Source organism: Onychostruthus taczanowskii, unplaced genomic scaffold (assembly GCF_017590055.1).
Source record: "Onychostruthus taczanowskii isolate IOZ18803 unplaced genomic scaffold, ASM1759005v1 scaffold158, whole genome shotgun sequence".
In the NCBI taxonomy this organism is placed as follows: domain Eukaryota; kingdom Metazoa; phylum Chordata; class Aves; order Passeriformes; family Passeridae; genus Onychostruthus; species Onychostruthus taczanowskii.
In genome coordinates this window covers 135,277-207,365 of record NW_024498773.1, presented here as the reverse complement: position 1 = coordinate 207,365, position 72,089 = coordinate 135,277, and the positions used below count along the sequence as shown (strand labels likewise).

The following is a 72,089-nucleotide window of genomic DNA, read 5'->3' as shown; positions in this document are numbered from 1 at the left end:
ATTTTTGCTCTATGTATTTATTTTTATGTATTTTACTCCTGTGTTTATTACAATTTAAAAGTAGTTACTGTAATAAAAGGATGTACACAGGGATATTTTACACTAAGCTGCTGCTGAAATGCAAGGTCCTACCAATTATTCAGCAACTCAGTATCATTAAACCCACTGTTAGAAGTGCAGGCATATGTACAAAGAGCATAGAAAAATTCTGCATTTTTCATAAAAAACTTGAAAACATTAGAAATACCTAATAAATTCACTCATGACTCAAGATCATATGAGATTATACTTTCATACAAGATATGATACATCTTGTAAAACAGGAAAATCTGAATCCCTCCAAGGCAAAACAGAAGTCAGTATTTCCAAGTCATAGCATTGCAATTTCTTCTCTGCATGATACATACATATATATATATATATATATATTGAAACATTTTACACCAATAAAATTGTGCATTTCCAAGCACAAGATATGAGGGGTTTTTGCACTTTAAGAAAATCAGCTGCACTTCACTTTGTTTAAATTCTTGCTTGGCTAAATTTTTAAAATCTTGTACCACTCATTAATTACCATGGTGGGAATTAACAATGATGATCACATTTGCAGACTGAACAAATGTATCATTTTATTACTATACTCATCACTTCAACTACTGCATTCCAACTAAAATTGAGCAAGATTAAATGTAGAATATAAGGCATCCAGGTAGAATTCCTAGTAAAGTGAGCTGGTTACCATGCATAGAGATGGTATTTGAGAGTCTCCACCTGTGTGTTCCATTATGACCTTAGCCATAGTGGTGAGTTGGCCCTGGCTGGTGCCTGCCCAAGCTGCTCTATTGCCACCTTCCTCACTGGGGCGGGGGAAAGAAAGTACAAGCAAAAGCTCTTGAGGAGAGATAAGGGCAGGGAGAGGTCACTCAGCAGCTGCCATGACAGGTAAAATAGATTCAATTTAAAACATTTTCCCTCCACCTTCTCCCTTCTTAATTTTAGCCTATTTTTCTCTATCTCCTCCCCAGCAGTGCTGCAGGAGGATGAGAAGTGGGGGCTATGGTCAGTTAATGATATGCCTCTGCCACTCCTCTGTCCTCAGGGACAGGACTCCACACACTCTTTCCCTGCTCCAGCATGGGGTCCCTTTCCATGTGAGAGAGTCCTTCATTAATTTCTCCAGCGTGAGTCCTTTCCATGGACTGCATTTCTTCAGAAACTGCTCCAGTCTGAGTCCCTTCCTTGGGGTGCACCGCTTGAGAAACTCACTGCCCCAGTGTAGGGCTCCCCAGGCAGTCATGAAATTCAGTCAGGAGCTTGCTCCAGCACTGACTTGCCATGGAGTCACTGCCTCATTTGGGCACTTCCAATTGCTCCAGTGTGAGGTCTCCATGGGCTGCAGGTGGGTCTCTGATCTACCACGGATCTCCACAGGCTGCAGGGGCGCAGCTGCCTCACCAGGGGCTGCAGGGGAATCTGCTTCTGCCTGGAGGAGCTCCTGCCCTCCTGCTCCACTGACCTTGGTGCCTGTAGGGCTGATTATCTCACATATCCTCCTTCTTCTCCTTGGACTCCTGTCTCTGTTGTGCAGGGCTTTTTCCCTGTTCCTACCAATGCTACCCCAGAGGTGTTACTTCTCACTCAGCCAGCAGCAAGTCTGCCTTTGAACGGGTTGGAAATGTTTCCATCACCTTCCTCTCCAGCAAAACCCCAGCTTGAGAACTCCAATTCAGTAAATCTGAAGCAAAGCGAAATGTAGAACAGTTTGATTACTTATGTAAACAATTCCTCCTGTTTATTTTTTCGCACGGTAGTTTGGTACTGTAAATACTCTTACTATTGTTTAGACCACTGATTTATGAAGTGTACTTAAAAGCCTTGGCAACATCTGACTCATATAAATCACTTTGCAAAGACTCATAAATTCCTCTTGTTGCCAGTAAAATTTTACACCTGTTTAAGGACATCCCAATTTCCTTAAGTAGTACTACATATCTATTTTTTTAAAAAATGTGAACTGAAATGCAATCAGTGTAATATTGAACATTGATTTCAGTGAAAAATTCTTCACTAAATCAAATGCTATGATCATCAATCAAAATAGTGTTCAAATGGATCTGTCCATTTTTTGTTTATATTCAAAATACATTAAAACAAATCCTGCCCTGCGTGGACCAGTCTTCACAGTAAAGCTAAGTTGACTAAGAGGATATAAATAATCCTTAAGCCTTCAGAAGAGTACATGACAAAGTAGGTGTAGGTAATAAAAATGTATAATTTGAATGCTGATCTGCATGTGATTATTGTAAATGTACAGAAAGGTTTTTGCACTTGAAGACAACACCTCCTGCTTCCATAGAACTCTTGTGTAGGAAGGCAATACTAAAATCACTAATCAGTGTACAGAAACAAACAAACTAAAGCATTAAGCATTCCCCCAGCTATTCTTGTTGTATATTTCTCACGCCTTCTGGCTCTTAGATAGAGGCTTTTGACACCTTCTTTTTTTTTTTTTTTTTTTTTTTTGTCCAGTTAAAGGCTTAACAATTATATGCAATTATATGTATGATTTTAATAATAAACCAGAAATAAACATTGGTTTATACTTATGCAATGCCTATGATCTCTAAGCCTATTAGCAAGTGAAAGTGAAAGAAATATCTAGTCAGACACCTTGGAGAAAGTTTGTCACCAGTCCACCTTTAGGGTCAACAGTTTGACTCCGATTTGGAAAATAATGGGGTTTTTACAACACCAGATGAAAGTGCACTGATAGTGCTATGTCTGTCTGTTTACCAGCTAATCTTTTTCTACAAAAGATTTCCAGAAAATAATCACACAAAACTGCTTCCATTTGGCTTGCTACTTTCATATTTCCCTAGGATTTTTAGCAGATACTGGTATAAAATGTCAGCAGTTACATAGATAAGCATCCTAACTAACATGTGGAAGGAAATGTGAGCTATCATAGTGAAATGAGGAATAGCAGAGCTCATTATGTTTCTCTGACTGATTTGGAAAGAAGTACCTTCAATCTGAAATGAGCAAAAACAAGAAAGAATCCCTTTGCTCCTCACCAGAGTGAAGATCTGTTTCTGTGTTTCATCTTTGGCTCTGCAGGAGACTCCATGGTTGGTTGGCTAAATCCCACCCTAACTTATTTAAGGCAACTTACAATCAGTATTTTTGGGTCTTGCAGTAAAAGGCAAGTAACTTATTTCAAGTAAACAAAATTCTTCATCAGACTTAGTTTGGGCTAACATTTTCAATAGAACTTTTAAAAGAACGAGTTTTTAAGCAGAATGTTTGACTTCAAAAGTACCTATAGAAAACATTTTATTTCTTCCAAATGAAATGAATTAATTTCTTCTTCAGTTTGGGGGAAATATTTACTGAGTCTAGCTCTGAGTACACTGGGCTCCTATTGAGCTTTTTTTTTTTTTTTCTTTTGGAGAAGGTAGGCCCCAGTTCTATGACAGAGAAGCACAAACAGCAATGACAACAAACAAAAAAAATGGCCACCCAAACAAACAGAAAAAAAACCTCAAACAAAACCAAAATCCCAAACTCCTCAGTTGCTAACAATGTAAAGCCTAAATGACAGGAATGTGAAGAGCCATCTGTTTAGTACATTTATCTTGGCTGTGGCTTTTCACATTTTTCATAGTCATGTGGCTTAACATGGCAAAACACACCATGCTTTTGGGTAGAACTTGCAGCCATTTCTTGGGTAATTCTTTCCTGATGGGATATCAGCAGGAAAACCATTTAGCAGGCCATGACAAGAAATACCAAGAAAACCTGCATCAGCCACTGTCATGTTCAAATGAGTGGAAGTAATAAAAAGCATGAGGGTAAGTGCTCTGAAGGTGTGAAGATTTTCCAGAAGTGATGACATCTAGAGTTTAAGGGTAACACAGCCAATTTAGCACCTTGTCATAGAATCACAGAATAGTCATGAGAAAAGCTGAGTGAAATGGATGCTGCAGCATCACCATAAATACCACATCTCTCCATATTTTTCTCAATGGACTTAGAGCTATTAAGTAGGAGACTGATATAATACTTTGGAAACTACATGGGTTATCTGTATTTCTGCTCTGTTACTCTGCCCCTAAAACTGCACAATATTTTCAAGCTAAACTTTGAAATTATTAAAGAAAGGCCTGAGTTCCTCTGATGTCAACAAGAGCCACTTCTCTCAGAAACCAGCATTTCAGTTGTATATTTCTCCTTGTACTAATCTTCAGCAGTCTCACCTGTGCTGTGTGACAGGGAAAACAGTTTCCTGGTTAAAAAATTTGCAAATAAAAGCAAGACAGAAGTTCAAAGTTTGGCCAAGCCATATTTACCATTTTCAGGCACAGTAACTGCTAGTATAACTATTCCAAATAACTTCTGCCTGTATCCTTATGTATTGTGTACATTTTTTTCATCAAAAATAATTTCTACAGTACCCTGTGTGCATTCTGACTAACATGACATGGAATAGATGTTCTAGAAAAATAATAAAATTAACTTGAAGGCCACATGAGTCATCCTCGTCCTGTTGTTAGAGGAGAAAACCAAGACCAATAGAGTACTGAAATTCAGGCAATGAATTGCCTTTACAGCTATTCATTCAATTCTATATATGCTGTTATCAAACCTACAAACTTCTGTCTAAGCTACCAAATCCTGTGATGTGTACAAAATGCTTAAACCAAACAATGGAGCTGGGTCTGGTGAAAAACAGATCACTGAGACCTGTAAGATTGTCTTTATTCTATACATAACTTGATCATGTCAGTAAGAAATTTTCAGATTAAGTTTTTAAATGCATGTTGCATTTAATATCTTCTTTTAAAGAATCTAATCTTGCTTAGTGAATCCTCAGTGACTTGGTCAAGAACACAGCATTTCTGTAGAACAACTTGCTGGTTTACACTCCTACAATGACTTCTGCAGAATTCTAATATTATTATTAGATCTTGATAAACCCAAATAATTTCAGCCCAAACTTTGCTCTCAATTAAAAAAAAAATTTAAAAACCCCAAACAAACAAACAAAAAACAAACACCCAAAAAAAACCCCAAAAAACCAAACACCATGGCCAGTTCTTGATTGAAGACCATCTAAGGGTGGTCTTTCTTTTCCTCTAGAAATCAACTTACCACAACATATTTATTTTCAAGGATACAGGTTATACCATTGATACTGAACTAGTGAGAGGTTTTCAGAGAAAAACCCTTCTCTTTTTCTCCCACTGAACCAGAGAACCACTCCCACAGCAACAGCATAAATTTTCTACTAAAATGATGCATTAGAAATAGACTCTGACAAAGGCTACAAATGAGAAGAGAAAAGCAGAATGAAGGAATGACAGCCAGACTAGCAACACAGAACAGAGACAAAGAGCTTTAAACAGCTTTAAACTTTTAAAACATCCTATATTCAACGTGTTCCTGTGACAAATTGGAGGCAGGCAAACTGGAGGCTGAATGCCTGGTCCCACTCACATCAGTGGGATTGGTTGCCATGGGCTTAGGCCGAAGTGACATGTGTAGATGGTGTACACATAAGTCATGCTCAGACTCATAAATACATGTGACCAGCTCTTGTAAACAAGTTTATCTGCTTTCAGCCTGGCCAGGGCACCACAGGAGGCTATGCTGATCTGCCCAAACAACAAGAATTGGTTTCTGGTGAATTTGGACCATGACCCAATATACAGGACTCTGGACCCTAGGAGTGCAGTGTGGGCTCTCAGATCCTCTCCCTTGTGGTCACAGATAATTTTGTCATGAACTGTTCATCCCAGAAATGTGTCTTTAAAGTCTTTAGTGCAGGAGCAAGCAATCAGGCGCTTCAGTTCCTCCTGGCTGATTACACCTGTCTAATCAGCAGGTACCACACCAAGAATAAGGCAGCTTGCCCTCTTTTCAGCTCCAGCTCACACCTCATTCTCATCCTGGAAGAGGCTCCTATTCTACATCTAGCATCTTTGTTGAGCAAGGCGTAAAAAATCGGCTTCAATTCATGTCATGGATTTTACTGGAAATTAAGCCCACATGTACATCTTGCTGAACCAAGTAAAAGTCTAAGTGGATTGGTGAATACAAGCTTAGATTGTGGCTCCCATTAGCAAAAAAATTTAAATTTTGAAGAAACAGCATTAGTTCCATTCCACTGGACCATCTAAACTTCCCTGCCAATTTCCTAAAAAATGCAGATTGTTTAAAATCGCAGCTACACAAACTGAAAACTTCTCTCATAGGCCACAGAAAGCATAATTCCCAACCAGCAGTCTCTATCATGTTTTCTTAAGCTGAAAAAACCAGCAAAGGTTCAGATATGTGTATATTTTTTTAAAAAGCCCCAGAGCAAAGAAGGTCCTCTGCCTAAGTCATCTGTAGATACTACACTTTTTTGCCACAATCATGTTTGCATACTGAATTCTTTAAAAATTGTGATTTTTGAACTGAAAGCACTGTCAAGCCTTAAACAGGATTGCAGGAGCAAGAGCTCATACAAATTTCAAAGAAGAAAGACTCCAGAGACTGGGTCTGCATCTTTGTGGTATGTTTGCTAGAGAGATGTTCCCCATGACAAGAATTAATTATTTCATAGTTGTCTAATGTGTTAAAATGCATCTATGAACTATCAGCATAGTTCACACTATGCTTCACATTTGGAAGTACAGGGAGGTTTGATTTTTCCATGAAAAGAATAACCAGGTGGCAAAAGAAGAGTTGCATCTAAGGCTGAATCATCTTACTTACTATTGAAAATAAGGATCCTGTGCAACAATGCCTAATTTAGTGTGGTGCATCCAGAATATGTGGACCACATTTTAATTTAGGAGGCTACTGTTCTGCAGAATTAATAGGTACAAATTGGAAATTGGCTGAGGAGGCATGAGGAACAGACCATTGCAAGTTACAGAAAACAACTAATGCTGGCAGAGGGAAGGAGAACTTTTTTGGTGGAGGATGGAGAGGTTGTGTATGGACACAGGTGCTGAGATTGCTGTGATGTCCCATTGGATAGGAGGGAAATATTAACCAGGGGCCTAATTTGTGAAACCAAACAAACACTATGACAGACCAAATTTAAACTTGTTGGACATCGGTTGTTGTGGTGCATCTGTTCTATGTGATGCACGTGAGGTCATACGCCGATTTGCCAGGCGAGATCACAGAAGGTAATAGCAAAGCAGATTCCCTTGCCGCTTCAGCAGAAATGGCACGCCTTCCGGACATCTTCCAGCAGGCAAAGCTAAGACACCAACAATACCATCAAAATGTGCCAGGTCTAATTTGTCAGTTCCAGTTAACATGGAGTCAGGCTCGGGCCATTGTGGCCACCTGTCCCAACTGCCAGCTCCAGGCTGTGCCTTCAATGGGTGCAACTCCCGTGGCCTTGGGAGTTGCAAAGTATGGCAGACAGACATCACACAAATTCCCAGTCTTGGTTGCCTAAAATATGTACATGTCGGCATAGACACCTATTCAGGTGTGGTTTATGCCTCTGCCCACACAGGGGAAAGGGCTGTGCATGCCAAACAACACCTGGTGCAAGCCTTTTCAGTGTTGGGGATCCCTAGGGAGATTAAGACAGACAATGGTCCAATGTATGCCTCCAAGGAGTTCCTAGAGTTTGTCTAGCAGTGGGGAGTGGAGCACAAGACAGGCTGTGCTCCCCCACAGGTCAAGCTGTGATCGAGCGTGCCCACCAGATGCTCAGACAAGTCCTGGCTAGGCAAGGCAGTTCTGCAGTGTGGATGACACCACAACAAAAGCTCTGCAAAGCCCTGTTTACGATTAATTTTTTGAATTGTTCATTTGAAAACATGAATCCTCCAGTAGTGCAGCATTTCCAGAATAACAATCGGTTTAAGTTATCACCTCGTCCACCAGTTCTCACTAAGGACCCAGAAACTTGGGAAACCAAGGGTCCTTATGAGCTTGTCACCTGGAGGCATGGCTACGCGTGTGTGTCCACCCCCACAGGCCCTCGATGGATACCCCAAAAGTGGGTAAAACCTTTTGTCCCCAAGAATCCAGCTCCAGCAGACGGAGAGAAGAAGCAAGCAGCTGTGGCTCAAAGAGAAGACGCTGCCGGAAAGAGGAAGAATCTTCCTAAAAGCATCAGCTGCATTCTGGCAGACCCCTGAACTTAAAACAGTCTCTCACATGGTCTTTCCCTCACCTATCCCAGTACCACCTGGTGGTCCCTCCCCTGGGTCACCCCTCCCCTCGCCACTCCTCACTGGTATCCCATTGGCTGTGGACCTCTCCCTCTGTCCCCATCCCGGGGGATATAAAACTCCATGCTGCCAGGGAACGCTCTTTTCTCCCATGGGTTTGTCCGCCTGATGTGTGTCTTGGAATAAAGGACAACGTTTCCCACGTGGAGGAGAGCACTTCTCTAATCTTTTACCTTCGTCTATGAAGTATCATGTGGGCAAGGGTCTATAGCTAGCCGGAGTGGACCCCGACAGCCCAGGAAACATGATTCTTCAATCGGTGGTTCCAGACAACTTCCAGTGGCTGAGAGTAGGTTCCACATGCCAATATCCCCCACTTGCTCTCAAAGTTCTTACAATATGTTCAAAAATTTTATAACCAGAATGCAAACTAGCAGATGAAAGCAGAAGGATACTAAGAAATATATGTGAGTTACAAAATTATTCTCTGGTGACATCTCATTTTCTCATTACATGGTAGGTCAAAACTATCTGTTGCCTTCTGGCAGCATAAGGAGAATATCACCAGTGAGATGCTATCAACATGTGCTTCCCCTGCCCCCCATTCCTCCACCCAGAATCTCCTGATTAAATTATCACATATGTTTTATCATTAAAGTATGTAAATCTTTGGTGAATTTACATTTTGCATCTCAAACCTTCTAAACTTCCTGAAAAGCTGTTGTGCTCACAGTTACTGCTCACATCATTGCTATTACCAATATAGCACATGCTCCTTCTGTAACAGCATTAGCTAGCATGGAATTTTATTCCCAGCAGGCATCAAATAATTTCCCATGTAAAACTGCAAAAAAAAAAAAAAAAAATTAAGACCATGAGGTAGCAGAGTTGCTGAAAATGTCTCCTAGCCTAAAAAAGATAAAGGCAGAGGACAGTGTGGCTGCAAAGACATGACTGTATATCTTTGCTGCCTTGCAGCTGGTGAGGTCTCCTCATTTGGAGATACAAAGTAAAATCTTACAGTTTAAAAAATATACTGGACAGATTTTAATCTGTGAACACATAACAAGAATCAGCTAATCTAAAAAAAAAGGAAAAATTAGTATCTTGATTGCAAAAATGAAGAAAAAAAATTAACTTTTTTGTTTTTTAAAACCTGAAGAGCCTTCACTTGCTGAAGTGTGCGTACCTCTCCTCCCTCTGCTATCTCCTATTGTAATGAATGCATTCAGTATCACAGATGAAGCCTGGTGTCCAGGTCCACTAAAGCCTACGTCAGATTTCCCTTTCCTTTCTCAGACAGTATCTCAGCAATGGTGAAGTCATTTGCTTTTACAAAGAAATCCAATTCTTCCATATAGCTGGAAAGTGTAATAAAAATATCATTATTAAAACATGATGATGCTTACCACAGAGGAAGAATGTCTGGACACTTTCAAGACTAATTGCTCCTAAACAGACTCCACCAAAATATTAGAATTTTTCCCCTGAGGCTCTTCTGGCCTGGTACTAAAGGTAAGGACACTGCACAGGGACAGAGTCCTGTGAGCAAATATTCAAGAACTTGTTTTTTTAAGTCATCACCAAACATCAAAAATACTTGTTTCTGCCTCGAATCCATTCAGAGTCCAGGACCACACTCCTCACACACCTCACTCACCACAAGGATGAAAAGTACGAGGGGTTCACCACCAACACTCCCTTGTTGAAGAATCTTCATAGAATTTCAGCATTCTTTTATGTTCTTCCCACATGCATGGGATAGGTGGCAGGCTTTTAACCACCAGCCATCAGAAGATTATTTCCCTGTCCTTAATTCAGAAGGCCAGATATGAAAATTGTTCAGGCTTAATATGACTAAACTTGACACTCATGATGAAGAGCTGCCAATATAAATTTGCAAAAAAACATATTCTTCTCTGGTTTGAGTCACGTCCAGTGATGTTTCCACCAGTTCCTGTAACAGGCATTGCTAGGGAATATTTTTGACTCTGACACACTTGATCTTAAACAATCTAGGTTACTGGGATAAGGATGAGCCTTGGAAGGCATCCAAACTACTCAGTCATTCTGACAGTTATGGAAGTCCAGCTGCTGGAAAGGTTTTGCAAGAGCTAAATGTAACTGCTCTAACCAGGCGTGTATGAGCACAGTATGACACTCTGGCACAGAACAGGCCACAACCTTTATGTGCCTAAGTATTACTTGCATATTGAGAAAGATATTACCTTCTAGTCTGCCACTTTGTTTCACTCATTTAAAAAAAGAATCCTTGAATTCCTGGTGACAGTGACACACTGAGCACTGGTTCATTGATGAAGGAACTCAGGAATACATTACAGTTTTATTTAAGGCACTGAGAGATGGTGACAGATCTGAGAAAAGAGCTGACATCTTTTTGTTGTAGTTTGGCATGGAACAAAAGAAAATTCAGCTTTTCTGCAACCCCTGTCTTAACTGCAAGCTTTTACCTTTTTTCAACTTTTTTCCTTCTTTTTGTCAGGAAAATCCACAAATGCCAGGCATTTATGTCCAAAAAGGAGACAGAGGAGTCCTTCACCTTTATTCAAATAAAGAGAGAGCGTCCACCGGGGCACACGCCCGCGGGTTTTCTCTCTCAGGGTTTCGGAGGGCGCAGCCTCCTTTCATCCTAAACTCCTGGCCGCATGTTGCCCTCTGCCTTTCCCCTCTGGCTGAGGTACAGCCTTCCCGAACCGCCTACCCCATATCCCCTCTTGAACCTCCTGTTCTACTCTGAAGTTCAGGCTTGTGCAGACCCACTTATCCATCTCAGGAGTCAAACTGTCTGAGCTCTGCAAGAAACCTGCTGCCCAAAGTCAGCAGGGACATTAAGACCCAATTGCAAGTCATTAAACACCCATACCTTCACCCATCCAATTATTTGTGAAGACATGAGCACACATCTTTCCTCTGATTGTGATCCCCTTTGTGTATTTGTCCTTGCAGAAGTGGAACTCATCATAAGAGTTAGAAAGACTTCAGGCAGCTCAAGCAACTAAACAGATAAATAGATAAGATGAGCAGCCCAAAGAGCCGCTGAGAACAAGTACTCTTAATGGGAACAAATACAGGCAAAAAATACTCTGTAATTTCCATTAGCTCTGGGCCAGCACAGAATGTAGCATAATAAATGTCACATATAATTTATCAGTCCCCTGCATTCGCTTTACAGTACTTGAACAGTAACATTGAATATGCTTTTAAAAGTTTGTACAGAGCCTCAGAGAAGCTATGGAGTCTGCAAACAATGTAAGAGATCCCATTAAATTATATGGACATTTAAATGTGTGTGCAAAACAGAGAACACAATAAACAACTCATATTCTCAGCATTTTTTTCTGCCTGTTTAAGTGTTAAACAGCACGTCATGCTTTTGCAACAGAGACACTCCAAAATGGCAATCCAAAACCAAACACACTTCACAAGCTGCCAGCTCTCCCTGTCTGATGAGGGAGAGAAAGAGTGCTTTGGTCCTGACATCACAAATGAGGTTGTTCATTTACTGCTAATGGCTCCATAGATTGAAAAGAACCTGCAAAAGTACAGTCTCTGCATTTGAGAGGGTCAGAACAACTTGAAGACCTGTCCACCTGTGCCCAGATCTCATCCAAAGCTCTGTTGAATATAACATTTCTAACGGAAAACAATGCTTTGTTTTGATGTGGTTTCCCTATAATGAAATGGAATTGAGATTTTGGAGTTTGACAAGCAAGGGCATATTATTGACAAAAGGCTGATACACTCTGAATATGCTTTTGTTTTTTAATCCAGAAGTGGTAATGGTTAGTTCATTAAGTACCTGAAAACAACAATTTAAGTTAGTTACCTTCACTTTCCTACCTTGTGAATTTTTTATGTTTGTTTGTTTGTTTGTGGGTTTTGTTTTGCATTGTTTTCTTTGGATTTTTTTAAGATATTCTTAAAAGCTAGGATAGGGTTCCAGGAGGTTTGCCTATGTTTTCTTCCCAGGTTAATAATTAGCTTGCCAACTAAGAGGATGATGCAGATAGGAACTTACTCTCTGATGTTTGCAGTTATCCCAAGCTGCCTACTCAAGAAATAATCATGGTTTTTCATGAAAGCACTCAAAACATAAAGTAATTGTAAATATTTTTAATTTAATGAAAAAGAGTACCTACACTGTTTATACATGCCCATATCTACTCTGAATAGGTATAAATTTTTCCTTCCCTATATGAGGTCATATTTTCAACTGCTTGTTTTAATTTTACCCATACTGAAGAACTAGAAAATCAAAAGGAGGGGGCAAGGGAGGAGGGAACCCATGTTGGATAAAGATTAATTGTGTGGTGCTATTTTTCAGTGACAGAACTAAGGGAAATACAGTAGAGTTAATAAGAAGCCTCCCTCAAATAAGCAAGAGGAAGCAGCTCTAAGTTTTGAAGCTACTTGCTGTGGGATACTGCAGATGCCAAAAATGTAGACGGATTCAAAAGAAGTCAGGCAGATTCATTCATTGAGAAGACAAATCCATTGTTTGAATCCCAAAACACCTAGAAACCACCTTTGCCTCCAACAGTCCATTAACTTCAACTTGGTAAAGCCTGAGAAAGGGTTTCAGAGAAAGTAGATGTTCTTACTGTGTTTCACTTTTCCTTGTCTTTTTTGGCCACTTCAGTCAGATCTAACAGAGCTGCATTTGTCGTTACAAAGAAGTTTCACATTGTTTACCTCAGCTTAAAGCAAAACTTAAAACAGCAGGTCAGATACAAATGTGATCTTACTGAAGGATTTTTCCTATAGGTTATTTTCTAAATGATTTTCAGTTCATCACAACACAGAAAAACTTTCTTTAAGAAAATCTCCTGCTATGTGAGGACTGCTGGCAGAAGAGACCAACCTCCTTTCAGGTATTTTTATAGAGTTGTAAGAGAGTGACTTCTCTTACTGTGCTGTGGGATCCTGGTTTGCTTTAGAGCCCATGAATCATACCCCTGATAATAAAGAGTTGCAGATGTACAGGACAGAGCAACAAAAAGGCAAGAAGGTAGGCCATTGTCATCTGCTTGGCTTTTTGGTGTACTTGGTTTTCAATACATTCATTGTCTGTGGATCCAGTAGTGTAAGGCAGTATTAGAAAGACCTAACATTTCACCTGAGTTTCTGGGTTTACCTGCATTTAACTTCAATCCTACATGTACTGGATGGCATCCAAATCCCATGTCAAACCTCAGACCCTTTGCAATTCTTAGGCCATAGTGAGTCACCACATGGAGTTCCAAACTTTTGGGCTACAAGATATATACACAAACAATTCAGTAATTAACTAATAAATGGTGCAAATGCCTTGCTGCGAGTCAAACCCACCAGCCTTCAGCAGTACATACATAGCAGGAGATTTTCTTGGAGTAAATGGCTGTAAATTGTGCATGGGGAAGTTCAGACTTCATATCAGAAAAAAAATTTCACTGGCTGAGTGGTCAGGCATTGAAATATGTTGCCCAGGGAGTCAGTGGAGTCACCATCTCTGGAAATGTTCAAGTGTAGAAAGAATTGAGATGGCTAAGGTCAACAACACATTCTTCACTGTCTCTTTGACTATCCAGGTACTCATCTTTATAGAGAGAAAGGAGCAAAATAAAGTTTTCAACAAGATTATAACTAGATTTATCAGTACTCACATGACAACACAATGACTCATGAGTGAAGCATTTTGAGTTCACAGAACAATTTCTTATTGTATTTCTGGATAGAATAAAACCCAGTGATTTCTATCTCTTAATTTAAGAATATGAACACCATTACATGATCCAGTCTTATTAGGAGCCAGACTTGACCATTTAGTGTTCTTTTATTTCGCTAAGAAGAAATTGTTTTGGGTTGAGTTAGAGTAATGTTTAAGCATTTGGTTGTGTGGATAACTTACTCTGTGTAATGATAATAAATCACTCTATTTTCCCTATAAATCTAGAAGTGCTGTTTGGAGATAATGCAGATGAGCACTGAAGGATTTTGCTGGAGATGGAGAGGATAGGTTGAGCCATTAGCAATTCCTGGATAAAATGCTTGAGCAGCAATCTCCACAAAAATACAGTTGGTCACACTGTGGAAATTAAAAGATGGTTTTATCTCTAATCCAGCTTACCATGAATGCAGAAATCATGACTTTCATTACTCTTCTTCTTACACTCCAGTTTTCTCAAGACAGGACTAATACCGAGTGGTAAGACAAGAGCTGGAGCTAAGAGTTTGAAATCCTCTGTACTATTTCTGGTCATTCTGCTCACTTAAAGGACATTTAGCAACAACAGGTGTATCAAGACTGCGTGATGAGAAAAGAAAGAGAAAATGAGCTAGCACCAAGCTTTTTAGACCTGGAAACCACAGCTGGGAACTGAATCCCTGGGTAACACTCCTAAATGACAATATACAAATATTTCTACATGGCAGAATGCTAGATGGTCCATTTTCCTACAAGTCACATAGTTCTAACAGCACTTACCTATTCATGGTTTGCTGTCAAGATAAATTTATCCAAGTCAAGCACTTTTAGTCTTTGAACCTCCCATTGAGGAAGTGGAAATTATTACCGACATCATAAAATGAGTGGGTGCTGCTTAGACTGAGAATTAGCTCCTCAGAAAACAGTTGCTAACAAAATAACAATGGAAAAAGAAGCACCTGCCTTTCAAGTCAGTCTCTGATAGGAATAGAAGGATAATTGTTACAGTTTGAATCCTAGAGTGGAAATTACAAAGATTAATGGAATAAATAAGATTTTTTCCTTTATTTTAGTACAGTCTGGGTAAAAATCCTGTCATTTTAGTAAGACACCCCCCCTTTTACTCAAAGAAGAAAAGCATAACTAACAATGCAAAGAAAGAATCTTGTTTAGAACTGTGGAATACAGACAAGAAAATGCTCAATTGACCAGATGTGTCTGTAGTATTTGATTCAGCTCTTCAAATTTCTGTAGATGATATATGGAAGCAGTGGAGTGAATACTGCAAGAACAATTTCAGATAAACTGAGAGAGGACTGACAAACATGGTTGGAAACTTAATCAATTAATGCAAGTAAACTGCTTTTCTGGTCTTGGGGGGATAATAGTCATAGCTAAGAGGAAATGTTATGAGTGTCTTTTGACTGATTGAAAAAGGAGGAAAAATACATCATTCTCTTAATCATATTTTTTTTTAATTTTATTTGATTTAAAATAATTTTAAATAGTTTTCATTTGTCTGTCGCTTTTCCAAATACATGTTTCCAATATCTAGTGAGGTTAGTATTTGTGGGAGGTAATGTAGACTAATTACAACAGAACAACAGAGGCTGGAACATAATTTGAAACTGACAGTTGTCCTTTTCTATTTAAAGACAGTGAACTATTTCATTTTGTGTTCTCCAATGCACATAAAAACAGTTACTTAGCTTTTCTGAATATAGTTCTCAATCATGATTAAGTGAAATTCAAGAACTTATTTAGCAATCTTGTCTTTGTAAGTTTCACAAAAGTTTCGTTTAAAGCTTTTACCTCAATCTCCTTTCAAAACAACATACTATTTTATTGTGGAAAGACAGTAGAAAATTCATTTATGGCCTATTATAAAAATAGTTTTCCTGTTATTACAGCAGGCTGTCTTGTAGCATAGAAGCCTGTTTCTTGTCACTGACTAGAGATTCACTGTAGATATCTCTAATCAACAGGAATCTGTCATTTTAATTGACAGTTCACTTAGGACTGACAGTTATTAAAAGCAGACAGCTAAAACAGCTTAATAGTTACCTAGACCACAGCATCTCTTTTAGAACTGTAACCAGTATTTTAAAAAGTATTTAAATCAGAGTAAGAAACAAATCTGGAGTAGCCTTTAGAGCTGAACTTCAGAGAGGCTGCTGTAACCATTCTTTTACTGATGGAACACACTGAAATGGCAAGAATATTCTACCATCATGGTTCGGGTTGGGTTGCTTCTCCAGCTTCATCTTTCATCTTAACACTGACATTCCACTCCTGAGCACAAGCCACAGCACTTGATAGATCAATTAAAATGGGTTTAAATTCATCTTATTATTGGAACGTCTTCATCTGATGCCTCACTCAGTACATTATGTCTTTCTTTAGGCTGTCCAGACCTATCAAGGAGCTCATGGTCCATGTTGAAGTTGAGTAACAACTCACAGGACCAACTCCTGCTAATCCAAGAGCTCCATCTCTCTTTCTGAATCCAGAGACTTTAGTGGAGTTGGGGTCATAAGGGTGAGTTATGTCAAGATTAAAGGTATTGTCCGTAGTGATCTGTGGATCCAAGATTTCCTTCTCCAACATATCAAAATGATAAATAAGCTGAGGAATGAGTATCTAAGCTGTGCTGTGGTTCTGCTTGAAAAAAATGTACCGTATTTTCAAAGGCTTTCCTTAGAGCATGAAAGGAAAAGGCATTCAATGAAGAACAGCACCTCCTCACTTATGTCAAAACAGTCCATTTACATAGGTATGATATAATCAGGAGTTATTCTTTAAACACTAGGTACTAGGCTCAGTTAAGAAACATTCTCATGTGCATGAAGCAGAGAATCTATGGTAAGTCTTCATTAGCACATAATGTTTTTAGTATCATTATCCCTTAGAATTAATATTTACATCATTATTTCTCTCCTAATATTTCACTGATTTTTTCCTTTAATTTTGACAATTTCAGTACTTTCTTTCTTTACAAAGTAGATAATTAAATAGTTATAAATTGGGTCTAAAAATTGTTCAAGCTCACAGGAACTGATATTTAAAAATATAAATATATATAATATAAAATATAAATAAATATAAATAAAAAAAATAATTTGTACCTTAAACCTTCTGTTTAGAAAGACAAATCTGTTCAGGTCTTGACAACCCCTACAAACATTCAGTATATATCATTAATTAGATTCCTTTGAGAAAAAATCTGTACATTTTTCACATAGTTTTAGCAAGTTACTACTTTGGCAATATTTCTGTATTTTTCCACTACATTTCTTTCTCTTGCCCTTTAAGATCTCAACACTGTCGATCACAATAGACAGACTCGAATCATAGAAAACCAAGTCAGTTTTCAGAAAGGCAGAATTCCAGGTTTGGGCCTTCTACTTATGAGGAAATAATTCTGTTTGGTCCTGCAAAGAAGGCCAGGATTGCAACTTGCATGTAATATCCTCAGTATTTAACATTAGCTTGTTGGGGAACTTTTGGACCCTGTGACCCTGTCTAAGCAGAAGGACCTTAGGACTAATCTGAGGCATAAAAGTAAGATCTTGCAGTCAATTCACTTGCAATCAATTCTACAGCATAGCCTCCATGCTCCCACAGCTAAGCAGGGAAGAGGAGAAATGGGAATGTTTGTCTTTACCCATTATGGACTTTCAGCAATCCTGCTTCCCTGCAGGAACACTGGTATTACTTCATTAACTACAAGTCCTCTTGTGTAAAATGATGCTCTGTGTTTTTCTCGCCCAATCAGTTTTTTTGTTGCTGTTGTTGTAACTCCTGTGATATTCAGGCAATTTTTCATTAATTTTTGAGAGAGATGCTGCAATGAGGACAGCATCTCTAGAGAGGATGTTCTCTCCTGGGTCAAGTACCACTGTACTGGGGCCCATTCTCTTCCTGAGGACAGACAGTCTTTCCCACTTCTGATTGCACAGATTCTTTAAATCACTTCATGCATTTTCCTGACTGAGAAATGAGATTTAATTGCAGTAGGCACTCAGCTCCTGAGGATACATCACAGTCTGTTTCTTGTACAATTTGCTGTCTCCAAGCCTAAGCAGCAGAGTCTTGTTCCAGAAATACCTTTCTAGGTACCACCTTCACACTAAGAAAACTCTACTTTGCATCTCTTTCTCAGCTGGCTATGTAGTTTTGCAGTCTCTTTTAACAGTGTTTCTTGGACCCCTCACCACTCCCAGAGTAAGTGTCTTGTACCGCAGGAAGAGTCTTTGCTCAAACACAAATTGTGTTATCAAATGGTTATGAAAGAGTCAAGCTGAAGAAGCCATTGCAAAAAGAAGAAAGATCTATAGCTGCAGCAGGAGACGTGACACAGTGGTGATGCACAAAATTGAAACCTCCGTGGATAAAAAGCAAGAACTTATAAAACAGTCAAGTGTGTTGTGGCACACACCAACTTTAGAATAATTTTTTATCAGCCATTCACTTGAAATACTTTCAACTAGTTTAGCAGTTTAATTCTTCTACGCCTCAGTGCAAATCTCTTGAATACCATTAGCATTATTCAACATTCTGCATCTAATTTATTGAGCTTCTTTGCTATGGGATATTAAACAAAATAATCATGCATTAGGCATAAATAGAACATGACTAAATTAATTTCTTTAATGCTGATTATAACGGATAACTGCAAAAGTAATTCACACCTTGGTGCTGCAGAACCAATATGATGCTTAAGTCAGCTCACAGTATAAAAGGTATATGGTGCATAGACTGCCATGAACAAGCACCATAATTTGCAAAATATTAACTGAAAGCATGCCTGCTGACTTTCAGAGTAGCAATTTACAGTGTTTCGTAATAGACTATGATAATGTAATCACAGACTGCTGTAATTGCGCTAAATTTGATCATTAAGTTCATGGCTCTTCCTTTGTGCACCCAACCAGCCATTTCATCCTAGAAGGCCTTGGGCGAGCATGAATTGCCCTCGTGACTTTCTTAATCTTTTCCTTTGTGCACTAGAGATGGATTCCAAAGGCATATGTAGCATGTACTCCATAATTCTTCTGGAGATTGAGGGAAGTTTTGATGAACCAACAGTTCCCCCCATCCTCCTCTTTACCTCTGTTAAAAATAGGCACAACAGCCTCAACCTGCTGTCAGGGACCTCCTTGATGCCAATGCTGTCACATTGGACAGTACGTGTGCACAAGTGCTGTGCAGTCCCTTGGTTATGAGGTGACTTCAGAGCTCTGCACTCTAAAGTTTCAAACCCATTTCTCCCCCATTGCTGGCAACTCCCTCAGAGAGGATGCTGGTACACACGGAAAATGGAAACAGGCTTTGCCTGTGGAGACTGAAGAAAAAGAAAAAAAAAAAAGTATCAAGTATTTCCGCCCTTTCCATATGCACCAGTGGGTTGTCATCCTCACCCACCAACACAAAGGGAGCTGCAGGGATTTCTGTACAGATGGTGCTGTTTACTCTAGCACCATGAATAAACCATCTCAATTAAGCACTGATGTAAGCACTGCTGAAATAGCTTACATTTGTCTTGATTCTGTTGAAATGTAATTCTTCACAGAGAACTGGGCAGTCATCCCTCACCCTTTCATCAATCTAAACCAACAGGCAAACACAAAGATTAATCGCGAATGTGAAGAACAACCCTGTGTGAACAAACCTGATGTTCAACAAAATATGTAACCTGACACACTCTGAAAACACATTTACCTGGGCTTTAACCTTTCCTCCACAGGACAGGAAAGGGACATGTTGCATTACAACAGGCTGCTGACTTTTCAGTTCCAGCTGTGCCAAATGGAACAGTTCCAGAGCAGCAGGAACATCACTGGCTGCAAGAAAAGAATGCCATGGCTATGTTTTTCAGTGAGCAACACTTACAAAATCCTTTTGAGGCATGTGAATCTGAACAACTCTCAAAAAATGTTTGGAGTGCTAATGGATGAGTTGCGAAATTCATGTCTCATTCTGAGACCAATATTGGGCAACTTCAGAGACAGTAAGTGATAGATCTTCAGCTGTGTAGCTGTAAGGCAACTGTCAGCTTGGCTACAGGCTAACAAAAAAGGGTGAAGGAACCCTCTGGACTTAAGTAGAGTTTTATTTTTATTTCCAGTCTCTACAAAAATAGAAACTGAGTGAGGATTCTTCAAGTATTTTGTTCTACCTTATTCTGACTTATTCTATGGGTGATTTCAGGTCACTGCAAAACACCAAGGTGATCTGATCCTTCAGGGTGAGGACCCTTAAAACACTCATAATCTAACAGTCATAGAGCCAGCACATCTTTTAACACTATGGATAGTCAGGGAAGTAGTATGTAATTCCATTTAGCCACATAAGCTGTTTCACAAACCAGTAACACACACATCAGTGGAGGAAAGTAATTTTTCAGAGACTGCTACTAAACAGCCAAGCTCTGTGATGTGCAACAAGCATTTAATCCTTCTGGGAACAGAGAATCATAGAGTAAAACACATAAGAGCCAGGGTAGAAAAATCTTCGTTATCTTTCATTTTGCTTTCCTCAATTCACCACTGCTTTACAAAAAGAAAAGCACAGGGGTTAACGACATTTAATGACAGCATTTTGGTCTCCTCTAACACACACTGCAGACACATCACAGTCCTTGCACTGGAAGCAAATAAGACACTGATTGGATTCCTCATCTTTAAAAAGGTAAATGACTTTTATTAAAAGATAATTTTTCATAAAACAAATAGTTCTGAAGATACAAATGGTGATGTGCTGAGAAGATTAACGTATGACACTCAGGAAACATAAGCTGATGCCAGCAGACAACACAGTAAACTATTTATATAATAGTGATCCTTGAACAATGCTGAACTCCTTCAACATGGCTCATTAAGAGAGTTCAAATACGCCAACAAACACCCTGCCTTTTCTAGTTCACAGAATGCAAATGAGTATCTTCCAGCGTCCTTACTCTAGGACTACAACACTCGCAGTATGACAACTTGCACAGATATGAGGTCTTTCTTATACTTTTCCTTGAAGAAGTAAGAGTTAAATTTGAAATGTACAAAGGAGTGCTTCAAGTCAGAGGTATAGGTTGGCCACTGAACAATGCAGCCAGTGTAAACACTGGTATCCTACTCTCTCTTCATGTTTGCATGGCTCATATTACCTCTATTTTTACTTGAATGAGGAAAGCAAAGACTAGTAAGGTTGAGGCTTCTTATGGTTCAGAAAAGAGCAACATTCACTGTGCAGCATCTGAATCCAATCAGTAGCAAATTCAGGTAGCAAGGTTCAACTACCAGCCTCAAAACAAACAAGAGTACCAAATGTGTCTGGAAAAAATAACAGTCAAAAGAAAATAGTGGAAGTACAGAGAACCTAACTTGATAGGACTGCTATGTGCAGGAGTTGCCAAGAGCAGTAGCTGCACTCAGGAGCCAAAAGAGCTGAGGAAATCATGGTGAAGAGGAAGCACAGGAACAGAGGTGGGCACAGGCCTGAGAGGAAGCTGGAAGGAGTGCTGTGTCACACACAGTAACACGGAGAATTTTAACAGCAAGCTGCTACTCAGAGCTAGCTTAAGATGGGCTTGGTATTGTGTAAGAATGGTAAAATCCCCAGCTGCTGCCCTGCTTGGAAGAAAATCTAGAGTTAACATGAATATCCGTTCACCCATCTAGCATTTCTCCACATCCTATTGCATAGGCCATTAAAAAAGCACCATGCTAATGTGAGTTCTTACGGGCAACAAAGCCCAAATTATCAAATTCAGTTTTCACGTGTTAATCACATGTAATCAAAAATTTTAGCTAATATCACAAAATACTGTCCTTTGATGTCTCAGGTGAAGGAATAATATAGGAAATAGCAGGTGAAATATCTACTTTCATCCACTAACAGGAAGAAATTTCTGAAGAAGTTTTTTTATTAACAATAAATTGTTCATCATTTTGATGTGCAGTAAAAAGGACAAAATAAAAGACCAAGAACATGAAGCAATCAGAACTACTGGTGGAAGACTCTATAGCTCTAACAATAGTAAAACACCCCTGAAATAGCAGTGATGAGTAGTAATGTTGAGAAAAAGACAAGAATAAAGAAGGTGAGATATCACTCACATCTAATTACCATATTCTGAAGGAAGTTACTGATGTGCTCCAGGTGGACTTCAAACACATTATGTGTATGATATGAGAAACTGCATTAAACACATTTAATGAGGTCATACAGGACTGCAAACATCATATCAATTGTGTTATACATACATTGCTCACAAAAATTACCCTGATGTTTCTGCTTTAAGAATATAGCCTGTTTGGCAGAGTTTTTTCTTATGACTACATCAAGCAGACCATGAAAGGAAGGGGAAAAAGAAACCCTACTCTACAATCCTGACAGGTTCTGCAGACAAATCTTGTACATACAGATTTAAACATCTGTGCCCAGAAAGGGTTCTTGGATGTCAGTGAAAAAGCAGACATGCACTCAGCAAAAGAAAGTATGCCCTTCATGAGGATAAACCCTTTCACCACTGCTCTGAGGCAGTCTGTGAAGCATGAAGACTAGAGCACAATTGATATTTCTCACATTCAAGGAGAGGCATACAATGTTAGAAAATAGCAGGTCTGGAATATATAAACAGAAATACATTATTCCCGTTAATTAAATTGTACGCCCCATTACTACAGGATGTTGTGAAGGATAAATGTGTTCTAAAAGAGATTAGATGAACTTGCAGAGAACAAAAGGTCTGTCACAGAACATTAAACACAACTGTCAGGCTACAGCTGGGTCACAGAGTATCCAATTGCTGCCTGCTGAAAGGTGCTGCGATATGCTTGAGAAACAATCACTTTATACACAGCCAGGCTGCTATACCACAAATCTTCCTTCCTCCATCTGGAGACAGAACCGTGGGCTTGACAGACCCTTCCTCTGATCCAGCATGAAAGTTCTTTATCCACTCTTCCTTCTTCCACAGAGGCAGGTCCGCAAATACTGCCTCATTAACCTTTGAACATTTTGTTTTTATTCAGAAAATGTTTTTGTAAGATCTTCTAAAGGAGTTACAGTAACACCTGAAAGCTCAGAGGTTCATTATATATTACACTGACATTTAAGGTATTTTGGACAACTTCAGATCAATCCAATAAATTGGGAGCAATGGGTTGCCAAGAACCATATTACCAGAAACTAATAATTCTGTGGTACAGAGGATTTTCTTAAATCTCAGTAGCAAACTTTATAAGAAACTTCGTGTGCATGATGGCTTCAGACTCAAGGACAGTATGTTCAGATTGGACATGAACAGGACATTTTTCCCTGTGACAATGGTGAAACACCGTGACCAAGAGAAGCTGTGGATATCCCATCCCTGGAAGTGTCCAGTCAGGCTGGAAGGGGTCCAGAGCAACCTGGTCTAGTGAAAGGTGTTCCCGCCCATGGCAGGGGGTTAGAAGTGGATGATCTTCAAGGTCCCTTTCAACCCAAGCCCTTCTATTGTTGTATGATTCTATGTTTGCAGATAATTTGTTCCAGTACACATGACTAAAAGGGCATTAAAAAACCCCAGCTATACAGTACAACTGACCGACACTATTGCTTCAGTCTTCTATCAAATGCAATTAATCACCTATCAAATTTACTCATTGAAACTGCATGTATTTGTATTAGTTACTCTGTTGGTCTGTGTATGTAGCTTGAGCATGTGAAATACAGCAAAGGCCTTGTTCAGGAGATTCTTATGCTGGGAGGAAGTACTCTCAAGCAGAAAAGTTCAAGATAATTTCACTCATGAGGTCCCAAATAATGCCCAAATGTTATAGTTTGAAACGTAAATATCAGTTTGTAAAAAAACCCATCTGATTTAATTAAAAATTCCTCAAAACAAAGCTTTTTTTCAAGTAATCTTTCCTCCTTTTCCTTAAGAAACAATTTTCATATGAAACTGGGCCTCACAAAAATCCGGTTTTGTTTAGTTTGGTGCTTGGGTTTTTAGAGTTTTTTTGAAGTTCAGTCACTGTTAGTACAGCTGGAAATCTTTGCTTTCAGAAATAGATGTCTGCAAAAGTGAGAAGACAACTGATTTTTACAACCGTCACAAGAGAAGTGCTCTAATTGCAGAGGAACACAATCTTTAGATTAACTTGCTTTAAACTGTTGTTTATACAGTGTTAATAACTCTGACTTTTTGATTTACTTTTGCATCAACGCTGACTTTATTGAGAACAATATAGTTTGTGGCCTCCTGCACAGAAGTTACATTCCCACTTCTTTTCTTCCCCACAAGCCATGGTGAACTATGTTTTATGTAGCCATAGAATCAGAGAATCATTGAATGGCTTGGAAGGAACTTCAAAGATCATCTACTTTCAATCCCCTGCCATGGGCAGGGGAACCTTTCACAAGACCAGGTTGCTCAGGGCCTTGAATCCAAATGTCTGCCCACTGACAGCACAGACCAACACAACAAATACTTTAGCTGCACGTAGTAATTTTTTCTCCAGTTGAAGTGAACAAAAACAGGCAGTTGTGCATGTTCTAAAATACTCTGCCATATGTAGATGTATAAAATACAGCACCAGAAGAAGCACTAGAAAAGGATGGTGGAATCACCATCCCTGGAAGTATTAAAAAAAATGAGTAGTCTGGCACTTAAGTGATATGGCTTAGTGGACAAGGTGGTATTCAGCAAAACGTTGGACTTGATGGTCTTGTAGGCCTTTTCCAACCTTAATGATTCTACAATTCCAAGACCCAGTATGATTTTTGGAATCCCGTATTATTGGTAATAAATTGTACTGTTCCTCTGAGGGAAATCTTATGCAGACAAAACCCTGAAGTATTTTACAGCAAAGCACTTTTCATGTATGTTAAAACACACAGACTCTGATTGAAGAGAGCCCGCAAGTGAATCCAAGTATCCTCAAGTTGCACTGACAATTTGGATAATTCTTCCAAGAGTTTTGGCTCTGATGAGAGAATCTTAAGATGTAACTGAAAATGAAAACAAGCAGTTAGTGAAACAAATGCAGATTAAAAAATTAAAAGACTGTTTTTCCCATCCAATTCCAATACTTCGCTTTCAGGAAATGTCCCAGATAGGAAAAAGACTCTTTTCTTTCAAATAATTTCCTCTATTTAATACTGCTCCCCTTTTGTTAGTCTTTACAAGCCATTTTTCATGTTTTAGATGGAATAAGGCAGCAAAGTGTCTTAAATATGCTATATTTTTACTGGCTCATCTTCTGGCAAGGCTGCTGAATCTATTCTCATTCCACACTTCCCTAGAGGGTAACTTTCTCCACTTTCTGACCTGCATCACAAATTCCTCTTTAGTCTAGAAAGGCTAGACAGATGTGCTAAGGTCAATCAGGATTATTATATTAATTATCCATTTTGCACACGTCAAGAACAATGATGCCAGCACATACTATAATGATCAAGATGGATGAGGTCTCCTTATGTGACAAACAGCAACCTTGTTAAAACAGAAAGAAGAGAAACCTTCTGAACTTGCAACAATTATTACCACTTAATGGATGGAATATTTATTTTCCAGGCTACAGTTTAAGTACCTAGGAACCTTGATACTGAGCTTTAGTCTAAAAGATAGTAGTTTATATGGATACTAGACAAAATTCTTTACTATGAATGTGGTGAGACACTGGAACACGTTACCCAGAGAAGCTGTGGATGCCCTGGTATTACATGTGTCTGAATGTTTATAACAATGTTTTCCAAGTAAACTGTTATTAATTGCTTTCACATTATTTCATAAATCAGAGTATCTAAAACACTCCTGCACCAGAAGGGATTCAATCTTCTGCAGAACCACTTTGTCTCTAAGAGTAATTGTTATCATGCTTCAGTAGCGTAATTTTAACTTACACACATGCTGGGACAATTTCATTAACTCTCGTTAACTCTCTAGTGTAACGTTGTGATACTCAACAGGTAACACAAGAAAGGCAGTCCACTGACATGGAAAGTAGGTCAGGCTTGCAAAGTCTTGTGATAAATCCAACACCCAACCATGGTGTATTAAATTCTTTGCTTATTTAAGACATAGCATACCTTAGTTTAACAATTAACAACGACTAAGAAGTTAGGAATGTTACAAAAAAAAAAAAAATAAAACCAATTCTAAGTAAGGAATGCAAGAACAAAATTTGTCTGGCCGGGGCCTCTTCACAACATCTTTTGTTTTGCAAGTTTTTCTTGATTGTCACCAAATGTGTTGCCAAATCATCCAATACATTCAGTTAGACATTTTAAAACCATTCTCAACCAAAATAAATTCAGATAATTCGAGCAGACAATTTATACCTTTTTACTGTATAACCGTTATTTTAAATAGGACTAACATAAATTTTATAAGAAAATTTTTACCTTTAAAAATAGTGCTAGGTATGCCTGAGCGAGTTCGAAGTTGTACTTCTTGTTCAGCATCATCCCAATCATTCTCAGAAAGCTCAGCATCACCTCCATTGAGCCCCCACCTTCAGGGGCCAAACCCCGTAGTTCTACCTCAATATTAGATGGTCCCAAGCTTTTCAGTAAGTCAAGTGGAGCTTTATCTGTGTTAGAACATTGGGGAACACATTATCAGTAACATCTGCAAAACAGAACCTAACAGATCCTTCACAAGACAGGCTGATTCTAAAATTCTTAAGCAGTGACTATGAATTTCAAGTTTTTACTGTTTCCTTACTTTTTAGTTTTCAACAAAATGTCTCCCTCTCTTTAATCTACTGTCCCACATACTAAAAGTACAGATGCACTTTATTTGTAATTGAAAAATACAAGTAACATCTTTGTATTTGTTTCAATTTTCCCTCCTCTTCTGTCTTCTAAGTTAAACAAAATTTCTAATTAACCACAAAACATTGTCATTTCACATCTCTTGGCAGAAAGAATGTACATACTTGAGATTTTGAGCAGTTAACTATGAATATACTCTGAAGGATAGAGAGCGCTACTTTTACTAGGCGTCTTTACTCTAGTTGACATTAAGCAAAGCTAGACACCTTCTGGTGCATCTAACAAAATTATTACTTTTGTAATAGGAGGGTGCTAGGGGAAAATCTTTGTCACAGTAGAAATACATGCAATTTACAAACTTTCTTCCTCTTCATAATTGTTCCTTCTCAGGACTTCTACCATCCTACCTGATGACCTATGAGGATTCAACCTATTTGCTTTAAAAAGGAAGAAGCAAAATTATGTTTGGTTGCAAAATACAACTGATAGTTACAACATTTTTAATATGCATATGATTAATATTTCTTTTGCTAAGCAGTTGCTAAGAAGACCAACTTCATGGTAACTAATGGTATTAGACACTGGTTAATATTCCTCAGGTGGTATAAACTGATATTTGATTCCTAAAAAAATCATTAGCTAGTTTTGAATATAAGTGATTTAAACAGTACTAAACAGATGCATTAAATATCTTTTTTTTATGACATTAAACAAACGAAGCATGGAACATGTTGTGAGGTTGATACACGTACGACATGGAAAAGGCTGCAGCTCAAGCCATGCTCCACAGTCCTGACCTGAGGTGTGAAGCCCTGTTTCCACCCCAAAAGTAAACCAGGATGGTTTCCAGCAGGATTCTTTTCATTTGCATGGTCCAGTCACTTTTAGAAGAGATGGCTGTAATCTAGACAGCAAAGAGCCATGCTCCCTCCCCATCAGCAGCCAGGATCACGAGGCTCCCTGGATCGTGGGTGCGGTACAGACCCTGGGGCACACCTGCCTTACAGCAGAGGTGGCCTGAGGCACACGTCCAAGTACATCAGAGTGCACTTGCTCCCTGGTAGAGCCAGCTCCACAAGGTTTTTAAGCATTCACCTCTTCTGAGAGGCTCTGAAGCACCTCAATAGAACACTATCAATCGCAATACTCAAAGTGAGGCACAAGAACACACCTCATTTATGACAGATAATGAAGTTCTGTACACAAAATGTTTTAAGCATGCTTGAGTAAGCTGGTCATCTCAAGAGAGTTTAATCAGGGGTAGGAGAATTCCCAGCAGAACTGCTTTGTGGACAAGCTACTGTCCATTTACATTTCCAAGTCAGCTATATTAGAATCATTTAAAAAAATCTGAGTTTCAAAGATTCTGTAGCATCACAAGATAAACATGAAAAACAGCTGGTGCATTCCACAGGTTGTTTAATAAGAGATTAAATTTTAAAATAAACCCAATGTTCAAAGAAATCCAACACCTTATTTTTATATAATTTATTTATTGTTAAGGTTTAAATTATAGGGCAATGAATTAACACTGTAAGTTCACTGCCTTGTGAAGAAACCCTTGAAAGGAGAACTTGCTAGACACATTATGCTCTTCATATTTCAGTGAATCACCAGACTATTCCATTAGGACTATTCCAAATCAATCCCCTTCTTCTTCCCTTCCTTTCCCCAGAAATAATGCATAGCACCTTTTCTGGGTGATATCATCACAGTTTTCGAAAAGATTAACGATCTTAGGAACACAACCTTCTTTCTCCATAAAGGTTTTAGCCAGAATTGGCTTCCATGCTGCAGACAAGCTGCAGTACCAATGGATCTTTGATCTAGTCTGGCTATCTGTGTATTAGGTAATTTCCTTTGCCTTTTATACTGTAGTATGAGTATTTTTTTCCTCACATCTGTTACAATTCTGACATTAGAAATCACATATGTATCAAAATAAAAGCAGCATCAACATTTTTAGTGAAATATTTCATAAACTTACATTCATTGGTGCTCAGGGCTTCTTCAAGATGAATGTAGAAATCAGATTTTTGTGCCAGTATCCCAAGGTTTACCACCTTTGACTAGACCACAAAAGCATAGCATGCGTCCGTGAATATGCAAACACATTTTTACAACTCAATTACATTATTTTTCTACTGAGAGAAGACGACTTTGAGAAATAAAGCAATAATACAGTGGGTTAAAACTAGTTCTTTAAAGTCTAGTGATTTAACCCAACACTAAAAAGCACTTGAGATTTATTTTAAAATACACTATATAAACACAATTACATTGATTCTTGTTTTTACCTGTGTATCATTTTCCTCCTCTGGTAGAATGTATCGGGGTATAAGACCAGGAAGTGTTGGGATGAAGAAAGGTGCTGACTTTGGAACTTTTGGTGGCTCTCTTGGTTTATTTTTTTTCTGTTAATTAGATATTTGAATTAAAATCATTATCATCATAGTAAGAGCATGTGGGAATATTTTGTTTGTCAAGAGTTTCCTTCTTAAAATACTGTGAAAACCCTAAAGACTAACTGGAAAGTAAATAAACAAGTAAAATCCTTTAACCACTAATTATGAAGCTACTATTCAGCTGAAAAACAGCCCCTCTCCCAAATCCCAGGAACTGTGAAAGGCAGCACATAGACTTCTAATGCAAAATCTTGAAAAACACCTGAAAAGCAGGATCAAGCTTCATGAATAGGTAATGCGTTTCATAGAAATAGGGCAAATATATGGATGTATGCTATTTTTTGCACAGTTTCAGTACCTTAATAATATCAAGGTTGAGGAGATTTTTCCACCTTGATTCCGGTAACAAGGAAAGGGTCACCAGCTGCTCTCCCAATTGCTCAGGTGAGATATATTCTATCATTTCATCACAGGGCTCTTCATCTCCTGACACATCCACATCTTGAAGAAATAGATATCCTTTACAAACATTCATACTCCACATTCATTTTTTTTAAAAATCAAGCCAAACACTTTTTTTGCAATTTTTGAATAACAAATGCGTAATTGTTATAGACATAGGTGCTAACATAACATTGAGCTAAAAAGCTACAGAAACAATGTGTATTAGCCTTATGAAATATTAAATAACTTTAAATATTATAGCTAAGATGTAGAATTTAACAAACAAAATTTTAATGACTGATAAGATTTCTCCACTTTGACTGAAGTTATATAAAAGCAGTTTACAGATTAAAGAAAACAAAATTTTGACAGTAATCTGTTGCTCTTTCTGAATAAATATATATACAGTCATTTTAGTTCTACATTATAAAGCTGTGAAATCCTTGCACTTAGATCCTTCCACCATATTCACTACCTCATCACAGCCTCTTCATAGGTGTGACTGAAGTGGCACATAAAAATGAAGAAAATCTCAACATTAAAGCACAACGTCCCACAAGAAAAGTTATATCAGTCACTCAATTTTCTCTTTGTTTCCTGTGTGATCTTGCCCAAACATGTCTGCTTTCCTTTCTTTTTGTAAAATATTACTTGGCTAAAACAATTAATCTAATAGAAAAGCCTGAAACAACAAAGGATTGTAATCCATTACAAGCCCTTAGCATCTAAACAGGAACTTTACATTTGCTGAAGACATGAAGTGGATTAAAGCTTTCAGATGGAATCAGGACAAAAACATTCAAAGTTCTGGGATGAATTCCTATCTCCCTAATTTAAGTATGTAGAGCAAGTATGTGCTTGTTAAAGCAGCCATCACCATGAGTCATGTTCTAGTGGCCAACAGCTAGGTGTGCTTCTCCAGATGGCGATGCAAATGCAGGCACTCCAAATTTGGGCAGACAAGATCTCCATCTAGAGGACTTCTGACGCACAATCGCTTCTATTAATTTAGCAAAAAATTCCACTTAGGCCTTTCTTTCACTGGGCACAGGCACATGCCAGGTCAGCTGAACCCAATTCTCTTGCCAACAAGATATTCACAATGAATCTGTGGCATGCAAGCAGGGGAGCAAACTGCAAGGGAAAAACAAAATACACTTTCATCTGAGGGTTACCTTGCATGGGGCAGGTGCTGGGGAGTGTCACCAAAGATGGTTCATAATCCACAGGAAGGGGCCGTAATGACACAAGTGAATATAAAGAACGGTTTGACCTGAAAAAATAAGACAGGCATTTTAAAAGCCATCTCCAGATGAAGGGGAACAAGTACTTCGACATAATTTATACTGCAGTCTAATACTGCTGCAGCACGGCAACGCTCTATTCACCATGCTCTGTTCAAGATTAGCTCTCCTCATCTACCAGATAAGCAGAAAATTAAGTGCGGCAATAGACTCACCTGAACATCTGAAATATAAATGTTATGTTCAAGTATTATTGCCAAGAACATAATCATAAGCTGCAGGACCTCAATGTTCTTCTTCAAGTGAGGGGCCCAGAACTAAACACAGAATTTGAAGTGTGACCTAACCAGTGCCCAGGAGAGGGGCAATAACTGCCCTGGTCCTGATGGCCAAAAAAAATATTTCCACCACCTTCACAATCAAGCATTTTCTTTCCAATGTGTAATCTAAATCTGTGTTCTTCAGTTTGAAGCCATTCCCCCTTTTCCTGTCACTCCAGGCCTTTGTTGAAAGCCCCTCCCCAGATCTCCTGGACCCCCCTTAGGCACTGGAAGGGGCTCTAAGGTCTCCCCAGAGCCTTCTCCAGGCAGAACACATTATGCACAACACATTATGCAAATATAAATGACTCATCTGCTTTCACAGGATTTTAGGGTAATACCCTAGGCAAATTTTCTTCAGGTTTGAAACATGCACACAAATAATTCTGGCAAATTGCTTCTTTTGTCAATATAAACTAGTTCTAGGTAAAGACATCTGTTGTTATTCACAAGGAAGCACTTTCACTTAACCATAGGCAGGCCTGACAACTGAACACTCCTCAGACAAAACTACAGCCAACATATCTAACCTGAAATAATCTGTCAAACAAATAGGAAAAAGACACCAGATATTTTAACAGTGTGCTACTTCAGTAGCACACTGTTAAAATGTACCTGAAGAGTTATTTGCTTAAAGGTGTATCAGGAGGAAACTGAATGAAATCACATTTTACTTCTGTGTTCATTTATCACAAATAAAGAGAAATCATAACTTTCACATACTGCTCACAAGTCTCAGACAACACTGTACAGCAGGACAAGAAAAGCACTTCAGAAAGAAGCACTGTTTGAACAAAGACATTTCAAAGCAGTGGGGGAAATGGAGTCTAGGAAAAACTTTATGAATGGCATAATGGGAACTCTTAGAAGCAAGAAACATTTAGAAAAAAGAGATAATTTAAACTATCTGAATAAGTAATTTAGCAGTGGAAATTTCACCACTTGGGAATCAGAGCAATACAGAACACCTGTCCTAATTAGAACCAGAGAACACAAAACACTGGAGATGGTACTTCACAGGGCAATTCTCTATTTGCAATAAAGGTGATTAAAAGAACTCTGTCCCATCCTAAATTTTAAGTAGAAACAGATTACATACTCACCACAAATAAATTCCAAGATCATCCACATGTGCTGAAGCCAGAAAATCTCCTGTAGGGGACATAGTAAGGCTCACAGCTGCAGAGTCTACCAAAAAACAATCTATGAGACTAAGGAGGGAAAAAAAAAAAACCCAGAGAAATTGTCAGCAAGAAAAACTTGTTTATCTGCACACATCTGAATTACAGCTGAATGCAAACAGGCCACAAAAAGTATGGACACAAACCAGGGTAGCAGAAAAATCCAAATACATTATATAAACAAAGCAAGTGAACAGCACTGTGCAACAAACCCGTTGTCTCTATAAAACGCTCTAAAATCAGATAAAGCTGGCACCTCCTTAGACATCTACACCTGGAGAATATGAGACAAAACAATCAATTCCTTATGCCTAACACAAAACTTGCACTGGCCATGAATTCTGTATTTTCATTTAGCCCCATCTGCTCACTGACAATTACCACTCCGCATACTTCACGTACACCTGGTTAACACTAGCACATAATGTTTCTAAAATAAAATATGAACTGTACAATGTGAAGTTTGATTAACTGCAACAGTTTTGGCATTACCATATCTTCAGCCTGATAAACCATTCCTTGATAATTTTTTTCATGATTGCAGAAAACTGAAAAAATTTTAACATGTAAAAACAAAGTTAAAATACAACTATAATAACATTATAGTAAAATGTTGTCATGTAACAATTTTAACAATGAGACATTTAAGTTCTGGATGATGCACTGTCTAGCAGACTTCCATTCAAGCCCAGGTTGACAGAATTGCTCGTCTGTTGCTGAAATACAAATTTCAGTTACTTTAAATTTTAAGTTAAAGTTTAATTTGACAACTAGTTCACCAGGAGAAAAAAAAAAGAACCAACAAAGAGTTTGAATACTTTGTTCTTGTTTACAGGTCTACAGCCCTGTTCTGTTCACTAACCATAGGAAAAATATTGATGTAACACAGAAGTTTAAAACGTAAAATCTTGTGGGCGTGTATTTTCTTAGCTACTGAGCACTCCTGTGATGGTTTGAGAGAGTATCTCAAAAATAAAAGCCTTTTTCCCCTGCAGTATTTTATTCCCTATGCATGTTCTTAGACAGATGCTGCAAATCTCAGGTAAGAGAAAAATCACTCATCACTTTCAATATATAAACACTAAACTCATAAATCCCAAACTTCTATCAGTTACAATTTGTACACGGTGCATAATGGCGAGAAAAATTTACCCTAGATACTTTCTCTCACTTTCAAATCCATCTTTTTATGAAAATCCTTACCTGTAACTGAGAAATTCTGTTCAATAAATCAACCACAAAGAGCTCCAAAACAAATTTAACAAGAAATTAAGTTTTTCTACTTACTGAACTTAAATCATGATTAAAATAACTGGCTTGGGGGAAGTAGGGATCAATCTACTATAGGATATAAGACACACTTGTATTTTTTACACAAAAGACTAAATCAATCTTGCCTTGGGGCTGAAGGCATCTACCTTTATGCTTCCTGCCTAACTGTAAAACTGTGACAATGGAAAGTAAAATGTTGATAGACATTTAACAGGTCTTCTATGCTGTTTCTTCTCACGTGCTTCATCCAGGAACAGTCAGCTCATACCCCTGATTCCTCAATTTGTCTATGCAAGCTGCACAGCAGAAAGAAATATATGCATAATGCCTGGACTCCTGCTTGTAACTTTCTGTAGACAAAGTCATCATTTTTTCCCACTTTTAAAAAAGCCTTATGTTAAAAACATGCTCTAGAAAGACTTGCACTGCATTACATATGGACAGTTAAGCACCACTCCCAAGTAAAAACAGATGTTCAATTAATAGATGTCAGACCATTTATTAAAGTCAGTTGGCAATTTTTGTAATGTTGGATTCTAGAAACATGTTCTCCATATTTTTATAAGAACAATATCAAAGCTGAGGCTTTAGAATACACAGTTCATGAGATGTTTTTTTCTATTTATGGAGCCACAGAGGAAAAGCAAGCATCAAGCATTTTATTAAAAGCTGTTCCTCCTTTTCAATACACTCCTCTGCCTATAGTTATGGAAAAACCTTGCCTTTACACACTGGAAGAATAATTTAACCTAATTACATTTAAAACCAGGGTTTGTCATTTACCTTCCTAGATTTAATCTTGACCTGAATTTCAGAGACAAGAGACAAAATATTTAAGTTTTTTTACATGTAAAAGAGAACTACTGTCAGACTGCTTTAAAAAATATTAAAAATAGATTCTTATTGTAAAGTATTATGTTATTGAAGAAATGAAAAACAGAAGAAACTGATATTAGTTAATGCTGCAATTTTTTTGTAGGCATATTACTTTGCAAGGAAAAGAGTGTTAGAAAGATGAAGACCAGAGTGCTAATTTCCTTCTCATCTATACTGGAAAGAAGACACTTAATATCCATCCTGTCCTATTTTGGACTAGTGGCTCTCATCATGCAAGAACAGGCCAATTGTTTGTTGAGATGCAATGCACTTCTGTCAACAAAAATAATCAACCAAACTGAAACCTTTCCGTTCCAGGCACAACCACCAGAGCTGCACACTGCACAGCACTACCTTAAATTAAAAAAAAAATAAAAATCTGATGCGCTGCTGAAAGAATGCACTGGCAGAACGCAAAGTTACTTCTCAGCTTGGCTTTTTTCCTGGGCTCCTGAACTTCTTGTGTGTACTTGCCTACTTCTCAGCCAAACTTTATTCTGGGAGAAGACTATTCATGGTGGATCACAAGAGAGTATTTTTGGCAGTTGCAAGTATAAACAAATGAAAAATATAACTGATGTAAAGCCTTGTTGTGTTGTTAAAATGAATGTAAGTGAAAACAGGCTTCTTTTTACAAAATCAACTGGAGTACTGATCCAACTCTGGGGCCCCCAGCACAAGACACATGAAATTAGAGCAGCTCCAGGAAAATGACTCAAGGTCTGGAACACATTTCCTATAAGGAAAATGAGAGAGCTGTGGTGTTCTTCACCCTGGAGAACAGAAGGCTCTGGAAGAGACAACCTTGTGGCCTCTCAATACTTAAAGGGAGCTTACAATGAAGACTCAAGAGAGACTTTTTAACAGGGCCTGTGGTGACAGAACAAGGGGCAGCAGCTTTGAACTGAAAGGCCATGGGTTTAGATTGGATGTAGGGCAGAATTTTCTTATGATGAGGGTGGTTGAGGCACTGGAACAGGCTGCATAAACAAGTAGTGTATGGCCCAGCCCTGGAGGTGTTCAAGGCGAAGCCAGGGCTCTGAGTAACCTGATCTAGTGAGAAAAGTTCCTTTCCACATCAAGACAGTTGGACTAGATCTTTGCTTCCAACTCCAACCACTCTTTGATCCTATGAAGACTTCAGCATATCACAGTGCAATTCACCTTAAACAATCTCTTGCCCTTTAGATTACAGTGCTGCTTCCAGACAAAGAACAAATTCACACTCATTCACAGTACATGGAAACTCCAGGAGTCATCAACAGATCCTCAGGACAGCATTACACTGACCCAGAAAAAGACACACACTGATCACAATTAAAATAGTGGGCAGAATTGTTTTGTTATGTGCAACTTCGAATGTCACATCTGGTGACAGATAATCAAGCCAGAAAGCTTTCTGCCATTTATCAGAAAGGGGATTATTTCTTCTGCTGTGTTTTTTAACTGACTCACCATCCAGAGGGAAGGTCCCAAGTCTTAATGGAACAGTCCATTGATGAAGTTATCAGCCAACGACCATCAGGACTGAAAGTCTAAAATAAAGTAGTCAATTTAATGGCACAAGAAATAAGCCAGTCCCCACAGGAGGCCCTAAAACCCAGGTGAAATGGTATGGCCATAAGCCAAAACTGACAATAACACTACTGGAAGTGAAGAAAGAACAAAACCAGAAGCTTTTTAAGAAGAGGCTCAAACATAAAACAAAAGATGTATCTCACTGTCAGTCAAAGTGCTTCAGTCCCCACTTTTATGTTCATGGTGGAAACCTATTTCTAACCAAAAAGTTGAGTAAGTCAAGTAAATACTATTTTAGTAGCATTTATAAATAAATTTGAAGCTAAAAACTATTTCAATGAACACTACAATGAACTTACATAAGATGTAATTAAGGAATTATCAATGTGCTGCATAATCTCAGATCTGTTTTCGGTTTGTTCATCTTTTTTATATACACAGCTGAGATTTCTGCATAATTTTGCTCCTCAATGCAGTTTTCATTATTCCCAGTACTTTGTTTTGTTTGACCCCCAAACCAGCTTATTGTTATAGTTAAAAGTTATAGTTAAATCACAAAGCACATTAAAAAATAGATGGCAATTTGACCACCTTGCATTTCCAAACTAACATGACTAAAAGTGCTGTGGAGCTGAACTACAGCTTTACTGTTCACAGAGTGAACATAATTCCCAATGATTTAATACATGCAGAGAAATCCACCATCTGTAAAATCTGTTAGGTACCTGTGTACGGCACCTGTTACAGGCAAGAAGTTAACAATTACCATGTCATTAATCCGTCCATGATGTCCTGAGAATGTCCTGACAATCTTCCTGGTTTCTATATCCAAAACACTAATAGTGAAGTCATCAAAGGCAATTCCCAGAATACCACTGCCAAGAAACATCAACACACATAAGGGAATACTCAAGGGACAAAAAAATAAAAACATCCTAACATTGCTCCAGGTATCTTTTATCCTAAAAATAACAAGTCTTACAAGTCTTTCAGTCTAATAAAATGTCATGTCATCCTCTGTCTACTAGTCAGTTGTATTTCAAAGCATTAGAAGTACAATTTCTAATATATTCTAATTAAGAGTACTGGCTGCCATTCTAGATAAGTATGTTCACCAAACACTGTACACATTCTTACCTGTCTCTGTGAAGCAGAATTCCACTTGGAGAAGAAGAAAGTTCAGTGGAATAAACCAGATCTTTCATTTTGAATTTCCAAAATTTAATCAATCCTTCACTACCAGCTGTGATTATTAGCTGGTTCAATCCATCCACAGCTACCCCTCTAATGGCCCCTTCATGTGCTGCAAATCAAGAGAAAAGAGTATTATTTCAGAATTTAAACTTAGTACAGAAATTTAGCTGAATGCCAAACACTATTTTGTTTATCTTTGCCTGACTACAATGAATGATCAGCAAGTATATGACAATTTGAAAGCCACTTGACAAGATGCTCCAACATTAGATTTTTTTTATCTCTACAGAAACCAAATTGATTTCAAGTAAACACCTAGAATACAAGTAAGAAGTGCAATTGAAGCTGAGTGTTAGCTCTTATTTCTGTTTTCAGTTTGGGGAGCTTTTTGTGATTGTGAGATTTGAGGGACTTTTGGAATCACTTAAGGGATGCCTCCAAGAAGAACTACCACTCCAGACAAAATGTACAACTTCAGTCCAGGCACAAAGTCTGGGAGTTTTCCAAAGCTACTTCACACAGCAATGTAAAGACTACACATAGCTCCTCTAGTTTTGTATCAATTTTATTTCTTAATCTATACCTAGGGCTACTGGCCAGTAAGCAAAATTAGAACTTTCATCCCACTATCAATCAATGATTTTATAAAGAGACCACTTCATGTTTGCTAAGCTAGATGGCTTTTAGAAATCCAGTAAGTCTTAAGGGCTCAGGCAGGACTCTTTCCTTGTTTCTAAAACAAAAAAAACCCCATGTTTTGGCACCATGAGTGCCAAAAAAACATATAAGAGAGTATGTGAAATATACACAAAATATATATGTATGACATACATATGTGTTCAACTCTAAAAGGGAATGTCAGGGCACAGTCACATTACGTCCTAAATTTGCAGCTGGTTAATAAAAAATAACACCAGATGCAAAGAGCTGAACTTGCTTAGGACTTCAATTTTCCTTTCATTTCTAAGCAGGGGGCACAAAACAGATGGGAAAATTTATCTAGGAGACAGAACCCTATAAAACAAGAAGCCAAATACTGGAAATATGACTATCTCAAAAAGACCAGAGGCCAGAGCATCTCATTTAAGTGCTAATCATCATGGTAACTAACAATTTTGTTTTAAAAAAACAAGGATATGCTAACATCAGAGCTGTCAAAATTATCAAAAGATCCTGTCCTTCAAGTCAGGTTTCTGACTGCAAGATAGGACAGGGCAGCACAATTAGAAAAACTGAAATGCATCCTAAATTCAACTCAGAACCTACACTGAATTTTCATAATGGCAGAACACGAGGTGACTACTGTTCTGTTAAGTGCCAGTATGTTGGAATTTTAGGAGCTCTTACCTGTTTCTTTGCCATAATGCCCTCTGTGAATGCCAGACTGCATGTTATACACATCTACCCGTCCAGTTGACATCCCAATTACAGCGAAGTTACCACACGAGGTTATGTCAACTGCCTTTCAAGGGAATTAAAAAAAAAAATCAATCAGTAACACAAAGCACCTAAGAAAACCATTCTTTAGGTGTCTGTCAGTTAGTGAAGTTGTTAGAAGTACACAGCATATTGTGAATACAAAACACTAACATGTTTTTTGAGGAAACCTGCACAAAACAAACAAATTGCATCTCAAGAAAGCAGAGGGAGAAGCTCTTAAAATGAGCAAATAGTCAACATGTAATAAATATGGCAATGCATGGTTGTGAAAGATAATGAAATCCTAGCTTAGTAACATCCATTAGAAGCCATAGGTAATATTATCAGCACTGTCAAATAATAAAGATTGCCACAAATTCAGTCCTTAAGCCCAACTGTAAGCATGGCAACTGCATGCCTTGTTCAATGCCCATGTTATCAATAACCACCCAAATTAGGGTGAGGTCACAGAGAGTTTAAATAGGAAGAAACAAAGAAACAATGGTCTAGATGTCTTTGGAAAGATACAGTCCAAAGAATCTAGTAGTCAAAAGAAAACTCGGTATTTACAATTTAATTTACCTAACACCTAACTACTCAGCAAAATGTAAAAAAAAGATGTATCACAAGACACAGGAGTTGCATGAACCCCTAGTAAATCAGGTGTGCCACAGCAATTCCTCCTTTAAAAAGCTGGTAAACTTCAGCAAACATTTGTTTCATCCCCTTCACTGTGTGTTTGACACAATGTCATTGTGTCCAGCTCAAGTTTTCAAGTATTTTTGAGGTGATATCCTTGTTGCAATTTGGAAATACATTTCCCCATACTGCCAAAAAAAGCCCAGAATCTTCAGCAATCTGCATTCTCAGAGTAAGTTAATCAGCACAGGCATACAAACACCTCTACAACGCTGTGACAGACTAAAGGTAAACACCAACCACTGTAGCTATGATATTATGAAAAATCCTTTGCTGGGATTTTTCTTCTCCTGAGAAGCTGAGGAGCCTCAGGAGAGAAATGTAAACAATTACTGTCTGCTGCTGTGGAATGCAACAGGTGCATCTGTGATTGGTGCATGCAGGTTGTTTTCCATTGATGACAAATCACAGCCACCTGTGCCAAAGCTGTGAGCAGTCACAGGATTTTGTTATTCTGTTCTGTTCTTGTTGTAGCCTGCTGACCACTCTGTTCCTTTAGGATAGTCTTAATGTAGCATTTTAATATAATATTTTACATAATAAATCAGCCTTCTGAAATGGAGTCAAGCCTCGTGTCTCAACACACGGAGAGTTCGTCACAACAAACCACCTCTCTGAGCCAGAAAGTAAGTGCATTTAACCCAAATGTTTAGGGAAAAAGAACAGCTTTTCGTAAGACCGTAAGCATTACAAACAAGCTCACTGGACATGGTGAGCTGGCAGAAAGGACTCTGGAAGCAACTAAACACATCTAGACCACGCTTTTTCATTCTAAGCATTATTTCTGTACCAACAGGAATCAAAATTGCATACAGCGTGAATGTGAAGAAATCTTATCCTAAATAAACTTACTGTTGCATATATGTCAATAGGTTTGTGTTTGCTAAATTCTTCTGGCCTCAGTTTATGAGCTCCCATGGAGGTTTTCTGATAGTTCCAGGTTGTACAGGTTATATACCCCTGATGGCAGGCAACAATACCATCCCAGTCACTCTGATGTGCCACCTCTGCAAGGTAACACAGAGTCCTTTTAGAAACAGTAATTCTAAAGTCAAACTTCAGCTCTCCTGATATTTTAAAGTACCTTTAGACAGAACATTTCATATTTAGTGTTCTTGTTGCACACTCAAAAGGCTAACACTCCAAAGTACCACTGGGCAAACAATTGTACATGTGTGCATGTAACTAAAATGTTAAAACAAAACCTCAAGCATTGTTTTGTATGTTACGCTTTGTGTCTTAGCCTATTTTGACCTCCACAGTTTGAAACACATATTTCAATGTAAACATTTTAAACAGGTTTAAATGGTTTACACTGCTCAGTCTGTACACATTTCCAGCTGAGTGTCTTTAACTTTTTCTTCAGATGTTGAAGCAGCAGAAGCCACCAGATAATGTCAGGTTTAAGAGCTACATCTGCTCCATATAGCAAAATACTTCTTTTGCATTTTCAGGAAAACTGTCTATCAAAAGCTCAGTATCCACACTTTGTGGTCAAATATGATATATAGAGATCCAAATAATGAGCAAGTTTGATTTTTTTTTTTCTGGAAATTTTAAAAAATTGAGAGCTTGAAACTAGTTATTTTTAGAACTTCAAAGATTAAAACAAGATACAAATTGGTTCACTTAAATGAACAAAGAGAACAAAGAAGCAACTCTAAAATGTATTTAAGTAAGTAAGTATTTAAGTACATATTTACTTAAGTAAATAAGTGGAGATTTTAAGTCTTCAAACACAGGCAGCTCTAATATTAATTTCAAAATTAATTAGTTTTAAATATAAATCTTAAAAATATACACACATACTTGCAACAAGAGTGTACACAGTCTATATACCACAGAAGTCAAATGGCTCCATAAAATTGTAAATCCAGATCTTTCAACATAGGAAACAATAAAACATCCTCAGAAAAGAAAATACCTACACTTTTGACAAAAGAGATTTCAAGTCTGAAGAGGTGGTCATTAATTCAAAGAAGCACATTTTGATGAAGCAAAGATAATGTAACTCTGCCTAAAGAAGTTAAGATGCATTATTTGCATACTGAATTACAAACGAATGGATTACTTGAAATTCAGCCTTAAAAAATGACTCAAATAAATGTACTGAGGACTCAAAATCAACGGTAAGTGTAACTAAGACTTCCTCAGCTGACGAAGATCATCCTCCACCTAGCTGCTGGCTCTGCAGCCTGGAATAATACAGTAGATTTTGGCTCCCAAAAATCTACTGTATTATTCCAGGCTGCAAAATTCTCTCTTCAAGCCAAGAGCCAGATAAGGATGTTTTAACATAATATGTTCTTTTTGAGATATTGGAATAATTTACCAAGTCAAACGCAATTTTTAACTGTCACTCAGTAGCTCATGAAAGGCCACAGAATAATCTAGATATAGCATGTGCTTCCAAAACAATAGCATTTTGAGGGTTAAAAATTGAAATTAATACATGAAGATAATATATTCACATTTAGTTTGTAACCTATGTCAAAGACCACTCACCTGAAGCAAAGGCTGTAATTGGTGGAAGTGCCATCGTATCCAGCTTAAGGCCTTTCTTTTTTGATTTCTTTTTATTAATTGAACCTTAAAAATAGACATTAAGGGCGTGAGTCTCATTGTCAGAACTGAGAATGATTTAAAAGGGACTATTAACAAAATGCAAATATCCTTTTAAATTTAGAAACATTTGGCTTAAATAAACACATCCCTGTTCCCTACATTTGTAGAGCTAAGAACACTAAGTTTCTGTTAAAATTCATGTAATGCTGAGCAAATCACCAGCCTTTTACATTAACAGCTCAATCCACTTGTTCCATGATCTTGTGCTGAAATCCTAGGCAAAGGTTCTCCCATCACAGCTAAAAACACGGTCCTATAGACATAACTATATAAAGCAATAAACAGCACTCAGACCTTTCAGTAAACAAAGAATCTTGAATTTCAAATTTATGCCCAAATTCATTTTTACGCATCTTTTTAAACAGGTCCAAATACATATATAACATGGACAGACAGGTAAAACTAAGAGTTATTTTAATCTTTCTGATGCTTGCTCAGCCAAATGGTAGTGTTCCTTACCCATGGCATGACGTGCAAGATGTGTTTAAGTCAAACTCTACACTGAATCAAAGGAACTCAAGCCAAGAAGTAAGAATTGGCTAACAATTTAGTCAATTGAACAGAATGGAAACAGGGTAAACAGCTGCAGTTACGTATGCTGAAATGTCAGCTACTGTTTTACATATTTTTAATACAGAAATCATGCACAGTATTTCCCACAGTGAATTAACATATACTGCCAGGATCAGAAATCTCTTTTTTAATGTATAATCAAATATGAGCATACACTTACTGCAGAAAGGACTGAGTTTGCAGAATACCTGAGGTTATTAGCTTTTATAGAACACTTGAAGTGAAAATAAGGCCTGACTGATGTTTACATAAATGCTTTTCTGGCCTTTCACCCGTGTTTGTACTTTGACTGAGATACTTACCACGTCCTAAACTTTTATTGAACTTCTCATGTACTGTTGAAAAAGATTGCAATGTTCCATCTTGACCTAAGAAAGCATTAGCACAGACCAGTGAAGGGCAAAAATCAACTTTACTCATAAGCTGTTTGGGCAAGCAGAGTCAAAGGTAAGCAATAAGCAACTTCAAACACTATAATAAGATATTTACTAAAAATTCTAGTCCAAGAATAAATATAGATACACTCTAAGTGGCAGAACTAATGGAGCCTAATTTTCTATGGCCTACACCCCATTCCTGCAACTCTGCCCCACACATTATCAGACTGACCCTCTCCACAGTCATCTTTTCTGTGTTAAATTCCTCTGACTCTGTAATGTCCATGACACTAATGAAATTTTATTAAGTTAATTTGAGGAGATGCCTCTTCTAAGGAAACCAGTAGCCCATGAAAGGCAACACCAATTCACTTCTGCTGCACAAATTTTGACCACTGTTTCAGAAAGGAGGGCAGAGCACTAGTCTCTCTGCACTGTAGATACATCAGATCTCAAAGGTTAAGACCCTTTTCATTGTAAAGGTTGTGTTTGTGCCCTCACCACTGAAAAAGGAAATGTCAAGATTTGTTAAGCAATACTTGATTAAGATTATGGTTTGTCTAGTGTGAGCTGAAATACAGACAATAACTCATTACAAGAATGCAGGTCACTAGCTGGATGGCCAGCAAGAGATTTTAGTACAGCCAGTGTAATGTTTTCAAAAGTAGGCCATACAGACAACTAATTTCTTAAGAGTAATTAGAGACCAGGTGGTGAGTCTCTATCATCCCATCACCTAAGTGGTCGTAAAACATGGTCTGCTCTAGCACTTCCCTCTCCTAAGGGGTCTTTTTAAATATGCTAGTTTCTAAGGAAGAGTAGTGACTTAAGCATTTTTTTTTACTTTTAGATGAATATCTCAGTAAAAAGCAACCTTTAAAATATATTATCACAGACACAAGTAAGCTGTAATATATTACAAGGACAGTGCAAGCCACAAAGCTTGCTCAAACTAGTGGAAAAAGTACTTACTAAAAATTAGTTACTAAATGCATTATGCTGCTTATTTTTCCCCTGCCACAACCACATTTTTCGAGTTGTTACAGGTTTCATTCTGACCAGCTAATACTTGCTCAGAAGATAACAAAAACATTTTTATTCATCAAATATATAAATATGGATGATAAGAGCAGCTCCTTTGCTATTCTGTTTTCAAGTACTCTTCAGCATGCTGATATGTTACTCTAGGGAAACACTAATTTCCTACTAGAGTAGGAAAACTCTAGTGAAACACTTTGTAACAGCAATAAATTACACTGTTTATGTTAGCTACTTACCATGTTTCATAAACACATTACACAACACCTGAAATATAACTTAGTATATTAATAAAACAAAGACACTTATATCTGCACATTTTCTTTATCACAACAAGAAACCAGACTGAAGAAGAATGGAGATTGATACCTGCACTAAGAATTTGCTCTCCATTTTGCCCATGATATCTGATTTTTGTTGGTGGTGCGCTGTGTCCCATTCGGCTTCTCAATATGCGACCTGTACCACCAGGCCCATCAAAAATCCAAACCTGCATCCCAAAATAAACAGAAAAAAAACAGGTTGATAAACACTGCCTTGCCAATAATTGCACCTCTTGTCAGCAGAACATGTTTATCTGGGAGCTGGTGCAGCCAACTTTACACACTGGCTTTCAGCCTTAACCCTAAAACTGGGAGCTTCCATCACATCACCTTATTTGTTTCCTGCTGTTCATTCTGCCCTTTCACCAAAACCTAGTGGCATCAGAGGACATGCAGCACCAGGGACTTTTATCAGCAGCAACTGCTTATGATGCAAAACATTATCAAAATGGATCAAGATTTAAGAGAATACTGGGATATAAAGTGTGGTTCTGGAAATGTGGAGCCAAAGCTTTGTTCCTCAAAGGTACTACAAAGGAGTAAATGAAGCAACGACGACACAGCAGCAAATCTTTAAACTACAGTCCAACTGAGACCAGCAACTTGAGTTTTGTTGTAATGGTTTCAGAGAGCAGCAGAGATTGCAACTCACCCGTAGAGCATTATCAGCACCATTAGTAATAAGAAGCGGCTCTCCAGGGACAAATGACATGCCAGCTATTGTTGTGGAATGGGCATCTTGCATCTGACACATCAGTTTCTTCTCTTCCAGGTCCCACAAAGCAATGTGTCCAACTGGGCTACCAGCTGCCATTACTGGGTGTCCATCTGCTCAAAAAAAAAAAGTTCAAAAGGTTTGCTTATTGACAATCAGCTCATCCCTACTGTCTTGTCACATCTTAAGACTGATGCTAGAAAAGTCTATAAGGAAAAAGAAATCTCAAGTTGATGCTAGAAATAATATAGGTTTTAACAGAAATATTGTAGTATGTCTATCAGAAAAGAAACTGAACACTGTGATTAAAAAAATACAACTTTTTCATATCAGAGAACAATAAAATCTCTAAATTCAGCAATCAGAGCTAGAGATTTTTCTTGAAAACACAACAAGTATTGACACAAAAAGGCTCTCTTTCTACTTCTCACAAGTCTTTCCACAATTTTCTCCAGTAGCATTCCTCCTCAACAGGGTCTGCACTCAATCTATATTCTGTTAAAATTCACAAGATTATTCAAATGAGAGATTAGATTCAGTATCAACAGCTCTGTAGGTAGGATCAACATTAAAGTAACTAGCTTTAATAATTAGGAGATGTTTGTTAGACAAGAAAAAGCTGTGAATACAAGATTCCCCCATAACAGCCGTTCAGTATTCACCCAACTGTTAACATTCTAACACTGGGAGGACAGACACTCCTGAGCAGCAAGTATGGACAGAGTAGGACGTACTGATCACAATACCTCTCACAATTGTGTACTGGGTTAGCTCTTAGCACACTGCAAACAAACTTTTCTTTTCAAGCATACTGTATGTCACTTTCTATGCAATAAGAACACAAGAAAATGCTATAAAACAGCTAGCATGATGAAAATGCATGATCTCGCTTATTGCTACCTTTTCTAGATGACCTTCAGCCTTTGAAAGCTGAAAGTCTCAGCACAAATTTGATTCTAAAATGTTTTATCACAAGCTGTTTTCCTGTTTCATTAGTGTGTTTTCATACATATTTTCACTAAAATCACTAGGATTTACCTGTACGAAAAGATATTGCTGTGATGGGACCCCAGTCCTGTTGAAATTTCATCAGAGTTTCATCAAACTTAATATTATGTACAATGATATGACCAGATACAAGGCCAACAGCAACAACATCCACTGCTGGAGCCTGCAAGAGATTAAAAAATTCTGTTTCAAGAAGCTGGGACTATGAAAAACAGAGCTTTTGCAAGTTTTATCCCTAGACAACTCTGACCATTTCCACCAGCTGTCATCAATGCTACTGATAACTTTTAACTTACTTTTATATCTAAAAAAAAAAACTATAGCAAATACATTACAAAATCTTTTACTAAATAAAAAAAAATCTACATTTTATCAAGCTCCAAAGCAAAACAAATTTGGCAAAAAACTACCAGTGTCATGAAGCTCCATGATACATGTGCATCTTGAAGATTCTGTGACTTCATGACATCATTCAGTGAAGACTATAGATACGATGAACACAAAACAGATAAGATGCCAAATGCAACAGAACTAGGAATAGAGGAAGAGCAGATAATAGACCTTCAGTCAAGAGAGGGTTACTACAATTACCTAGGACAATACATCCCGTCTTTACTGATGTCTTTTTAAACAGTATTTCACCTGCTGTTCTCAATCAGTTACATATGAAACTAAAAGATAACAAAAAATACTAACTTGTTCAAGAGTTGTGACTGCTAAGCCCCATCCTGGAAACGAGTACAAGAGTTTGCTGTAAAACAAACATTACAAACCCATAAATCAATTAACCCTTGAGGATTTTCCATGACACAATGGTTGCTTTATATGTATTTATACAGAAAAGAACATCAGCTTTCTGTTCTTATAAGTCAGATAAAAGTCAAAAAAAAAAAGCCTGTGATACTAAGAAGTAAGATTAAAAATAAAGTTATGGCTAAATTTTATTGAAAAAGCGGTATTGTGCATTAATATCACAACAGTGACATAACTACATGCCACGAACATATGAAACAAAAGGAATATCAGTGATATCATGGCAAGCTGAGTTAGGAGAATGAAACACTGATTTATGCAAGCTGACTTAACATGTATTTGCAGAACAAACATTAATATGCAGTGAAGCTCACCGTACCTGTAAATTTCATGATTTAGAAAAGCAGCTGTTCATGGTAGGAATGAAATAATGGAAATCATTATGGATGATGATCTACTGGGACATGCTCAGAGACAACTGCACGCCTATGCATCTCTTACCTGAATCTAAGACTCAAATGCTAGTAATTACCTCTACTCTACCTGCCAGCACTTCCTTGGACCCACAACAACCAAAAAAGTCAAGCTTGGAAAATGGAAGGCAGGAGGCCTGAACATGCTTTTACTATTATTTCAAAAGCTTTCACGTGAAAGCAATGTGATTCCAAGAAATTTAAAAAAAAAAAAATCCTGAACAACCCCTGACATTTTGCAAGATTACTCTCACAACATGCAACCTGAAAGGCATCAGCATTCAGGGAGCAGCAGCATTCCTAGTTCCTGGAAATATACCAACCGAAAACCTGTGCCAAGAGTCAGTAAAAGATTCCACACTTAACAGTACAATTTGCTGCCTACCAAACTACTTGGAGCATGAAGCATAGCCAAAGTATCAAGGATCTTACTTGGATCTTATATTCCATAGCTGCAAGGTTCCTTGTTCACTCCCAAGGAGAATTTTATTCAGATAGGTGCTGGGATGCAGAAGTGCAGAAACTGCAAAAGTGGCTTTATCAAAATCTATCTGAAGATATTCTTCTGCAAAAACAGCAAGAAACAGTGTTAGTGTGGCTACCCCTACAAATCTGCAGGCTTGTCATCCCTCTGCAAATGTAAAAGCAGGATAGATGTTTAACTCTTCAAATCCTGCAATTGGTTTTTCTTACATTAAAGGATTAGCTAATGTGTAACAGAAGAGCCTGAACTTCTTTATAATGTAAACATCTGTTGGCTTGAAGGTGTATTTTTTCCCTGTAAGTCTATCCAGTACAACAATACTGGCAATACCATATCTTTATCTGATTTATATCTTTCTGAGGGATTCCTGCCCCTGCCTGAGCACAACACCTCATCTGATTAGCATGCCTTTTGCTTGTTGTAGCAACTCCAAATCTCTAAAGCCTGGCTACAGACACTTTTGACAGCCAGCAAGCAGAGAATAACACTGGTCACACCAATGAATGCTTTCTAAAGAAACATGTTTGGGGCACTGAAGCACAATTTCACAAAGCACTTGACAACGGCATGAAAAGATGCTGACACACACAAAAAGATTATTCACTAGAATTTAGTCATATCCAGTCTGCTAGATATCAAGGAATTACAAGAATTAGAAATAATGCCAAAGCTGCTCTATCACAGCCTTTATGAGAAAATTGAATACTAAAATGTAATTTTCATATAATCATTCTCTTTTACATCTACACAGAATTTTACTGAGCCTTTGCACGTGGCAGAGTATCCACTCATGAAACTACTGCAGGATTAGGACTTCAGATCAACAACTAATTAGCACGATCATTTAAGAATTTTCTTTTTTAAGAATAAATTGCTTCTGAATGTGTGCATTTAAAAAAACCCTTTCTTCTTAATTACTGACTTTCTTACAGTGCTATCCTAAAAAGCAGCAACAAAAATAAAATCTCTCACCTTCTGACTGTATATTCCAAACAATAAGGACATTATCAACATCCACAGAGATGACATGATCACCAAAAGGCTGTAGAAGGTGTATCCTTGCCTTGTGGCCTTCATAGGTATGAACCACCTATAATTTCAAAATAGAAATGCTTCTAATAAGCTGTTAAGGTAGAATATCATGTTAACATAATACTTGAGGACAGCTAAAAGGTGTCAGCAACAAGTTCAAATAAAATTCACGGAAAGGCCACACAACTCGAAATGCAAGAGAGATAGTTATATCTGATATTTAAAACTGTTTCCAAAAAATATGCTACCCAAGTATTTTTAATTATTTATTTTCAATTAATTTAGCTTACATGAATTGATGACTTTTTAAATCTTTAAATAGCTACACTATTATTCTAAGTAATATGCAAAACACAGTTCAGCATTATGGAATTAGCTCTTACATTCTTCCAGTTTAAGCTTTTAACTCCATATTCTACAGCTCATTTCCCTAAAACTGAAGGTACCAAACAGCTACAGAAATAGGCATTCATAGAAAATTAACTGCCTTGATGCCACACACACTACACAACTGTTTTGTACTAGTGAGTAATAAGTAAATTAATAGAAACCTCTTTGTTCCTGGCAAAAGCATGGAGAATATTGTCGTATGAAGCAAATATCAGCATGCGATCTGCTGCCAAACATGCGATGTCCTGTGGCAAAGTGTTACCTGTTGATCAAACAAAAGAAAAGTTAAACAAGTTTCAGGTTCCTAGCAAGAGAGAAAGCTTGACAGTGTATTTCTTTGGCATGGTGACCCACAAAGAAAGCCCTTTGTTCAAACACCATGTTGAATTTTAGAGAAATACACACATTTCAGAAGAATGCAAATATTACTACAAAACACTACATCAGTAGCAACATCATAAGTAAGATAAGACTGGTAGAACATAAGGTCGTTATTTTGAAAAACACAATAATAAATTAGTGATCTATCTCTATAAGTAAAGGTACATGTTACTTTTGTAAGGGCTGGAAACACAGATGATAAATCAAAGTCTCAGCATTAGCAATGCTTATTAGTTAAGTTAATAAGCAATGCTTATTAAGTTATAAGTTAGTGACCCACTCCTGCACCTATCTCCTGATCACACTGAGAATTTAATGCTCTAAGAATACATCTCATTCCCTATCTCATGACTGGTTCAAAAAGAGTATCTAATATTGGGATATTTACTTTACTAGCCTAAAAGGTAAAAGAATAAAGTTCCAGATCACACTGAGAAACTTCTGGTGTTGTCCCAAATAGTAGAAAAATTAAAAAAAAAACCAACCCCAAAAAAACCCTCTCAATAAGACTCTCAATAGTACTCTCAGTCCAAGGAAATATAAAAAATGTAAATTACTAAAGCACTTTACACATCTGCAGAGAAACATCAGGTCAAAAATCACTGTGCGAGTGCACCTATGATACTACCATGGCCACACAGCAGCCTTTCCCACAAAGGTGCTTTGTACTGTGAATTGTTAGTAGGCACATAGAAAACTGCACCCTCTGCTGTACTGCAGCAGAGCTTCAAAAGGAGGAACTAAAATAAGAACATAAAAGAAGGTAGCATGAGGTTCCATTTGTTTGAACATCTCTTCAGCACCTCTCAAGTGACTCGAGCTTACATCCAGGTTACAGACACCTGGTACTCCACAAGAGCTGGGTGCAAGGCTGCTTAGGCTAAGACAGTTTTAGGCAGACCCAAATTAAAAAGTTCAGAGCATCAACCACACAACATCAACAAACCAACAGCACCATAAAAAGAGAGGCACTGCATTCACTTTTTTCAATCACAGTTTTGTATGTAAACATCTCAATTTCTCAAAAAGCTTAGATGATTATATATGTAAGAAGATGCAGCCCACTGTAGAACAGAATATGCAATGTTTTAAAGATTTTGCAAGGTGAAAACAAAGTTAATGTGTTTACAGCTTTAAAAATGTACAGCTGATAATCTAAATCTAGTCCTGGTCATGTGACATTTATTCTCAAATTTACAGACGCTCTATTAATAGAAAACATTTTATATACCATATCTCTGTAAAAAACTTTGTGGTACATAGAGGTAAAGCCCTTACTTTTCAAGATAGAGTGCATCCCTCTGAACTGTGTAAGTGTCAAGTGAAAGGGAACTTTGGAAATCAACTGGTTCAACGTGCCACCAGCTCATCACAAAGTTTATCACCAGCACTTGATTGGGTTAGCTGCAGCTGTGCTCAGCTGAGTCTTGAACACTTGAACACTGTGGAAGGAGTTCTGCGCAAGGTCTACACTGTACCACAGTTACCCCTTCCAGACATTTTTCCAACCCTCCACTGTGACCCTCTCAAGATGCAATCTGTGGGTGTTGCCCCTTGCTGCTCTGTCTACCACTACCACCATCAGCACAAATCCAGCCCCACCATCCTACTGCCCTTCAGGCACACTCTGGGTCACCCTGAATTTTGCCCTTCTTAGCACTAGGCAGATCCAGTTCTCCAATGTCTCTTTTCAAACTGCTTGCTGTAGGCCCTGACACACTCTCCTGCTACTCAGCGTATCTCCTGCAGGAGAAAGGGGAGCTGTGGAAGGGACAGAACCACACTAACAGGGTGCTGCAGTCCAGGCACGGCCCCACCAGCGTGAGGTGCAGGGGGAGAACAGCTTTGCCTGATCTACTGGATGGATTCCTAATGAGGCTCGATACACAGCCTGCCTTACTCACAGCTCCAATGTTTTGGTCCACATTCAACCTGGCACCAGCACAGCCCCAGCTTCTCCCCAGCAGAATGCCATGAGCCAGTCAGTTCCCAGCTTGCTCCATCCCAGGTGCAGCAGGATTCTGCACTCATCCTTGATGGACTTGGCAATGCTTCTGTTGGCCCAGGATTCATGTTTTGCAACTCCTTCCTGGACTGAAACTTTGCCATTCTGGGTGTCAGCTACTCCTCCTAAAACAGCACCCTCTGCAAGCCTATCCTAGGGGTGCGTGCTGCCTCAGCACCCAGGCTGCTGGGGATGGTGTTGAAGAACGTGGGCCCTGCTGCTGACACCCAGAGTGCTCTGCCACCGAAGGCCAAGTGAATGTCAAGCCATCAATTCATATCCTTTGTATCCACCAGTACAACCAACTCCTAACACTCCCTGAAGGCATCCACACCTATTTTCTTCATGTAATTGTTTTCCTCCTAAAACAGCCTTCTAATAATCACAAAAACAGCAAAAAAGGGGTCTGAAATTAATAACTGAGCTTTATTCACTGTGCAATCCCTATGGCTTAGAAGTATTTTTGGAAGAACAAGATGGTAAGAACAGAATGTTCAAAAGGTATGCCTCTAAGAAAACTAACAGCAGTCTTATTTCCAAATTGGTATTTTAGATTTCTGAGACTCCTTTTAATATATTTCGGTGTAAATATTAGTAAGTACAATTTTTTTTTAGTTGAAAATTAAGTGCAGATGTCAGACATGTTTTTAAAAAAATCCCAACAAAATAAGAGGAATTAACTATTTATGAGTACTTACTCACAGCAACAATACCAAGCTTCTTCACCTGCAATGAAAATGTTAAAAAGGCATTTTTAGTGATTGGTTGCAATGAATTTGGTATAAACAAATTAAAAATTCTAGGAATTAACCTAGATCAGACAATGAATTTGATACTTCACAAACCAGGAAGACTATTCATCCCAGTTTAGAACACTGTCTGCTGAAAAACACATAGACAGCAGGTCAAAAGGAATGGGACAATGCATTTGCCAAAAGACAACTATTCACCAACATTAAGTTGTGCTTCCTGATGTATTTTACGCTAATGCACAGAAAACTTAAGGACATGTTAAGACACCCTGAGGAGCTTGGGTACCTTTGTTTCCACATCATATCTGCTGCTACCTTATTTTCACTACAACCACCCTGTATTCTAATGTTATCTCTGTTCACAGAGGTTTTGCTTTAGGTGCAAGCACCTAGCCATCTCTGCCCAGTGATGATCACTACTCTGCTTCAAAGGCTGTGAAGGACACTGATAGGAGTGAACGCTAAAAGGCGCCACAGAAGCACAGGAAGATCCCTGATGTCTGCACTCTGGTGCTCACAGTGCTCAGTTCTGCGTACTGTTTCCTATACAGTGAAAATGCTTTGATTGAGCCCAGGGAAGCCTCCCTCTTTTGAGGCATTCCAAACCCACCCAGACACGTTCCTCTGTAACCTGCTCTAGGTAACCATCCTTGGCAGGGGGGTTGGTCTGGGTGATCTCCAGAGATCCCTTCCAGCCTTAGGGGTTTATGATTCTACACGGCAAAAAACCAAGTCCGTATAACAGGCTTTCATCTTGCTGAACTCAACTATGCTTAGCCATTTTCATACAGGAGTTTTAATAGGATGTGACTGCCCCCCGCCCATAAAACGTAACCCTCAAACGCTAAACCAGAGCGGGTGAGCTTTAGTTTATCTTCTAATGAAGGAAAAGCTCCAGTACCTGGCGCTCCGGACAGATGGATTGCGCCGCATCGGCGAGCGCTGCCCACGTGGCTGAACAAGCTCATTCCCGGCCTGTTCAACGGGCAGCCTCCCTCTTTGCTCCCTCCCTCCCACCCCCCCCGGTCACCGCCGGCTGCAGAGGAGCGGCACCGGGGCGCCGCAGCCCCGCACACGCTCCAGCATCATGACGGCGAGGGCAGAGGAGGAGGGGAGGAAGAGACGGATCTTCCTGCACGGCCCCGGCCTCCCCACGGCAGGTGAGAGCGGGAAGGAGGCCAGGAAAAAGGAGCGGGGACCGGGACGCCGCGTACTCACATTGTAGGTGTGGACGCTGCGCCCGACGGCGGCGGCCACGTAGAATTCGCGGTGGCGGCCGTGATAGCGCAGGACGTGCGGGACGTGCCCGCTGAAGCGGCCGAGCACCCGGAACGCGGCGAAGAGCCCCGCACCCTCCCACGCCATCGCTCCGCACGTGTCCCCGTCCGTGTCCGCGTCCGCATCCGCCCGCAGGAAGCGCCCGCCCGCTTCCGCCGCCCCGCCCCGCCCCGCCGTGCGCCGCCGAAAGCGGCCCCCGCGCCCGCCGCCCCCGCGCTGCTGACCGCGGCCCCGCTCCGCACGCCGCGCACGGGCGCGATGCCGCGAACTGCCACAAACACTTCACGCGGTAGCGACTGCGCGTTTGGGGTTTTTTCCCCTTTTATTCTTCATTTTTGTATCCCCGTATCCCCTTTTATTCTTCATTTCGTTATCCCCTTTGCCCTCGCAAAGCACCAGGTCTGTTTGCGGGTGGCCCCGCCGCAGAGGCTGCAGCGGGGTGCGAAGTGAGCCCACCTCCGATGGCACATCCCGCGAGACACCAGCATCGGGAGCCTCTGAACTTCCCGAGGTGTCTGTTTTGAGGTTTTGTGGTGGTGGTAGTGTTGGCTTTGTATGTGGGCAGGTTTTTGTTTAGTCGGTTGGGTTTTTTCCCATTAAATTATGGATATTAAAAAAAAATACCAACCCGCAGGATGACTCTGTTGCTATGACTGCACGGCGGACAATGCAAGTGAAGTCCGGCGGAGGACGCAAAATGCAAAGCCGCGCCACCCCCAGGCCACCTATCCTAAGTTGTTGTAGCTTCTCCACACAGCCATCAGCTCCCTGGCTTTGCTCCTGTCGCACGGGACCGGGCTTGTCGTCCCGGCGATGCTCCCGGCGCTGTCTTCGGGGCTGCCCCGCTGCGCTGTCCCTGTACCCTCCTGTGACGGGCAGAAGCCGGGACAGTGGTGCTTCAGGACGGACCGGGTGACGCGCCACAGCTCCGGCCGCTCCCCGCATCCCCGCGCCCTCTCCAGGAGGCATTCCAGCAGCCGGCCCGCTCGCTCCGCCCGCCTGGAGCCCTGCGAGCAGACGACGGTCAGGACTCTAAACTCCTTGTCCCTTCAACACCTCTCCACGCATCCCTAAAAAGGGGCTGCCCATCCACCACTCCAAAGATATAATAAAGCTCCTTATCCTTGCCCCCTAGCGCCCGCTTTCCCTTCTTTTCCTCTACCTCACTTTCCTCCCCTCCTCTCTTTTCCCGTCCTCCCCCTCCTTCTCCTTTCCCCCCTTACCTTTCCCCCATTCTCTCAAACCCCTTTCTTCCTTTCGTGACCCCCTCTTCCCTTTTCTTTTTTTTTTTTTTGGGAAAGGGAATGCCGCCTAGCCGCCGGGAAGGGAGCGAACCTCGGACAGCTGCTTGCCCGCTGGCTCGGAGGGCGCGTCCTCGCAGGTGTGAAAATCGAGTCGTAGCTCCTGGAAGGAAACAACAACAGGGGATGCTTGTTAAAGCCACGTCCCACGGGGTCGCCTTCGCCGGCTGCCAGCCTGCCTCCGGCACTCCGTTATTGACATCCCTCCTGTCTCGACACCCTGCCCCGTCGGGGCCCCGCACGGTGTGGGCGGCTGCGGGAGTCGTGCGGCGGCCGTGCGGGGCAGCCGCTGCTGGGCTGCGCTGGGCAGCTCCGGGCTGTGACGCCCGAGCCAGCGGCAGGGCTGCTTTCCCCGAAAAACACTGCCTGGACTTTGAGCTAAGGGCCGGCGGCGCGTGTGAACCCTCCGCGTAGCTTCTAAGCCACTTATCACCTTTGCAACCGTGACACCGTCTTCAGGGTGGGTGAAGAATTATACAAGCGACTTTCAGTCCTACGGCTCTGCAAGGCGCTGGGAAGGGTCGGGTAGAGCTCTGGCAGCGGCCGCCCGGGCTCCTGCTCTCCCTCCCTGCCAGTCCCAGCTTCAGCGAAGCACATTTTATGAAGGTCGCCGGAGGAGAGCTGGACATAACTTCAAGGTCCTGATTCACAGGTACCGGTTTACTAAACTAGCCAACTCCCGGTTTGCTAATCGAGATTTTCAGAAAGTAGCTGCCGGTGGTCAAGGGTAAAAACGTCGAGGCAGTGCCGTCCCCACAGTTTCCCTCTGATGCCGCCAGAGAAAGCACCAACCTCTTGTGTAAATGTTTTGTCTGCATCCAAAACGTTTAGTAGATCCTCTTGTATCTTGCCGTGGTTACAAAGGCTGAAATTGTAGGTGGACCCCCGCGGTAAGAAGGCGATCTGAAGAAAGATGATCAAGCTACAAAGGACTGTGTAAGAAAAAGCCAAAGGTTAATTATCCTGCACTACTACGTGACCCGAAAAGGCACGAAAGACAACTGAAGAGAGGGATGCCCGTGCTTCAGAAGCACTAGAGAAACTGGTTGGTTACCGTTGTGATTATCCATGGTGTCTTTACACGTTGTTTTTCTCCTCCCGGGCTTCAGATCGTTGCTGGCTTCATATATGTACCTGTACGCCTACGGAAATAAAGGTTTCCAATTCCATAACCGGGGATCATTTGGACGTCTCTTGCACCTCTTTCCAGAACTGTAAATAATTATTACTCAGTCTTGAAGTTGTGTCACTGATTCGAAAATAAAACCGGAATAACGAATAATAATCAAAGGCATCATCCAAACTCCAACCAAAACAAAAGAAAACACAAAAGCTTTGCAACAGACAATCTTGCTTGAAACAAGTGTGAGTAGCCCTCCCCATAAACACGTGGGGTGCAACTTCAGCGGGAACTGTTGCAGTAAAACCTCATTTGCTCTTGAAGGCGAGAAAAAAAATGCGTCGGGGCACCTCCAGAGGGTCTGCCCGGGGGTGGGCGTGCGTACCCTCCACACTGAGGTTGCAGGGACATCTCCAGTGCATCATTTTCACACGCCAGTGCGGGAGTAACTAGAGCATAGTGGTCGTTCCTCCGTCCCCGTCTACAACTGAGGGTTTTTTTTTCTCTCGAAGGTGAACACTTTATTTTACAAACCCCGCTCCCCGGGGGAGCCCCTTCACTTGCTTAGGCTGCGGAGAGTGCAGGCGAGGAGCAGCTGCTCGGCCGTAGGGACAGCAGAGCTGACAGGGCAGTCGGCTGCGCCGGGCACTGGGGACGGGAACGCGGGGGAGATCGCGGGACTGGCTGCCCCGGGCACTGGGTATCGGGATGCTCAGGACCACAAAAGACAGGCTGCCCCAGGCACAGGGTATCGGTATGAGAGGGATGTCGGGGGCCAGTCTGTCGCGGGCATTGGCGACCAGGGGGCGTGGGGTGCCGGGCCAAAAGGAGGCATGGCCCCGCTCCCCCCCTCACTCCCCGGAGCTTTCTCCGGCCGGCACCGACGCCTCTGCCACGCTCGGCACCAGCTGTTCCCTGGTCCTGCTGAAGTGTTTCACGGAAAGTGCCCCGGGAGTCTCCGCGGAAGCCCAGGCCGGGGGCGTGCTCGTTTTCGGGGAATACTCCCTGCGGCGTGAGTCATGAGGGAAACCCTGGAAGGCTGCCTCGGGACAACGCGCCTCTCTGGCCCGCTGAGCTGGGGACCAGCCAGAGCAGCTTAGTCATCAGTGGATGCCTGTCCGCTTGAGTGGGTTCCCGCCCTGCTCTCCTCTTGGATCTCCCCTTTTCCTCTGTTTCTTCACGTCTTGCATATCGCAGCCCAGGGCGGGAGACGAGAGGCGGCTGCAGCGCCCTGGTCTCCGCTGAGCGCTCCTGGTCTCTGTTCCAAAGCGTGGCCGCAGTCCTATGGCCACGTGAATGTGTGTAGGTGTTTGGTTTTGCGTGTGTGCGTACATCTAATTCTAATCATAACTGACGTTTCAAAATCCATGCTTTAGTAGCTATTGCACTAATGGAGATGCGTCTGCAAAGCTCGGGTAGCCCTCGAGAGCCCTTGAGAAGTGCTGTCACAGTGGTGCCAAACAAATTCCAGTTTCCTAAAGGATGTCTTCTTCTCATATTCTAGAAGAGGTTTTCTTAACTTGCAAAGTCAGGTGCTTCAGTCTTTCTCCGAAGATTTTTGTTTGAAGTTGCTAATGGGCTTCACGGAAGTTATTAAGTTGATAAAAAGATTAATCTGTTAAATTAGTTTTGTGTTTCTCTGCATAATTAGAGATGCACCATAGCACAAAGGTCACCTTAGGTGAGTTTTATTGTATACCGGAGAACCAGCATCATAACTGATGAAAGCCTATTTGTGCCGTGAATTCAGTAAAATACTAATCTAAGGACCAGGAATGTGCTATTTTTTACTTTTCATTGTTCATTTGTGTTTACTGAACAGCACACAAACCCCTGTGAATAACTAAATAAAGGTATTTATTTGCCCCTACCTCACAGGACATAGTAAACTTGTGTGTAGATAAAGGGAACAAGTATATTTTAATGCAATAACAACGGGTTGAAATTCTTTTCCATCGCTGGTAGTATGCACATGCTTTTATTTTTGAAGTTGTGTCTCCAAAGATATAACAAAGTGCAAAAGACACTGGCAATATACTCAGACTAGCAAATTTTAAAATATATGATTTTAAGGAGAGCAGACATATATGTGGCTATAAAAGACAATTTGACATTGAAAACATGCTTGTAAGTAAGTTCAAATTAAAGTCTATTAGGAAAAAGGTAATTAGCTTCTTTAACCACTTTTTCTTTTTTTTTTGTATGGAAAATTTCTGCAAATAAATAGTATCTCTCAAAAACTTTGCTAATCTCTTCATTTGTATGCAGCAGTAACCTTTGAAATGTCAAGTTATGATGAATATGTGTTCAAGTTTGTTTTCTATTTTAAATTGTTCAGAGAGAAAAGTCCATTTACTGATATATGTGCCAGAGAAGCAGGGGGCAAAAGAGGACTTTACAAAAATCTGTTCAGTTTTGCAGCTCTAGCAATTCAAAACTTTTACTTGCTTCAGCCAAGGGTTCTGCAGCCTCACTCGTGACACCAATTTTTAACCGGAGCAATTGGCCAAATTCAAGGGATTGGAAGTGGCTTCCATAAAGAAAAATAAGTGACAAGAGGTATTTTTCTGAAGGATCTTTATACTTACAATACAACTACTTTCCTCCTTAATCCCTGTTTCCTGGTTGAATTGAAGATCTCACATTTGCGGTGGTGCTTGAGCAATGGGAAAATGCGATTGAGAAATAGCAGTTGCAATTTTGCTGCAGGTCAAGATGGTATCTGTGGGTGGGACTGCTTCCAGCACTCATCAGGAGAAGAAGAAAGACAATATGAAGTCATTGACTTTAATATACATTTCTAATCAATATTATTAAAATTATGGTATTATAATTTATTATTTTGGCTTGTATTTAATGAGCCAATTTTGACTCTTACATCTTGGTACATGTAGCTGGAAGGCAAACGTTATGCTTCTTTTCTTTTTTTGTAAACATGAGTAATATATTCTTTCCTAAAAGCTCTCACCACTACAGAAATGCCATTATATCCAGGATGCTTAACATATTTATACTTTGGATATATAGGATTTGGAAATTTTTAAAATTCAGCACCCAAACAGCTAATCAAAAAATTCCTGCCTTTTGCAGCTTAGGGGTGTGAATGCCACCATCAGGAAACCCCAGCAAACATGAAAATGATGTTAGAGATAACTTTCATACACAGATCATGAGGACAAAAGCTCAATGGCCTCATATTTTTTCATAAGTTTTCATTAAAATAATTTTATTTCAGAAAATGATGCAAATATTTTTCCTTTGAAGCATAATAATTTCCATCACAATGGAAATTATAAATGGTGCCCACAATTTTTTTCCACATTCCTATACAATGCTTGGAACCTGCTCCTGGTCATGGACACACAAGGCTGGCTGGCTGTCCCTTAGGAGCTTACCTTCTTGGACAAAAGCAGCAGGTGAATGCCAGTGATTACCTCCACATGCCACTTGGAAAAGGTGTATATATCCCCACCAGGAGAACCTGAGGGTAGCTGGTGGTTGGCAATGAACAAAACAGCACTAAGAGGGTCTAGCAGCTCTTGCCTTCAGTATTCTTCAGCTTCTGCCAGAGATCAAGAGACATGCTGGCAAAGCCCAGGAGCATGTCCACATTACTGGACAAAAACCTAACCATTTTTATCTAATATGGTCATGGTACATGATGGTATTTATTTGGGTAGCAGCTGTCTAGACCATCAGCATATCTGCAGGACTTGGGCATGTGAGTCCTGAGGTGAGCAGAGAATACCTTTCTCAACATCCTCGCCACACTGATGGCTACTACATGGGCACATAAAAACGCCCTAAATTTGAACAAACTGGTTGTCTAAGTACCATAACATAACTGCTGACACACACTCTCTTGTAAAAGCTTTGTAACTACATTTTTCTCTGTACTATTTGTTTCTAGCATTAATTTCCTGTCTCTTTAGGAAATTGAGCACCCATCCAGAAGACAAGTTTCAGCACCAGGAGTCAAACCAATGGCCACCTTGCTCTGGCCATGCTCTTTGGGGGCCATGCTCTTAGATCCCTTCCAGCCAGGCTGACCAATCATGACAGTGGGGAGCTATTATTCTATGCGCGTATCAGCTGCTAGAAGGTATAAAATACATATTACCTAGAGGTGTCACAGTGATTCATTGCCAGAAAAAGCTTCAAAGACTCATCACTCTTGTGGTTAACATTAGGGCTCTTTTGAGGAATTGTAGTCTGTGAGTTAAACACTGTTGTCTCAGCTGTTCCTTGTTCCCTTGTCATCTTTATCTGTCCAAGCATCTTCTGCTACTGCATTGCTAATGTCAACTTCTGAGTCTTTTACCCTTCTATTTTTATCCAGTCCCAATAATTTTCCAAGTTCATTATCAAATACTTATTTTAAACTTTTATTTTTCTTGGGTAGAGGAGAGTTTACCTGCCTTCAAACGCTTCCCTTGTTTTTTCTCACTTCTCTTTTGAAATCCCATGAGAAGCAATTGAAAAAAATAGTAGTTTCATCTATTCTGGTTCACAAACCCCAAAGTATCAGAATTGTAATGTCATGGTTCTGGGTATTCTTGGCTCATCTGAATTAAGGCTGTTCAGATAGTTTAGTTTTGTGTGATCATAATTTATTAACACATTTAACTTTCCTTGAATTGTGTCTTGCACTTCCTGAGTTAATGAATAAGCATTACAATAGTGCTGCCATTGTTTTTATCCTTTTTTTCATTAGTACTCCAATATAACTCCAGCATTCTTCTCTCTCAAAATTAATATACTTACACAGAAACTTGTTTTTCTATTATTTGAAATGTAGTGTTTAAGGATAAATTGAAAGGAATATATGGAAGTACTTTGGCCATGTCCACTGTGCAAAATCTGAACAAAAGGATCACTTCAAACTTTAAACAACTCTCTACACACTGCTGAAGTATAATAATCTTGGAGTTAGAATTGGGTATCCACTGGCTGTCATTGCAACTGGATATTCTTAACTGTATAAGAAACATGTTTTAAACCACTAAAGCAGGGTGAGGAAGCTCAACACAATAACTTTTCCTTCAGATCCTTATTTTGAAGTCACCACATTTAGCAAGGGAGATCAAGAATTTTCTGGCTAGAAAAGATGAGGAAAACCCAGTTTCCTACATTTGAAATATTTCACCAAATACATGAGGTTTGTCTCATCCAAGAAATATTTCAGTAGAAATCCAGTTGAACTATTGATGTGTTTTGTCAAGGGAGATACCCTGAGGCACTTACTCAGCAAGGTGAATTAAAAACTCTGAATTCTTGAGAAACTCAACCTCCATGTTTTTGAAAGGAGTGAAACTGAAAGGACATTCTTACCCTTATCAACCACGGGATCCACAACTTCTGGAGAAGTGGAAGAATGATATATGTATATATATATATATATTCAACTAGAAATGTTGATTGCTTAATAACATTTCATTTTTATGATAAGCAACAGATAACTTTTAAAAATCAACAAATAGTCTGTCCCTTCTCTTCTGTTTGCTCTTCTATGCACTTTGTTGCTTACTTTGACTTTGAGTAATGATGACTTTATAAAATGCTTCTGAACATTTCAGTTGCACACTTTTTAACAGGAAGTTTTAACATTATAATTTTTAACATTATACAAGAATAATGTTGCTATGACTTTGACATTATCAATGTAATGAAAGGGCACTGAAAAGCAAAATAGATTTTTTTTCTCACATATTTTAGTAAAATAAGTACATTATTTAATTGTCATGTGGCTGAATGAAAGAATTAGATCTAAATTAAATGTTAACAACACCGAGATACCATATTCACTAAGGAGAGCAACCTAACCTTAATATTACAAACAACTTGCTACCGAATGGTTTCTTATCTTGCCATTTCTAATTGAAGCACAGCATTGACAAACTTGTGCCTTTGTACTATTTCAGTAAAAATTTGAAGTGAGTCTAGACTGGAAATATACTGGAAAGTTTAGATAAAAATGGGATTAAGCTGTTGTATTTCAAGGGCTGCAAAACAATCAGAATTAAGCTTCTTCAAAATCACCATATCTATGTCACCTCATCCAACTACAATATGCTTTATAATTTTTTAAAGGAATAGGGAAGCTAGCTGTGTTTTCTCTCTCTACTCTCAGAAAGAGCAATATGCCAGAAATATTCTGTATGTAAATAATGCTAAATTGTATTTTGCCAAGAAAGTCTGCCAAGTAGAGTAAGACACAGATGTAGTGCAGCCCCAGGGAAAGCAAATGGAAATTCCTGGTAACTGGAACAAAGAGGATGTCCAACTCTCACTGCACTTATGATTTAAAGTATATACAGTATATACAGAACTGCAATTCTCAATGCTGCTGCTCAGCTATTGCATATCCCAGCAATATTCACTCACTACAGGAAGCCCTCTACTCAGATTTCTTCTTTTTTATAGCATATCAAATAATTATAGTATCAAAGAATAGCTTGGTTTGGAAGAGACCTTAGAGATCATCTGGTTTCAAACTCCCTGCCATGAACAGGGACATCTTCCACCAGGTGAGGTTGCTCCAAGCCCCATCCAATCTGGCCTTGAACATTTCCAGGGATGGGGCATCCACAACTCCTCTGAGCAACTTGTGCCAGGGCCTCATCACTGTCACAGTAAAGAATTTCTTTCTAATATCTAGTCTAAACCTATCTCCTTTCAGTTTGAAGACATTCACCCTTGTCCTGTCACGCCAAGCTCTTGTAAAAAGTCCCTCTCCTTCTTTCTTGTGCAGTCCCTTCAGGGACTGGAAGGTCACCTCAAAGGCTTCTTTTCTCCAGGCTGAACAACCCCCATTCTCTCAGCCTTCCCTCATAGCAGAGGTGCTCCATCCCTCTGCTCACCTTGGTGCCTCCTCTGGACTCTCTCCAGCAGCTCCGTGTCCTTGCTGTGCTGGGAGCCCAGGGCTGGAGGCAGGTGGGGTCTCACCAGAGCGGGACAAAGGGGCAGAATCCCCTCCCTCCCCTGCTGCCCACGGGGCTCTGGGTGCAGCCCAGGACACACTTGGCTCTCTGGCTGGGAGTGCCCATGGCTGGCTCATGTCCAGCTCTCACCCACAGCACCCCCAAGCCCTTTTGGGCAGGGCTGCTCTCCATCTGTTCATGCCCAGCCTGGGCTGGCACCAGGGATTGCCCTGACCCAGGAGTAGCACCAGCATTTGGCCTTGTAAAACCTCATCGACTCCCACGGGCCACTGCTCAAGTTTCTTCTGATGGCATCCTATCCTTCAGGAGGGTCTGTTGCGCTCTCACCTTGGTGTCATCTGCAGATTTGCTGCATGCACTCAATCTTTTAATCTGTGTCATTAGTGCAGATAATAGCACCAGTCCCAAAAGAGGCCCCTAAAGGACCCATCTCATCAATTTACATAATTGCAATGATCCATGGTCTGAGGACAAGGGAAGGGGAAGGCTACAGGTCAGGGAAGCTACAGCCCATGGCAGAACCTTACACATCACTGCTTTGATCGACCCTAGTTGAAAGCCTGTGAGAGTTGTAGGAATATCTGCACTGAAAGCACTGGAGTTCACTCTTTGGTACTGTGTTTGTGGCTTCCTTGCTTGCCAGCCCAACAGCAAAGACAGGCAGGCTGCCTGTCCTGCACATGGAGAGGACAGCAGCCTGTCCCACTCACTCTAGGGCCCTGACCAGCAATGCAAGGAGCTGCTGCCTCCTCTCCAAAAGTGTCAGCTCCTTTGGCATCACTCCTGGTGGGACTTAAGCCTGTGAATGGAGGTTTTGCATCCTGCCAGAACTGCCCTCCATCCTGCTGGAATTTTTTCACCAGCTGACCTGATGTGTGCTTCAAGATAAAACTATCCCAAAAGCCATTGGGGTATCCCATTGGATAAGGTAACCTGCAGAATGAGTGAGGCTAAGAAACCTGGAATTCAGGTAAAATGTGCATATCCATTTCACCTTATTCACATATTATACTATGACTGGTCGGAGTTCCCTGTCCCTTTCAAGACTTGGGCACAAACCATATCCCTGTATAGTCCCTGCCTGCAAGTCCTGAGTTACATCCTGTGCCCCAGGCTGGCTGCAGGCACCTGCCTGCTCTCTCAACCTTGCTGCCACTCCTACCTGCTCTCTCCAGAAGTCTGCTTCCAGATAACGCAAATGCTGTGCAGTGCTCTGTCTTCAGCTTTCCTCTTGCACGTGCTTGCCTAGCATATCCACTAGCAAGAGCCAGTTTGGGTGAAGGACAAAAGATGGGGAATACTGTGTATTTTGCACCCATTCCCAGCAGGAACCACCAGTCCAGACATGCTGCTGGTGTTGGTTAGTTGCAGTCATAGCTTGACTGGAATGAAACAATTTCCACAAGTTCTGTGTGATCAGGAAATGTAGTTCTTAGAAGAGGCATCAACACAGAGTGTGAACCCAAGACAAGTTTAATTTAGCAGAGGGTTGAGCTCAGGCAGTGAAGAACTCAGGTTTGTGCATAGTCCTGATAGCTGCAAGGTGGACATATCTGACTTTCTAAGTGAAGTAAATGGGGTGGAGAGGAAAATGTGACTTAAGATTTAGGTCTGTGCTTAAGCAGTGCTAGGGAGGAGGTTTTCCACCACAGAGAGACAGAAACCTTTTCCCTGGTGACCCACGTGAAGCACAGGCAGGAGCCACGTGCCAGCGTGGTGCTGACTGACTGCACACAGCCTGACAAGTGGCCACATAACAAAAACATACCAGTGAGTAAACCTGCATCCTCTGATGTCACAGCAAGACACTCAAAAATTTAGCAAAAGAGGGGGAGGTCACAGGGAGAAAAAAATAAAACTCATGAGGTTTTTCATGTGTTCTTCCCCTGGCACAGGAGATGAGGGATGCCTTATTGGGAATTGTCCTTGGACAGTAAGGTCATGACCTGCAGAGGATTAAAAGTCAAATATTTTTTCAGCTGCAGCTGCTCTGTATGCACTCAAAGGCAGTGGGGACTTAGAGGAAACTGGGAGCCAGTCCCTGCTCCAAATGGAAGCGAGGTCTAGTAGGTTAAACTAAACTGGGATTTCACAGCCTAGATGACCAGGTTCAAATGAGGCTGTGACTGGGAAATGCCTTCTCACTCACACAAGTGTATCTCCCTTTAATATCACTTGATGAAAATTCTGGAGGTAACTCACTTTGGCATTTTGGTATTATGACTATTTGTGTGTTGGAAACCAATGTCTTACCCATGCTTTTGAGGACTGTTGCATAAAGAATTTAAAAACCCTCTGGCACTGATGTTTGTGTAAAACCAGACATTACAGTGGATTATGTATTGAGAGGTTGCTAATCCATTTCCTGGTTTTTGGGTCTTGATTCACTGAGTGTTATGCAGTGTGAAAGAAATAAAAGCTGTTGCTTTCAGCATTGTTTTAATGGAAGAGACACACATTGATTTTCTAATTGTGGCAAGAAGACAGAGAAGCAGCAGGGCCATGATTTGTGAAACAGAGACCCTGCTGCCTGAGACTCCACATTAAGCAAGTTCTTCACATATGGTATGCCAGTTTTCAGTGTATGCCACACAAGCATTCACACAAAAATAGCTTGATCAGAGATTGACTGAGAACAGGTCTTCTGCTTTTTCACTTCAAAATACTATTTTCCTTTTTTTTTTTTTGTTTGGGTTTTTTTTTTTTTTTTTAAAGAAGCTGGTAAAAATGAAAAATAAAAAAGGAAAAATAAATTTAAAAAAGGTAAAAGAAAGAACATAGAAACTTAAATTCATTATGATCCTGTTATATTTTATATGCACATGTATAGGTCAAAATAGAAAGCTATTGAAAAACTGGCAAAAATATTTGTGACAATGGTCTTTGGAAACATTAATACAAAGTTTAGCATCATGTTGTATAGGGTGAAATAGCTGAAATTCATAAATAGAAGTACAGCACATAAATTTAATCACATTACTTAAAACAAGAGAAATTAGAAGTGTTAACAAATATTGTTCAGAAAGTAACATATTTTGCTGGGAAAAATAGACCGCAGGATATAAATATAAGCACACGATGATATATATAATTTTGAGAAAAAACCCAAAAACCTAGGATATATAAGGCAGTTTATATGTAACAACCTTCTCAGATAAATTCATTTCTTAAAAGGTTAAAATTTCTTTGAAAGACAAACCATCATTATCTATGAGTATTTTCTAATTTCCCAGTTTACGAGCTTTTGTCATTGTACTGGAGCTGAACAGTATATAGAATCATCATAGAATCATAGAATGGCCTGGGTTAGAAGGGACCTTAAAGATCATTTAGCTACCCCACTGCTATGGGCAGGGGCACATTTCACTAGACCAGGTTGCTCAGAACTCCATTTAATTCCTCTTTAGATGAAAATATCTAACTACTCATTGCCAATAAATGTTTAAAGCAGATTTTTGCATATTGAAATTCAATGCTTGTCATTTGTATAATTACAATTACCTGAATGGTAAGAGTTGCTTCTCTTAGGAGAAGAAACACAGGTGGCATGAATGAATTACTCTTTTGTGCAGTTCTAGTTAATTGCAAGGAATGTACATGCAATATCTTTTTCCTGAGGCTGTGAAAACGTGGTGTGGAATGAAGGAAATAAATGCTTATGCCAGTGCTCTTGTCTCATGATAGGGGTCAGAATATAAGCCTAGTTTTCATTTGTTTCAGAACTTCCTTTTTTCTCTTAAATCTCAGAGAAAGGTGTTCAAGCACGTCTCCTGGTTTTGCACTAAAAACCAGCTCTGTGCTAAAAATTACTATATATTATTTGAAATTTCATAGAATTTTATAATTTTCGTTGAAAAAGGCCCTCAAGAACATTGAATCTGACTCTAACAATGTCTAGTCCACCACTACATCATGTCCCTAAGTGCTGCATCTACCCATCTTTTAAATACCTCCAGGGATGGTGATTGTACCACTGCCCTGGGCAGCCTGTTCCAATGCCTGATGACCCTTTCCATGGAGAAGTTCTCCCTCGTCTCCAATTTAAACCTCTGCTGGTGTAACTTGTGATAATTTTCTCTCATCTTGTCACCTGTGAAAAGAGTCTGACCCCCATCTGGGTCACCCTCAGGCTTATCTCTATCGAGCCTGTTTTTCTCCCTTTCCCCTCAAAACCTCATTTAAAGCTGTTGCAATGAACCTGTCTAACTGCAACAATCCTTTTCCCACTTTGAGACAGGTGTACCCCATCTGCTGCCTGCAGGTCTGGTGTCCTGTAGCCCAACCCATGGTCAAAACCCCTACCAGTCATGGAGCCAGGTATTGATCGCTCCGTCTTCGTGTTTCTTTCCTCATCATTTCCTCTAACTGGAAAGATAGAGGGAATAGTGCTTGCACTCCTAATCCCTTAACCAGTCACCCCAAAGCCCTGAAACCTCTCTTGATTGCCCTTGGACTCCTTATTGTAACTTTGTTCCTTCCTGCACAGAAAATCAGTAGTGGATAATAATCCAAGGGCTGGACCTGTTTACAATGGTTAAAAATCTTCATTGGTCTCTTAAAAGGATTCTCTAAGAGGTTATAGCTTTCTGACAGAGCAAGTATTTGTTTTGGTTTTGGCAGATGCTTTGTTAAATCTGATAGAACTTGACAAAACCACTTTAAATGTATGTAGATTATGTTTAGACATTGAAACACTGACTACTGTATATGAAAAAGTGGATAAATACACTATTTTTTGTGTATAACTGACCACAAAAATGTTTTAGATAAATTGGATAGGATGAAAAACTATTTTCCAGTTTGTTTTTTTTTTTTTTTACTTAGATTTTAGAAGTAAATGCAGTTAACAGAAATTAAAATTTCTGAACATTCCTATGACTTTTAACTTTGAAGGAAAAAGTCCTGGCCTGAAGGCAGCTATTTGGGGCAGAAAGCATTCAGAGAAAATTTTCATTCTCCCATACTTACATTGAGATAGACATACAAGTATATAATGCCAGAAACTAGAAATAAACAATGAGTTTAAAAAGTCTGGACATTGCCTTTTACCACTTTCCACATATGGTTGCTTTTATGAGAAATGAAATTATGAGTATCACAACTCTTGCATCTGAAGCAGACAGCTCACTTGTGAGTTTGGGAAGTCCATGACACAATGTTGCTTCAAGCAGTTTTTCAAAGTAATTGAGATGCGAAGTTGAAACCTCCTGCATCTAATGGTTGTATTCTGTATCCCATGTGTTGTGTTAACAGTTTCTTTCAGTTTCTGAAGAAGGCTTGTATTTTCTTTCTTGTAAGGATCAAGTCTAGTAGAGAGTTAATCTACTTCAGTGATGAGAATTTTTACAGTTAACTTCATATAAGAAGATTTTCAGGATGTTTTTACTTGGTAGTTGCACAGAAGGAGAAAAAAACATTCATAGTACCATACATAAAGAAATCACACAGTATTTTACAGACCAGACACTGAATCCCTCAATAAATATGTTCAACTCCACTTGCTAACACCACACAACAGATATGTCAGTCTAGACAAGGTATTGCAAAGGAAAGAATATAATTCCTAAAGTGTCATTTTTTTAGCAACAGAAACAAAACCAGCCCCTAATGAGTCTAGGTTCTGGTACTCAGATTATAGATATTCCAAAACTTATTGCAGAGAAATTGGAAAAATCCCTACCAAGCAAGCCATTTGAACTCCATTTTTTTTAGGAGTGGGAACTACATGGCTTCTAAAATTACTGAGGTCACAAAATAGTTCATATTGCCTGTCCTAAAGATAAAGCTACCCACTAATTTCTTCAAAAAGTTGCTTGCAACATAAGGAACATATAATTGAAAAGGTTCTACATTTCATTATTTTCCTTTTTATATTTAATTCTATGTGAATTTGCCATGCCTTTCCAATTTTGAAAGAGCATATTCCATACATAACCTAAAGTTATGGATACTCAGTACAGTCTCTCCTAAGCAAGGATTGAATGACATGACTGGCAAATGTCCTGTTCTAATCCTAATAATAGGTATTATATTTTAGAAAGTGACAGAATAAAGCTATTTTCTGGTGGAAATCAACAGAAGTAGTAGCATAAAGAAGTCTGTACATGCTGTTTCCACTCCCTCATAATGCATTTATTGTTTTCTGGGCTAAATATGTTCATTTTTAGCCATGTTTGACTAATCATCTGAACACTACACAGCATATATGGATGGATATGTACCCTGTGAAGAGGAAATGGCTCAAACAGATGCAGCTTTACTACAGGGTGGCTTGGAAGGTAGAACCAGAGGGATGGACACCACGATGGGTGTCCTTTATAGACTACCCTTCCTAGAAGTACTGTTGGATGCAACCTTCCACAAACAGCTGGAAGAAGCTTCAAATTTACATGTCCTGGTTCTCATGGGAGACTTGAACCATCATAACATCTTCTGGAAGACACCTGTATGTGTAATGTCTAATGTATACCTATGTAACACTTCAGATCATTGTTCTGGGGCAGATAGTTTTCCGTTATTTAACCAAAGGCAAACTTCTGTACCTCAGTTTTAGCCAGAAACAGAAATATCATACAAGCACATTCTCAGGTTTTTATTCTATTAAAAATAGAAATTTTTATTCTATAATATTCTATATATCTAATATTTATTCTATTAAAAATAGAATTTTTATTCTATAATTATTTATTTATTCTATAATTATACAATTTTTTATTCTATAATTCTATAATTTTTTATTCTATAATTCTATTCTATTCTATTCTATTCTAACCTCCCAATATTTGATGTAGTACTGGATGAGGACCAAAAGGAAAGAACACAGTTTACCCCACAAGCCTCTGAGGTCATTATTGACGACATGTTAGAAAAGATGAGCAACAAAATGAAAATCACAAACTTAATCACACAGATCTTCCAATAAACATCATCTTATGTACCTCCTCAAGGCAACACCAGTTCACCATGGAGAATCCTATTTTTTGGTGGGGGCGTGACCATGTTTGTGGGGAACAGAAGAAATATATGGACATAGCAGGAGCTGTATTTAAAACTGTATTTAACACAGCATCAACCTGAGTTACTTGTAAGTCTCTGATTAAACCAATGTGATCTTCATCATCAAAAAAACCCAAAAAAACCCAAAAAATCCAAAAAGGTATTAAAGAGTTGGCTCATGATATTCTCCCTCTGTAAATATTTATCCTATTAGAAGAGTTATTTTCAGGGAAATTCCTTGAGACTGTGGGGGACTGCTATCCTGTTCTGAGAAAGTATTTCATTCATTACTGAACTCTGGTAGAGCAAAAATGATTTACCCAGAAAAAATACTTTTGTGTAGGAAGATTTCAACATAGAAGCTGAGATAGAAGCTGTTTGGCTTGGAAAAGCCAATGGTGAGTAAAGACAGTACTGTAGTTTTCTTCCCTCTTTTGATGGTGATACTTAACAGAGAGAACTCTGCCTTGGCCTCTCTGAAGCCAGTGATTATCATAACTAAGGGCAAGTATAAAGGAATAAAACTATTTTAAAAAAATTAAATCATAGTGGGCAAGTTTCTAATTAAATTACAACTGGAGGGATTATGACAGGCAAATGGAACTATTTTTAAAACATATTAGCAGTTAGTGATTGAGGGAAGGAAACAGCTGATACTTCAAAAGGCGATATAAACAAAGGCAATACTTTTTTGTTCATAAAAATACATGGAGTTAGAACAGCTGCCAAGAGATGATATTATGCCTTCCTCAAGGCATAATCATATATATCGACACTATTTCTGACAGAGGACCTGTCAGCATGTACTTGATCACACCAAGCTATGAAAATATGACTGTTCTAGACAAATTTCTGAAGTGCTTCTATTCAAACAATGTTTACTCATGTCTGTGCTATATGATAGTTTAAGGTCGTTGATCAATATCTTTCCTACCTGGTGGAAAGAGGACACAACACTGTGCTCTTTGCATTTGTTTTCTTTACTCTTGAGAGATGTTATCTTTCTTCAGAGTACTTGTACTTGAACTGAACAACCAAAATTTGTTCAAACTACTTTTAAAGGTCAGACTTCTCACAATTCATAGTCAATGTTTCTTTTTCATGAGAAACTAGACTCAACTTTGCAGCTGCAAGATTATGGGTCGTGTTGAAAATGACATGGTAAATTACAAATTGTAGTATTTGTAATACTACAATTTTCCTTTTCTTAAATTGGTGAATCATGCTCAATTTTAATAGCATTTTTTACTATAATCCTAGTAACAGAAAGTTAAGCTATGGTAAATTACAAATTGTAGTATTTGTAATACTACAATTTTCCTTTTCTTAAATTGGTGAATCATGCTCAATTTTAATAGCATTTTTTACTATAATCCTAGTAACAGAAAGTTAAGCTATGGCTAGATATTTAATTTACAGGATTTTAAAAATAGGAGTATTTAATCACTTTCCTTCCCCCCAGTGTCAAGGATGCTACAGGAGAGCTGTTACAATTCCCTAGAAAAAAAGAAATATATTTTGGGGATTTCACAAATTTCACAAACATTTTTCTCTTTGAAAATGAAATCTGAATCTTTGTTTGTTTTCTGTTTTGTTGTGTTTTGCTCTGAAGCATGACAAAGAAGGGCAGCAGAGCTGGAGAAGGGGCTGGAGAACAAGTCTGATGAGGAACAGCTGAGGGAACTGGGGGTGTCTACCGTGGAGGAAAGGAGGCTCGGGTGGACATTATTTCCCTTGACAACTCCCTGAGAAGACTCATAGCCAGGTGGGGATTTGCCTCTTCTCCCAGGGAATAAGAAATAGGACAAGAGGAAATGGCCTCAAGTTGCACAAGGGGAGGTTTAGATCATGAAAAATTTCTTCCCTGAAAGGGTTGTCAAGCACTGAAACAGGCTGTCCAAGGAAGTGCTGGAATCACCAACTATGAAATTGTTCGAAAGGCTTGTAGATGTGATACTCAGGGACACAGTTTAGTAGTGGACTTGACACTGTTAGGTTAATGGCTGGACTCAGTGATCCTAGAGGTCTTTCCAAACTAAATTGTTTTTTGATTTTCAGAACAGGTGATTGATTTGGTGTGTTCATCTTCAAACTGAAAACAATTCCATCATTAAAACGGAAGTTTAAGAAGAATTGACAACACATGTTTATAAATGTCCTCAAACAGTCTGAGCAGGAAGATGTTTAGTATAGCAAGACTCAAAGAGTAGGAGGGAAGTAGAATGTCCAAGACAAATTCTGTGTCAAGATGATGTTCTATGATGCCAACACTCCTTTTCCAAGTTATGATTATACACTGTTAAATT

At 39.4% G+C, this 72,089-nt stretch overlaps 1 protein-coding gene across 1 annotated transcript; it reads right to left on the bottom strand.

Annotated features, from left to right (window-relative positions):
- Positions 1-20,562: 20,562 nt before the first annotated feature.
- Positions 20,563-53,549, bottom strand: WDR36 (WD repeat domain 36). The gene is made up of 23 exons (XM_041399175.1): positions 53,366-53,549; positions 52,094-52,121; positions 49,171-49,271; positions 48,560-48,677; positions 47,536-47,668; positions 46,574-46,628; positions 45,908-46,040; positions 44,807-44,982; positions 44,201-44,321; positions 42,719-42,784; positions 41,724-41,807; positions 40,071-40,225; positions 38,448-38,562; positions 37,044-37,209; positions 36,673-36,781; positions 35,844-35,923; positions 32,163-32,270; positions 30,671-30,768; positions 29,410-29,552; positions 28,944-29,060; positions 28,634-28,715; positions 26,275-26,462; positions 20,563-24,879 (listed from the first exon to the last, which is right to left on the bottom strand). The coding sequence occupies exons 1-23, from the start codon at positions 53,510-53,512 to the stop codon at positions 24,730-24,732; spliced, it is 2,673 nt and encodes an 890-aa protein (XP_041255109.1). The 5' UTR covers positions 53,513-53,549; the 3' UTR covers positions 20,563-24,729.
- Positions 53,550-72,089: the final 18,540 nt, after the last annotated feature.

Bases quoted from the DNA above. Each gene is read 5' to 3' on its own strand.
- WDR36 (XM_041399175.1), bottom strand. From the start codon at position 53,512: ATGGCGTGGGAGGGTGCGGGGCTCTTCGCCGCGTTCCGGGTGCTCGGC. The intron at 44,983-45,907 runs GTAAATCCTAGT...TTTTTTGAGCAG, and splicing joins AGCAATATCTTTTCGTACAG to ATGGACACCCAGTAATGGCA. The intron at 30,769-32,162 runs GTGAGTATGTAA...TTATTTTTTCAG, and splicing joins GATCTTGGAATTTATTTGTG to GTCAAACCGTTCTTTATATT.